The 72,089-nt window shown below is 32.2% G+C and overlaps 4 protein-coding genes and 1 non-coding gene across 26 annotated transcripts; 3 read left to right on the top strand and 2 right to left on the bottom strand.

Annotated features, from left to right (window-relative positions):
• Positions 1-4,659: 4,659 nt before the first annotated feature.
• LOC140872564 (UPF0481 protein At3g47200-like) lies at positions 4,660-9,975 on the bottom strand. 2 transcript variants are annotated; one of them, XM_073275434.1, is made up of 3 exons: positions 9,679-9,975; positions 8,003-8,063; positions 4,660-6,253 (listed from the first exon to the last, which is right to left on the bottom strand). In XM_073275434.1, the coding sequence occupies exon 3, from the start codon at positions 6,236-6,238 to the stop codon at positions 4,946-4,948; it is 1,293 nt and encodes a 430-aa protein (XP_073131535.1). In that variant the 5' UTR covers positions 6,239-6,253; positions 8,003-8,063; positions 9,679-9,975; the 3' UTR covers positions 4,660-4,945. The 2 variants fall into 2 exon arrangements, with proteins under 2 accessions (XP_073131535.1, XP_073131534.1); XM_073275433.1 differs by lacking the exon at positions 9,679-9,975 and having other exon boundaries at positions 4,660-6,265; positions 8,003-8,276.
• A 7,761-nt stretch (positions 9,976-17,736) lies between these two features.
• LOC140872643 (calcium-transporting ATPase 12, plasma membrane-type-like) lies at positions 17,737-20,703 on the top strand. Its single transcript, XM_073275532.1, has one exon. The coding sequence runs from the start codon at positions 17,737-17,739 to the stop codon at positions 20,701-20,703; it is 2,967 nt and encodes a 988-aa protein (XP_073131633.1).
• Positions 20,704-38,009: 17,306 nt separating this feature from the next.
• Positions 38,010-44,813, top strand: LOC140872424 (pentatricopeptide repeat-containing protein At1g71460, chloroplastic). 21 transcript variants are annotated; one of them, XM_073275238.1, is made up of 5 exons: positions 38,010-38,323; positions 38,888-40,995; positions 41,828-41,903; positions 43,818-43,923; positions 44,600-44,813. In XM_073275238.1, exon 2 carries the CDS (start codon positions 38,912-38,914, stop codon positions 40,967-40,969), a length of 2,058 nt encoding a protein of 685 aa, XP_073131339.1. In that variant the 5' UTR covers positions 38,010-38,323; positions 38,888-38,911; the 3' UTR covers positions 40,970-40,995; positions 41,828-41,903; positions 43,818-43,923; positions 44,600-44,813. The 21 variants fall into 21 exon arrangements, with proteins under 21 accessions (XP_073131339.1, XP_073131336.1, XP_073131332.1 ...); XM_073275235.1 differs by having other exon boundaries at positions 43,367-43,923; XM_073275231.1 differs by having other exon boundaries at positions 43,182-43,923.
• A 2,918-nt stretch (positions 44,814-47,731) lies between these two features.
• On the top strand, positions 47,732-62,471 carry LOC140872642 (uncharacterized). The gene is made up of 6 exons (XM_073275531.1): positions 47,732-47,814; positions 47,920-47,977; positions 48,153-48,264; positions 59,948-60,167; positions 61,901-62,039; positions 62,073-62,471. Exons 1-6 carry the CDS (start codon positions 47,732-47,734, stop codon positions 62,469-62,471), a joined length of 1,011 nt encoding a protein of 336 aa, XP_073131632.1.
• On the bottom strand, positions 58,332-58,442 carry LOC140872694 (small nucleolar RNA R71). The gene has a single exon (XR_012147892.1). It is a non-coding gene; the product is annotated as a small nucleolar RNA R71 (small nucleolar RNA).
• Positions 62,472-72,089: the final 9,618 nt, after the last annotated feature.

The following is a 72,089-nucleotide window of genomic DNA, read 5'->3' as shown; positions in this document are numbered from 1 at the left end:
AATAACTCATCTCAAAAGAACGTCGCGAACCACCCACCAAAAAGGCAGCATGAAAACCCGAGTGAAAATGAAAATCACTCAAAAAGATCTGAGAGTGTTTGTTATAGATGTGGCACTCCAGGACATTGGTCACATATTTGTCGAACCCCTGAGCATCTATGTAAGCTTTATAAAGAATCGAAAAAAGGGAAAGGAAAAGAGACCAATTTTGTTGAAAATAGTGACCATTTAATTGGCTCAACTAGTTTCAATGCTGCAGATTTTTTGAATGATTTCGAAGACATTGATTAAAAGATTGGTGGGACTATATTGTAACAAATTTGTATTTTTAATGCATTCTTGTATTATAAAGCATGTTATATTTTGCATTTGTATTGTACTTAATTTTTCTTTATTGCATTTTTTGTGAAGTTTGATATGGAAAATGCTATGAGCAAACATGGAAATAATATCATGGAAATTTGCATACCAGATAGTGGTACAACACACACTATTCTGCGAGATGAAAGATATTTCTTGGAAATAAAACCAACAAAAATAATGGTGAATACCATATCAGGTCCTGTAGACTTGATTGAAGGTTGTGGAAAAACACATTTTTTGTTACCTAATGGTACAAAATTTCTGATAAATGATGCTTTATATTCACCACAATCGAAAAGAAATTTGTTGAGTTTTAATGACATATACTCTCATGGGTATGATACTGAGACGATAACTGATGGAAATCAGAAATATATGTGTCTTACCACATATAAATCAGGAAAAAAATATGTGGTTGAAAAATTATCAATGCTCCCTACTGGATTGCATTATACACATATAAGGCCAATCGAATCAAATATGGTGGTTAATAGTTCTTCAATATTAACAAATTGGCATGATCGATTGGGACATCCTGGTTCAATAATGATGCGAAGAATTATTGAAAATACGCATGGTCATCCATTGAAAGACCAGAAGATCTTTCAGAATAATAAGTTTCAATGTAAAGCATGTTCTCTTGGAAAACTTATTATAAGACCATCACCAGCTAAAATCCAAACAGAATCACCCATATTTCTTGAACGCATTCAGGGTGATATTTGTGGGCCAATTCATCCACCATGTGGACCATTTCGATATTTTATGGTATTGATCGATGCTTCTAGCAGATGGTCACATGTATGCTTATTGTCAACTCGGAATGTGGCATTTGCAAGATTAATGGCTCAAATAATAAAATTGCGGAATCAATTTCCAGATTATACAATCAAGAAAATAAGACTTGATAATGCTGGAGAATTTACATCCCAGACTTTCAATGATTATTGTATGTCAATGGGAATCACTGTTGAACATCCTGTAGCTCATGTTCATACGCAAAATGGATTAGCTGAATCATTGATTAAACGTCTACAACTGATTGCTAGACCAATGATTATGAAAACAAAACTCCCTATTTCTATATGGGGACATGCAATTTTACATGCTGCGGCATTAATTCGCATCAGACCAAGTGCATATCATAAATTCTCCCCATTGCAACTTGCATTTGGTAAAGAACCAAATATCTCTCATCTGAGAATTTTTGGATGTATGGTGTATGTGCCTATTGCACCACCTCAAAGATCAAAAATGGGTCCTCAAAGAAAAATCGGTATTTATATCGGTTATGACAGTCCATCAATCATTAGATATCTTGAGCCTCAGACAGGCGATGTGTTTACAGCACGCTTTGCTGATTGTCATTTTAATGAAGAAATCTTCCCAGTGTTAGGGGGAGAAAAGAAACACATCGAAAAAGAAATCACATGGTATGTACCATCATTGTTACATTTGGATCCAAGGACCAAACAATGTGAGAAAGATGTACAGCAAATTGTGCACATGCAAAGAATTGCAAATCAAATGCCAGATGCATTTGCAGACACAAAAGGGGTAACAAAATCATATATACATGCTGTAAATGCCCCTGCTCAAATTGAAATTCCAAAGAAACAAATTAAAGACACTCATGATGTCATAAAACGCTTGAAGCGTGGAAGACCAGTCGGTTCCAAGGATAAAAATCCTCGGAAAAGAAAAGGCATAGAGAAACACGACGATCATAAAATAGAAAATGGTGTTCCAGAAGAATCACCTGATGATGAAAATATTCTGTCAGAACCACAAACTGACGAGAATCGTGAAATCTCTATCAATTATATTAATACTGGAAAAATATGGAACCGAAAAGACATAGAAGATATTGATGAGATATTTTCTTATAATGTGGCTTGTGACATCGTAAATGAAAATGAGGATCATGAACCAAAATATTTTGGTGAATGTAAAACTCGTCATGATTGGGTCAAATGGAAAGATGTCATCCAGGTTGAATTGGATTCGCTGAATAAACGTAATGTTTTTGGACCTATAGTCCTCACACCTGAAGGTGTAAAACCTGTTGGATACAAATGGGTTTTTATTCGAAAGAGAAATGAGAAAAATGAAATAGTCAGATATAAAGCTAGACTTGTTGCACAAGGTTTTTCTCAAAGGCCTGGAATTGATTATGAAGAAACGTATTCTCCTGTTATGGATGCAATTACGTTTCGATATTTGATTAGTTTGGCAGTGTCTGAAAATTTGGAAATGTGTCTTATGGATGTTGTTACAGCTTACTTATACGGATCACTTGATAGTGATATATACATGAAAATCCCTGAAGGATTTAAGATGCCTGAAGCACAAAGTTCAAAACCCAGATAATTTTATTCTGTAAAATTGCAAAGATCATTATATGGGTTAAAGCAATCCGGCCGAATGTGGTATAATCGGCTAAGTGAGCACTTGATGAAAAAGGGATATGTAAATGATCCAATATGCCCTTGTGTTTTCATCAAGAAACAACATCCGGATGTATAATTATTGCTGTATATGTTGATGATTTAAACATCATTGGAACGAATAAAGAAATTCAAGAAGTTATGATGTACTTGAAGGAAGAATTCGAAATGAAGGATCTTGGAAAAACCAAGTATTGTCTGGGTTTGCAAATCGAACAAAAAGAATGTGGAATTTTTGTTCACCAGGCAAATTATACAGAAAATATCCTTAAACGTTTTAATATGGATAAATCAAATCCATTAAGTACTCCAATGGTTGTAAGATCATTAAACATAGAAAAGGATCCATTCCGTCCATGTGGAGATGATGAAGTTATTCTTGGTCCAGAAGTACCATATCTAAGTGCCATTGGTGCCCTTATGTATCTTGCAAATTGCACTAGACCTGATATATCTTTTGCTGTAAATTTATTGGCAAGATTCAGTTCATATCCAACAAAGAGGCACTGGAACGGAATTAAACATATATTCCGTTATCTACGAGGAACGACAGATTTGGGACTTTTGTACTCAAAAGACACCAATCAAAGTATCATTGGTTATGCTGATGCTGGATACTTATCTGATCCACATAAGGCACGTTCCCAAACCGGATATGTATTTACTCGTGGAGGCACCGCAATTTCTTGGCGTTCACAGAAACAAACACTCGTAACAACTTCATCAAATCACGCCGAGATTATTGCATTACATGAAGCAAGTCGTGAATGTGTATGGTTAAAGTCAATGACCAAACATATTCAAATATCGTGTGGATTGACAGTAGAAAAGAAGCCTGTGACACTATATGAAGATAATGCTGCATGTATTGCTCAAATGAAAGAAGGATACATCAAAAGTGACAGAACCAAACATATCCCCCCAAAATTCTTTGCCTACACTCAAGAGCTTGAGAAGAATAAAGATATTGATATCTATTACATTCAATCAAGTGAGAACTCATCAGATCTCTTCACAAAGGCTCTTCCCACGACGATATTCAGAAAGCATATATACAACATTGGGATGCGCAATCTACGGAATATGTGAAGAATCACTCATGTTAACATGAGGGGGAGTTTACGTGGCTGCACTCTTTTTCCCTTACTATGGTTTTTATCCCACTGGGTTTTTCCTAGTAAGGTTTTTAACGAGGCAGTATAAAACACGTAATGAATACAGTCATCATATCACGGTCATCATCACAAGGGGGAGTGTTGAAAAATATATTATTATTATGTTGAATATTGAATATTGAATGTTGAATATTGAGTTGTAAAATGTGGAAAATTAGTGTGTGATGATGTAGATGATGATGTTTTAATTTTTGGACTAATCTCAAATGTGGATCTATAAATAGGTCTTCATTTGTGATGAAAAATACAATTGAAGTTGAGAGAAAAATATTATAAAGTGTAGAGTTTGATATATTTTGAGTTTTGGAATATTTACTTTTTACCGTAAATTTTTACTTTTTCACAACAGAAACAACCTTTTACCACTAAGCTATAAGATCTTTTGTTAATAATTAGAGGGGCCGTCAGTATATATTTACTTTTATAAAAATATTAGTTATATAGTACTAAAATTTTTTTAATTTTTGGGGGCCACAAGTCCTACGATGGATCCGCTCCTGGGTGCATGTACGCATGATTACAATGTATGTTATTTTCTATATATTTTAATTTTTAAAATCTTTAAGAACCAAAATTTATACTTATCAATGATAATAATTAAACGAAAAAAGATGAATACAACAATAATAAGAAATGAACATAATTATTTCAATATCACAAATATAAAAGAGTGGTTGATACTAGTTAATTTATACATACGAATATAGTGCTTGTTATTATTACAAGTAGGAATGTCCATCACATGATTCATTCATATGCTACAAAAACAAGACAGGTTTACTGATCTTTCTTGGCCGTTTAACCTTATTCAAACACACAAATATATGAACCCCCCACTTAACATAGAGACTTCACATATTCGGGCTACCCAAACAATTTGGCTCCATAGTTTCATACAACACATATATGTTACAAGGTTAAAGCAATCTTTGTGAAACAGCTGAAGGGAACGATTCACCTTTACCGGTGGCGGTAATAAGTACCTATCGTGTATCCAGTCTGAAAACCAGTGAGAACCAACAATATAACCGCAGCAAGAACAGAGAGAATGGACCATGGGCTATTGAAGTAGTTCCTCCGCAGATTGGCCTTCCATTTCTCAACACGACGGCTACAGTGCTTGTTCACGGCATGAAAAACTTGGATGTAGCTGAATTCGGAAGATATGAGGATGTTTCTTCCAAGCCGGTCGAACATCTGGCAAACCTCTTCATCACCCCCCAACCAGTTTCCAATTATTCCATGGCAGCGAAGCTCTTGGACGTCGTTGGAGTCGGTAATGAGACAGTGCATCAGGAATGCATAATCCGAGGCGTATCTTGGCTTCCCATCGGGGAGGAACTGTTCATATGCAATCAGATTCTTCAACTGTGACTCTGTCTCGTCAAATATATTTAACTGAGGTATTTTCAACACTCCGTTGGCAAATGTTATGTCCATGAAGCTAACTCTCGTACTCTTCCTCTTGAACTTGACACCGAATTGTTTCAGCCTGGACACCGAATGTATGTTTTCCCATTCCTCGAAATCACCCTTACCACCACCTGTGGCCGGGAGCATGTCAGCGAAAGGGAGACACCATACTTCATGTATTAGTCCTAAAATATGGTCGATGTTCTTGGCATGCAACCTCTTCAGCACTACACCTGAGACTGAGGAATTTAACAAGAAGCCATCAACGAATCCCAGAGCAAGGCTACTCAGTTCGTCATCATCATTAATTTTGGTCATTTCAAATAGCTGATTCAGGACAAAGAAAGGGAGCTGATTCTCCATCAGAAGAATGTCATGGCGCAACTGGCTCAGAATCATTTCGTGTTTGAAAACCGGATCATTCGCATGCCTCAGATATTTTGAACGAGAGTAGCGGAGCAACTCTATGAGGAAGATCCCATCAACCAACATTAGCATCACAAACTGGTTTTCGTCGAGATCAAGAGGCTCGGAGTAGCACCTTCTTGCTCGTTTCTCCATCCCTTTTACAGCGGATACGTATGATTTCACACTTGGCTCTTTTTTGCGTTCAAGAAGTTGCTTCAGGTACGTGTACTTGAGCTGCTCCATCTTCTGCAACTTTGAATTGTGGTGGTGATACGGGCCGATGGAAACTATTTCAGGATGCAATGTGCTGTCTCTTTGGCCTAATCGAATGTTCCCATATTCTACTTTGAAGATAGAAGGCGTCGATTGTGGAAAAGGCCATTTTTCGAGCTTGGATTCAATCAGGATTGTGACATCATGCGACATTTGCATTCTCCACCAAAGGTGCTGCAAACAAATCTAACTTGCCAAGTAAAATTTCTATATAGAGCAGAGCATTATTGATCAAAGGGTCAGTTGCATAAGTTATCCCGAGATTGCTAAAAATTTTCGTGAATGAATTATGTATTTCTTATGTGTGTTCAAATCTTGAGCACATGACATTTATATTTTCAAATTTTGAACACTCATCCCTTGGATTATACATATTTTCAAGTATACGTGTTCTTACTATTTGAGAACACAGTCAGCTAATTGTTGTGCGAGTTTTCAATAAGGGTAATGCTACATGTACACTAAGGGTTACATGTTGGGTTACATTGCACTTGAAATTACATGATTAACTAATTGATTAACCTAGGATTCCTTCCCCGAAACATAAAATTGTTCTGTTCTCTGTCTCAAAATATATTTTCATTATCTCATCTAAATCATTATTTTTTACACAAAAATTCTAATAAGATCGTTTTGTATATTAATTTTGTAACACCGATTCAATATAATTTTACGCTAAATAGCATAAACAGTAAAAATAAAAACATTTTCCCTGACTGTAGCAGACCTCATAATAAAATGTCATATGATGGTAACCACTTGGTGCTTGTCCCATCGTTTAGTATAAAAAATTCTTGTTGAAAAACAAAAAATCATAAATTGGTTTAAGAGAAAATTCCAATTTTATCATTTATATTTATTTCTTTGTGATTTTAGTATATATCAATATCAAAGGTCAGTTTTAATCTTTCATTTATTTTTTACAATTTTGAATATTTTTCTAACTTGACGTTGATCCTACACTGACATAACACTTACATGTAGTGCCATATAAAACTCGTGAGATAGAACATAAATTAATAAAAACTGAAAGCTATAAGACTAGAGCTGTCAAAGTGGGTTGAGTCCGCCCCGCTCCATTATATAGGTGGGTTGGATTGACAAATTTCCAACTCGCCAAAATGATGGGTCGACCCGCACCGCCTCGCCAAGTGGTGAGTTGTGATAGGTTGCGGACCAACCCGCCAAATATAATTAAAAATTAGCGGCTTGGCCCGCTCCGTACCGCCAAATAAATGGGTTTGATTGATAATTTTTCAACCCGCCTAAATATCTCCCGCCAACGGATAGGTTTTGATGAGTTGCAGGTTGGCCTGCCCCACCAGCCCGACAACTCTATATAAGATAATCTCAGTTGTAACAACGTGGAAAACAAAATGCGGAGGGAAACATATAGTTTAGTTTTATTTATCTTCTTTATTGTTAAGTTTTGTTTGGTTTAGAACTCCAATTCCTCAAACCAATATATCGGACCTACAATATCTTATCCTCTCCTTTCGCAATGGCACTCTATTGTAAGAAAGCTATCCTCTGGCAACACTTTTACCAAAATCTTGCTCAAGGCAATATTACAGGAAGATGGCATGCCTAGAACAATTCAAAACACGGCTCATTTCCCAGAATATCATTATGCAAGCATATATATACATATATATATATCAGCATAACTGAGACATATTAATTAATCCCATGTTTGGTTGTTCGGTATGCGACACAAGGAGTGGCCGAAACAAACGCGATATATCGAACTGAACATGCAATAACATTGATGTTGCAAACAGAACACCAACACATGTTAGCTAGCTAAAATCATTCAACAAGAAACTGCTAGGAAACAAGACCAGCAGAAATAACATATATAATGAGGTTACAATATATAGCGGCCGACAGAAAAAATAAAAAGGAAAAGGAAAAGAAAATCACCCGTTTATCCGTTGGGAATTAAAGTTGAGGACGATCGAGGAGACTGAAGTTTCTCATGGACCTGTCGATTTAATTTTCCAACAATATCATCAGCCAGCCCAAATCTTGATCAAGTCCAAACGAATTAATAACTAAAGTATATAATATATTCGACTGGTGAATTGCTTTGCCTCGCGTCACATGCATTTTCTTAGCTTATTTTACGGCCATGTTTCTTTCACTTGCTGTCTGTTTGACAATTTGGGGTGGCGTGGAGGGCCATGTTTTCAAATTTTTATTTCAAAGGTTGCTTGTAAATTTATCAATTCAAATGTTCTTATCACTTGCTCTGACCTAGAAAGTAACCGGCTAGCTGCCCTAGAATTTCTTAATCAATTGATTTTACATGAAATATATTTAATAAGAGTAATGCTTGATGTACACCTCGGTGTACACCTTGATTTACATCATTCCTTATTAATTATAAAACTTTCCTTGATCAACTAGATAAATATTTCTTATCATGGGTATTTTGCAATTAATGAGGGAAATTAGGAAAATTTTAAGTAAGGGTATAAACCAAGGTGTACATCTAGCATTTTTCATTTAATAAAGTAAACAATCTATATATGTTTAGTCTACTGTTTAAATTTTATCAAGTATCAACTTGAAAAAAAAAATCAAGTTATTTGTCTTAACTTTCTTTCTAGAATCCGCGTTTGCATTTCACTCTAATCAGCATATATTACACAATATTTTTTCACATCATAAGTGACAAAAAAAATAGTACTTTTGGAGTGAATTAATATTTGGACATAAAAATGAGGAAAAATAAGTTTTTTTGTCCAGTAACTTATCCATGTTTTGGTTTTGGTCCATTAACTTTTTCAATGTGGGTTTTGGTACACTAACTTTGCATTTTTCATGTTTTTTGGTCCAATTGCATACGTGTCAATTTTTTATTGGTCCAAAATGATGACGTGGACCAATCAGAAGTTGACACGTATGTAGTTGGATCAAAAAACACTGACAATGCAAAGTTACTGTACAAAAACTCACATCGAAAAAGTTAATGGACCAAAACTCAAAAGGGATAAAGTTACTGGATCAAAAAACTTATTTTCCCTAAAAATGATATATAATATTAAAAAATATTTTGTGTAAAAATTTAATAAAGCTAAAATATTAGAAATAATTACTTGATTAAATAAATGTAATTTTTATTCTCAAATTTGAACATGCTTAATTTATAATAATATCTCAATATTTAGTAAGAGGTACAAAATTTTTGGTCGTTTTTTTAGTGACTTGTCTTGAATCACTTACTAACCATAGTTATAGCATGCAATTAAATAAACATAATAACATTAAAAACGGAAAAAAGCTTAAAAATATTTATACAATCCCATCGAAGAAACCTGTAATATCAAATGTTAACCAGATTGAATCAAGTACTAACAACCGAAACAGAACATGCATGGATCACGATCGTCACCCCTAACAGTGCTGTTATTCCATCTCAGCGATTGTCTCGTAGGGTCCATCCAACCTAAGGCTTTCCCGTGGAATGGGATGTCAAGGACAAAAACCGAGAACGTGTGCGATAAAAATGAAACTCGTGTTTAATTTGCAATTTATGTGTCTTTTATATTAGCGTTATTTCACGTAAGGATTTATTCAATAACAAAAAGACTCACTCATTTTATGACGCCTCTAAGACCAACACTTTCAGCAGATTTACTTGGCGAGCACCAATCGTCTTTGATTCCGCTCTCTTCGATGCGGTGGATTGTCCTCCCCAAGGAACGTCACCTTCATTTCTCGAGCAATGTATCACATACAACCTTCACTTTTAAGTTTGTACCATGATCAAGTCTGTACTTTGAACTCAGAATGAATTTTCATGATACTTTTCTCAGCTCATCTCACTGGATTTTTTTGGGATACTTATAAGTAAAACACAATGTGTTTCTTTTTCTCCAGAATTCGTCCCCCTCATCAGTGATGTATTACGCTCATAATATATTTGAAAATTCTGCAGATATCCCATCACTACGTTTCAAGACTAGATAGATTCACCAAATTTTATCTTTATGCTTATCAATATCAAATTTATATCACCTTTATACTTTCGATAATTTGCTCCATGTACCTGGACACTTTCCCAGCAATTATACATAATAATGCAGAAAATATATTTTTAATTATAAAGTTTAGTATAAACATAAGATTATCATAATCATATATCACATGATAATATCAAGATAACAATATTTATCATCAACAACTAATCAATACTAATCCAAAAAAAAACAAAAAACATAACTAAACTAGATAATATCCACACACCAAAATATCAAAAACAAGCCAATTAAAAGTTATATCTAACAAAAAAACTCTCTGTAAGAGAGTATGAGTAACAAATGTTATGAGTGCACGAATGCAAGTGTACGGGATATCAAAGATTTGAATCAAGAAACTCTGTTCAATGAGATGATGACATGGCATAAAGCACTCTGTGACATCGCATTAGGAGGTGACTCCCACACCATAAAAATATGTAGATAATGGTGACCTGACCACGTACTAACACGTCCATCCTTCCACTCAATGAAGAAGGGGTTGAGAGACCCCACTAACAGGCTATCACAATGATGTAAGTTCAAGATGATATGCATGCAACATAATAGTCGTAACATAAGATATGCATATAAAAACATATCAAATAAAATGCAACACATAGAACATATATACTCAACCAAGATATCTCAAATAGTACTTTCGTACCTCTAATGAGCAAGCCTAGAAGCATCGGGTCTAAGGTCCAATCCTATAATCAATTGAATGTCATATTATTATTACTTGAATAAATTCTTAACTAGACTAATAACTACTCTCAAAAGCTAATAGGGGCATGAAATTAAAATTAACAGAAAACACAATCAGAGTAAACTGTGGAAACTTAAACCAAATACTAACCTAACAAAACAACCATTATATAAATAAAAACCTAAAAAAATAATTATACAACTCAATAGAATCAATCAAATAACTGAAACAATTTAAACTAAAGCTACCGACAACCTATACTACCAAGCCTTAGTCACAAAGCCAAACATTGATACAACTCCTAGTCAACCTACAAAGCTGCTCTGTTGAATGGGGTGTCCGAGATAAAATAGGGACGTGAGCGCTAATTACCCAATACGTAAATCAGTGTTTTTTTGGACGTTGGTTAATTATTATATTGGTGAATATTCTTTTTAACTGTGTTTGTGTTTGCTTAAATTTATGAAGGAAGACAAGAAATCGAAGGAAGCGGAGAAGCCCGCGGATCATGACCATGAGGAAAAGAAATCGGTAGAATCTGCAAAGGCAGAGCCGCCGCAAGAAATTATACTCAAGGTTTACATGCATTGCGAGGGTTGTGCCACGAAAGTCCGCCGGTGTCTCAAAGGCTTTGAAGGTATTAATTATTTATAATATTCCTTTTCTTTTATTGGCTTTTAATTTTCTTTAAAATTAAAAAAAATTCTGAAAAAGACGAATTCATGAATATTATACAGGAGTGGAGGAAGTGAAAACAGATTACAGGACGAGTAAAGTTGTGGTGAAAGGTGAAAAAGCAGATCCACTCAAGGTATTGGAGAGGATCAAGAACAAGTACTGCAGCCATCGTCGTCAAGTATTAATGGACATCATTTCACCCACTCAAGGTTTTGATCCTTCAAAGCATTTGCAAGTTGTCCAATCCGTATTTCCATGGATTTCATCATAGCTCCCAAACTACACATATGTGTCTCCATGCTATCCATTCGAGTTTCAGTCCTCGCCATCCTCTTGTTAGATTCAGTGACATATGTAGCAATAACATCCTCCAATGACGCCTTTCCTTCGCCCTGGTTTGTATTGAATCCCCAACACGTTTTTATTGTTGGCATAGGAAAAATTCTCATGGTTACGTAAACTATGATGATAAGTATTGGGAGTAGTATTACCTCGATAATTTCCATAGCCTCTGGGATTTATATACTGCGCTTCCTCAGGTGGATGAGACTTTTCTATGGCAACCGAGACACCTGCAGGTTCTGCTACATTCACCTTGTTCAAAGCAGCAACTTGCGTACTCAACGCAGATATCTGTGCAGTGATAGAAGTGAGAGGATCGACACTGTACACTCTCTTCTTGACTCCCATGCGTTCAGATGGCCATTGATAACTATTGATGATCATTTGTTCCAGTATCTCATAAGCCTAAATGGGGTCCTTGGCAAATATGGTACCCCAGCAGCAGAGTCCACGGACATTCTTGTAGGCGTGATCAACCCATTGTAGAAAAGCTCTATTTCTTCCCAATCTGCAAAATTATTATTAAGGCAACTCCTTAACAAATCTTTGTACCTTTCCCATTCCTCATATAGCTGTTCTGAATCATGATGTTGAAAAGTGTTTATTTCAATCTTCAGTTGGGTGGACTTGGCCAGTGGAAAATACTTTGCTAAAAATTTCACAGTCATGTTCTCCCAAGTTATTATGCTTCCTAATGGCAATGACTGCAACCAGCTGCGTGTCTTGTCCCTGAGAGAAAAAGGAAAAAAGCGTAAACGTATTATATCCTCAGAAACACCATTTATTTTTACCGTATCAGTAATCTCTAGGAAGGTGCGCAAGTGTAAGTGAGGATCAGTTGTGGCGCTTCCATTGAATTGGTTCTGCTGAACCAATGTTGATTAATGTCGGTTTCAACTCGAAGTTGTTGGCATTTATTGTCCCTCGAGCGATTCCAGAATAGTGTGCCTGGATCGTCGGCCTGAAATGATCTCTGATTGGCACCAAGGGTAATTCATTGACATTTTCTTTAGCCATTCTAGCAATTTCTTCTAGTCTAACTCTTCTCAAAGTACGTGTGGTTCGTTCGATCTCTGGATCAAATATTAAAGAATTCGCACTTTGAGATCTTCGCATAAACTGCAGTCAAGACAACAGAAGTAAATTAGTAACTTAATATAAAATAAATAAACGCTCTAAATTAAAACTTAGACTAATTGGTAACAAGACTAAATAAAATTAAAAATTACTCCCCGGCAGCGGCGCCAAAAACTTGTTGTAAAAAATACTCGCAAGCGTACGAGGGTCAAGTTTTAATATAGTGATAAAGAGAGTGTCGATCTCATAAGGAGTAAATTGAAAATATTCAATACTTGTAATTAAAATAGTCTTAATTTTATTTAGAAAATTAAACTTTAGAGATTTGTGACAAATAAAATAAATAATTAAGTTTGTAAAACGCGCACACACACAATCCTTAAGAGATTATCAATCAGAGAGAAATAGTCTAGAGGTTTTGATTACACTTGGTCTCGACAATATTCATTCCTAATTAATTGATTTTCATGAGTTTCTTTTAATTAATAACCAAGAACACATAGATAATTCTATTTCTCTCTCCCCGAGTGTCAAATAGAGTTAGAATTAAAAATAAAATATATTTTTTTATTTGTAAATATTCTTTGACACTAATATTTTTTTTAAACATATCACAACTTTTTTATGCAAATATTTTTCAAAAATAATAAGAAACAATTAAAAGAAAATTTTGATAAAGAAAATTTTAGTTTAAGTAAAATAATATCATTGTTATAATAGTATACAATAATTTTTTCTATAATATGTAGATGTTAATTAATAAAAATAATTAGTTTAAGTAAAATAATATCATTTTTATAATAAACAAAATATTACTTTATACAAAAATCTTGCAATTGGAAGCCAAGTGAAAACATTAAAAATGATCTTTGGTATCATTAGTAATAAGTATATTATTAATGACTCTTCTAAACTAACATAGAGAATGACATAAATAACCTTATGTACAATGAACAATTTAGAGGTCAAAATAGTAAGCTCACATTTCAAACTCACATATTTATATTTAAGTAAATAACATCATTTTTATAATAAACAAAATATTACTTTATACAAAAATATTGTAATTGAAAGCCAAGGAAAAAATATGAAAAATGATCTTTGGTATACTTAGTATTAAGTATATTATTAATGACTCTTCTAAACTAATATAGAGAATGATTTTATGTACAATGAACAACTAAGAGGTCAAAATAGCATACAATATTTTTTTCTATAATATATAGATGATAATTGATAAAAAAAAATTAGTTTAAGTAAAATAATATCATTTTTATAATAAACAAAATATTATTTTATACAAAAATCTTGCAATTGAAAGCCAAGAAAAAAACATGAAAAATGATCTTTGGTATACTGAGTAGTAAGTATATTATTAATGACTCTTCTAAACTAACATAGAGAATGACGTAAATAACCTTATGTACAATGAAAAATTAAGAGGTCAAAATAATAAGCTCACATTTCAAACTCACATATTTATAATATAGAAGATAGATAGATAGAGTAGTATTAAGTATAATATTAATGACTCTTCTAAACTAACATAAAGAATGACATAAATAACCTTATGTACAATGAACAATTAAGATGTCAAAATAGTAAGCTCACATTTCAAACTCACATATTTATAATATAGAAGATAGATAGATAGATAGATAGATAGATTAGATAGAAAACAAAATATTACTTTATACAAAAATCTTGCAATTGGAAGCCAAGGAAAAAACATGAAAAATGATCTTTGGTATACTTAGTATTAATAAGTATATTATTAATGACTCTTCTAAACTAACATAGAGAATGACATAAATAACCTTATGTACAATGAACAATTAAGAGGTCAAAATAGTAAGCTCACATTTCAAACTCACATATTTATAATATATATATATATATATATATATATATATATATATATATATATATATATATATATATATTTGTGATCTTTGGTTCAGTCTGCGGTCTGCCCTGATCCCTGATAAAATTTCTGGATTTGCCCCTGGCTACCATTGAGGTGACACTCAACTATTAAATTTTTACAATTAATCGCATCCAATAGTTTAGTGTCACCTTAATGGTGGGCACAGAGATTGACATGGTTGGTGGACAACATAACAAAATAATATATATATATATATATAGACACACACTTAAGCTTATTCAAAATAAGCTGTAAGCATTCTGTAAAAAAAAATGGCTATAAGCATGCACGGTCTTGCAAATAAAGCCATATCCATCTAACTTCGTTAAAATTCTGGTACTCTTCGTGTTTTCTTTCTTTCTTTGTTTCTTTCTTTTTTTTTTTTTGTTTTTAAATCTCTTTTGTTGTTATTCATGAGCAAAATTATAATTCAAATACAAATTATAAACGATAATAACACACGATCACACTTGGTCAGAATCGATTCATATCCAACACTGATTCCAAGCAATTACAAGTAAATAAAAAAATAGCCTAGCTATATGCAAAATTAACATCGAATGGGACTAGTATATAGAAAATTTGGCAAGTACATGCATTCATGTTTACTTTTTCAAAGATAAACAAATATAATGTTTTCTATATATTAGAAAGAAAAAACTTAGAAGCAACAGTTTCATACGTTTGCATATTTTATTTTACTTGTATCTTAACAATTAAGCCAAAGGGTTAAACAAAGTTTTAGTTAATAATGTCCTTTTCTATTTTAACTTAATATATATATATTATTACGGAAAATAGCCAAATGCATCATATTTTAAATTTAATTGATCTAAATTTATCGTACTTGTTTTTATGCTTTTAAATTCAGTAAAATTCATGATTCTCTCACATTTGACTTGTGTATGTATCAATACATTTGCTTTCAAATTGTCTCACATTGAAGTAATTTGAAATTCATGATCGAATCGTTCTCTCAAATATAAATAAGTCCGTCAGAACGCCACCTGAAGGTAGGGAAAATTCCAATTTTCATTTTTCCACTTAACCAATATTTCTCCTTTACCTTTTATTAACATGTGGGTTGTGTTGCACGTACGCACGTAGAATAAGAGACATCTAAACTTAGTTACAAAATGCATTTGAATTTTAAAATTATCTTAAATACATTTTTGAAAGATTTTTTTCAAATAAAAAATAAAGATAAATTTGTAACTTTAAATATACTTTCGAATCCAATTTGTATAACCTTAATTTAGGGATGACAACGGGTTCGGGTAGGATTTCATGTCCCCGTCCCTATCTCCATTTATTGTATCCACACCATACTCATCCCCATTTCCGCCGGATATTTAACTTTCATCTCCATTTTCATACCCGTAGGAGGATCAGATATTCACAACCTACCAAAATATCAAATTACCATTTATAATTAGGGATGAGATCGTCGGGAACCATCCCGTAACCCTCTTATTCGATTTCCGTCCCGATAAGAATTGAGATTTTTTTTTCTATCCCGATCCCGTACCCGAAGAGTGTCGGGACCCGAATGTTCGGGACGGGTGGGGAGAGGGAATTCTCGAAAAATATTTTTTTTAAAAAAAAATTCTATGAAATTTTTTAAAAAAAAATTATGAAGAAACTCAAACAATTTTTTTATTAAAACAAATAAATATAAATATAAAAAATAATTATTTGAGAGATAATTATAAAATATTAATATTAAAACAGAATTATAAAAAATATTTTTATTTTTTTAATTAAAAATATTATTAATATATTCGGGTCGATTCTGAAATTGATCTCGATCCATAAATTGATCTTCGGATAGGGTTGTTGATCTCGATCCCGAAATTGATCAGGTCGGAAAAAATCCGGACCACTCGGGTCAGGAAAATTTCAGGACGAAAAAGGGTTGGGAATTGGGAAGGGTAAGGAATTTTGTCAATTTTGCCAGCCCTACCTATAATTGTATTTTTTTTTTCAAATTTGAATTATTTCGATAAAATTATGTTTATTTATCAAATTCGTTAGAAACAATAAGGAAAAAATTAAAAATAAAAAATAAAAAATTAATCATCATATATGAAATAATAAAATATTATAAATAATTTATTTCAATATCATTATTCTATAAAATAACATTAGATTTATACTAATAATTTTCTTTGTTTACAAAATTAAATTAGAATTATCATTTCTTTAACATAAATAAAAACATAAATGTGTTTATATATATATATATATATATATATATATATATATATATATATAATCGAATATTCGGGTCGGATATGTGTAAGATGTTACTACCTCCGTCCAAAATGCTCATACCCAATTGCTCATTTATTTAATTGGTCCAAAAAAATCCCTCCATACCTTCTTCTACTTAGGTCCAGTTTCGGATTTTTCATCGAATTCAAAGGAAATTGTGATCCCTCACTGATTGTATGTATATTATGTACTATATATATAATATAATATTGATAATTAAAGTAACTAGACATTTGATTTTCCTTTAATTTCTTCGAAATTTCTTCCCTGTAATTTATTTACCTAATATACAAACACCCCATAGACAGTAACTTCCGCCATCGATCACTAACCAGTGATACACTGATGACTCGAGAAGGGTAACATTTTACATCAACTTCGTTCTTTCCGATATCATCCTACAAAAAATGGAAAACATGAAGTTCAACCTTAAACGAGACGACGTTGGCTAGGTATGAACTTCTCCTTGATTCTGCAAGATCAAATATATTTAAGTATGTGATTTGGAATCTCAGATATATAAAAGTGTCCAGTCATGATCATGAAATTCATACCTACTAATTTGTTCTTCATTAGGAAAAACTAATATATCCATCCATCTCCAATTAAGAACCTCACAAATTAAATCATGAAGAAGAAGCGTCTTCCTGCAAAAACAATCTGTTACTATAAACAATCGCTTTCGAAGATTGCAACAAGGTACCATCAGAACCCGGCCGAACAACGTTTGTCTGTGATTGATATTGAGTCAGTTGACTCGCGATCGAGTCATTTCACTATAGAAAGCTCAACTCTCAGCGACGCTGTCGAAAATAAAAACCTTGAAGAGATAATTGGCGTACTTGGAGGTGTCGAGGGGATTGCAGCTTCTCTTAAATCGAACCTGCACCAAGGATTAAAGGGTGATGGAGATGATATTTCATGCAGAACCAAAGCTTTTGGAGAAAATTTCTACTGCGGGCGGCCGGAAAAGGGTCGTCCAATCCGCGTGGTTTATGAAGTTCTGATCAAGAATATTAATCCAACAGATCTTATCATTCTGATCTGTGCTGCGATAAAAATTGGAGTTGACATGAAACTGTATGGGTCTGAAAAAGGCTGGTACGATGGTGGTAGCATATTCGTGGCTTTTCTTCTTGTCCAACTTTCTAAAGGTATTACTTCTCTTTGGGAAGAAAGAAAATTGGACAAGTTATCACTCCACAACAACAACAATAATATCCAGGCAAGAGTTTTGAGAAACGGGAAGATGCAACATATTTCAATCACTCAAGTTGTGGTTGGTGATGTTCTTTTCCTGAGTAGTGGTGATCGAGTACCTGCGGATGGATTATTCGTCAGTGGCTACTCTTTGCATGTGGATGAAACGAGGGTGACCCGAGTAAGCCGTATTGTTGAAGTCGATCAATGTCAAAACCCATTCTTATTGTCGGGCACCGACGTGGTTCGCGGACAGGCCAAAATACTTGTAACTTGTGTGGGAATGAACACACAATGGGGAAAATTAACAAGTGAAATGTTCAGTTGTCACTCCAACCAGGAAACCACCCCACTTCAAAAGCGCTTAAACAAGCTAGTTTTCTCGATAGTTAAGGTTGGTGTAGTCGTAGCTTGCTTGGTACTTGTCGCGCACTTGGTACGCTACTTTACAAGGACTACAAAGAATGAATATGGGAAACAAGTGTTCGATGATAGCCGCAAGAAGCTGACTGAAGATATCGATTTCGTGGTGAGGATTGTTTCTGTTGCCGTAACTACAGCTGTAGCCGCAGTCCCGCAAGGATTGCCTTTGGCCGTTTTGCTTGCTCTTGCTTATTCGACCAAAAAAATGACGGTGGATCAAGTAAGAGTGAAAAATACAACTGCTTGTGAGACTATGGCTTCTGTTACAGTCATTTGTACAGATATAACAGGTACTCTATCATCAGAGCAGATCGAGGTAACTGAATCTTACATTGGGAAAGAATCCATGCAAGGAAAATGCTACACTTGTATCGAACCCACTCTACTTCAAGAATTGTTCATAGGAATCAATCTCATGGGAGAGGCTGCCAATAAATTGTCGTCAGTTCCTTACACCGATGATGCCATTCATTCGTGGGCTGTCCGGAAATTGAACATGGACATGGAAAATACACAAGATTTTTCAGTTCTAGACGTAGAGGTGGAATCGTCCTACCATGAGGACAAGAGAATAGGCATTGTGCTAGAAAAAAAGTCGGACAAAACCATCCATGTGCATTGTAGAGGTCGAGCTGAAACTATTATCTCCTTGTGCTCACATTACTATGATACAGCTGCTGGAAATCTCATAGCTTTTGATGAACAAGAAAGAAAAACATTTCATGAAATAGTAAAAAAAATGGCCTCTTCTGAGGATATTCATTGCTTGGCTTTGGCACATAAGCGGATTTCAGTGGAAGAATACATCAACGGAAAGGAAAACCAAAAGATTACAGACGAGGGGTTAGTCCTTCTGGGAATTGTGGGTATCAAAGAACCTTGCCGTGCTGGTGTAGAGGTTGCTGTTGAAAGGTGTCGGCTTGCAGGTATTGATGTGAAAATGATCACCGGTGAAGATTTTTCCATAGCAGAAGCCATTGCGAAAAAATGTGGAATAGTGAAATCTGGGGACGACTTGGTAATTGATGGGGACACATTTAGGGGTTACAACCCAAAGGAACAGTTGGAAAAGGCCGGAAGAGTTCGTGCTATGGCTAGATCGTCTCCAGCAGACAAACTTCTAATGGTGCAACAGTTAAAGGCGGAAGGCCATGTTGTGGCTCTGTGTGGTTCTGGCACAAGAGACGCCCCGGCACTACACGCAGCTGATGTAGGACTGTGTATAGGTAATTCAAGAACTCAAGTTGTGAAAGAAAACTCCGATGTTATAATCTTGGAAGACGATTTTGCCTCGGTCTCTCAAGTTGTAAAATGGGGACGTTGTTTTCACAGAAACGTTCAAAAATTACTTCAGTTTCAGCTCACGATAACTGTTTCAAGCCTAGTGATAAACTTTGTGGCAGCAACTTCAAAAGGCTGGGCGCCACTGACCCCAGCTCAGCTGCTATGGGTGAATCTCATAATGGACACCCTTGGAGTTCTTGCACTTGCCACCGAAAAACCATCCAAACAACTCATGGAAATGCCGCCCAAGGCCTTCGGGAACGACCATTTCATCACGATTAGCATGTGGAGGAACATAATAAGCCAAGCTTTGTATCAGATAGCAGTGATATTGGCCTTCATTTTCAAGAGTAAGCCAATCTTTGCTGCTAACAACGACACGACTACAGACACACTTGTTTTCAGCAGTTTTGTACTTCTGCAAGTGTTTAATCTATTCAACGCAAGAAGGATTGAGGAGAAGAATGTTTTTGAGGGAATTTTCGAAAATAAAATATTTCTGGGAATCATTGGTGCAGCCATTCTGCTTCAAGTGGTGATGGTTGAATTTTTGGGAGAGTTTGCGCATACCATGAGGCTGGATTTTGAGCAATGGGGACTCTGTATTGGGTTGGCAGCACTTTCTTGGCTGATTGGCTTTCTTGTCAAGTTCATTCCAACTCCAAATCGGCATACGATGACCGATTAATTGTTGCTCTTAATTGGATAGCTAGCTGCTCATTTTCGGATTTATAAACTTTAGCATGTAATGTAATAATTAATTACTGATACGTTTAATCTGTAGCTATATATGCTTATGCCAAAGGATGCATGGATGCTAAAACTCATACTTGCGATATTAAATTTCGGAGTTATGGTTTTGAAATTGCTTTTAAAAAGTGTTTTTAGACTTATCTTTTACACAATTTCCAGTTATGCTTTAATTTTTCCTTCGTCTTTATTACAATTCGGAGCCGTGAATGAATTTATCCTAAAACCTCTCCTACGTTGGAGATGGCCGCATATTATATTCCAAGTTTTTTTTAAAATGAAACAAATGTCTTAAAAAGACAATTTTATGATTTCATCTCTCACATAAACATTTATCAACAAGGAACATATATATATATATATATATATATATATATATATATATATATATACTAGCAATAATGCACGTGCGTTGCACACTTGCACGTGAAAAACATGTGTTGAAGTAATATAATTCAAAACAAAATTAGATAACTCTACAAAATTGTTATGACATCAATATTGAAACTTTTGACAATTCATGCTAAATAATTACTCTCAAATCGATCTTGAAATAAGGGCAATTTGCTCAAAAATCCCCAAATGCTAACATGTTTTGCTTTGGGGTCCCTAGTCATAAAATGTGGTACAAAACAATACAAGATGTGTTACAAAATCATACAAGATATGGTACAAATTAACAAAAAATGTGGTACAAAAAAGTGGCTAGGGAGTGCAGAGAAAAACATGTTTGCATTGGGGATTTTTGAGCAATTTTCACTTGAAATAAACATATTTGTTTAATTATTTTTAAAAAAATGTACTAAATTTTGTAATGTTTTTTTATCGTATCATTTTCTTTTGTTTGTCTTATTATGGATTTCATTAAATTTTTTTTGGTCTTTTGTTATATGTATTATTCTCTCAATATATTTTTTTGGGCAATCAATGATACAATCTATAACATTCAAGATCCGAAGACTATCCCCACTATATCAACACGGATCTTTTCAGCATGCTTATGTATGTTCCCACTCGCACACATCCTCTGAAACTTCTCAGGGGGTCGCCCATCCTATAATTGTCTCAAGTCAAGCATGCTTAACTTTAGAGTTCTCATACGATGAGATCTCGAAAAGAAGATATTCACCTTGATGATATGAGTAGTTCCTATCAAAATTTTCAAGCCCAAACCGTTCAGTCACATACCTACATAGTCTCAGACCTCTCTCATTTTGGTATAAAATTGGTTCATTCAAGTTTTTCTTCTCCTAGAAGCCTATCAAGAGCCGCTTAATTCTTTTAACTTCTTGACACCGACGATTACTCTTCACTCTCTTGCCAGTCTCGTACATCACAATTCAGTCTATGAACTTTGACTTTTTGTAATGATGCAACATAACTACTTAAGGTGAGTGAACTCTTAATTTACACTAAAAGAGATACTTGTATATTTGAGTTTTATACAGCTTAACCCATTTAATATTTTCAATAGTTCACGTTGTGTTGCATCTTTTACTCCACTAACTTTGTAGTGAATCATTGTAGCTCAATCAAATGTTAATTTTTATTTTTATTTTTATTTTTAACTAAATATAGCCTCTCACTTCCCCAATTTTGAGAATTCAATATTAGTAAGCTATAGGTAATAGACAATTATTTAGTTTTTACTTGTGTTACTTTTTGTTTAATTGTGTAGTTTTTTTATATATATCTTGTGTAGTTCATGTTTTATGGTTTTTTTTTTTGAACTTTTATATTAATGATTATATGTATTGCATGCATACAATATACATCTACAATTAATTATATTCCTAATATCAATATTTATGAGTCAAAATAAATTTATTGAATCATAATTTAAGAACTATTTACAAACTAAAATATACATCATAATTAAGATTCAAGATTAACATGATGACATAAAATTATGATAAAAATCTAAGGAATAAATGGTGCTAGTTCAAAGACAAAATATGATAATTATAAATGACGTTAGCTTAATTAATTAGAATTTTTTTAATATATGTGTTTAATTAATTAGAAAGTTTTCAATACAATATGTTGATAATTGTTTTTTATGTATGAGTTAGTGATTGAGTCAAGTATGATCATGTTTTGAATTTTTTTTCCACTTTAAGTTCTAATAATAGTTAATTTCTTGTGAGTTAAATTTCCAAATGAAACAAATTATCAAAACAAAAACTAATTATACAATTCAAGAATTCGGGTTATTCGATCAGTGACATCAATAGTTTTCAAATTTAATATATTTTGAACTCATATTCGATGAGTTTGACAAGAAAAATAACGTAGAATAACAAAATTTAAGTAAAAATATTATTTGATTGTATTTGTAGCGCAATATTTATATTTTATATATGTTTGAATTATTTTATTTATTTATTTTTAATATCCATATATTATTTTGTAATATTAGTAGATAAACAATGTGTAAAAAACATAGACATTTAAGTATGTAGTACATTATACAATTTTTTATTTAAATATTCATATAATATATTGTAAAATTTATAGAAAAATAGTGTATGAAAAATAAGAATATTTAATTAAACTCATAATTAGAACTCAAACAGTGATTAAAAAAAGATATATAAATTGATTATATTTTGTAATAGTAATTAATATATAATTGATAACAACTAATATATCAACAAAAAAATAATGTGTAAAAAATTAATTACATTGTGTACATTTTTATATTTTAATTATATATACATATATTATTATTATTATTATTATTATTATTATTATTATTATTATTATTATTATTATTATTATTATTATTATTATTATTATTATTATTATTATTATTATCTTGTAAAATTAATAGAAAATTAATTTGCATTAAATAAGTTAAATATATTTGTACGACTATGTAACTTTTTTTTATTTTAAATACTCATATACTATCTTGTAAGATAGAAAAATAGTTTATATTAAATAAATTAAATATATTTTGAAAGAAAAACTCAAATAAGAAAATGAGCAAATAATAAATAGTATATACACAAAATAGAAAGTGGAAAAAATAAAATAGTTTGTAAAAAAATATTTAAGTTAATTCATAATTTTTATTTATATATTTATAATCGTAATAGAATAAACCATCGACATATTAATAGAAAAAATAAATTACACGATTTAAATTTTATATTTTAAGTATTCATAAAATATCTTGTAAGATCTAGAAAATTCGTGTGAATTAAATAAGTTAAATACATTTTGTAGGAAAAACTCAAATTAGAAAATGAGCAAATAATAAATAGCATATGTATAAAATATAGAAGTGAACTTCAGAAAATTAACGTGTAAAAAAATATTTAAGTTAATCATAATTCTTACTCTCCTATACTTATAATAGTAATAAAATAGATAAAAGATAGATTAATATGAAAAATATAGTACGATATGGATTTTTTTATTTAAGTATACATATAATATCTTGTAAGATACCAAAATTTATTATTATTATTATTATTATTATTAGTATTCCATGTGTTGGTTCATGTGTGAAGTAAATAATCGAATACGATAAAATAGAAATCAAAGTAAATTATTTTTAAAAAAAATTTATTTGAAAGAGTACATAGTATAATTTTTAAACAAATAATTTAATTGAAGAGTCACATGAATAAATAATTGAGAAAAAAAACATTCATTAGGTAATAAAAAAAACGGTAGTCACGTAAATTCACAATGAAAATCACATATTAATAGTGAAAAAATATTTTAAAAATATTAATTTCATTTTAATTTTTTATTTGAAAGAGTTTATAACATAATTCTTAAATAAATAATTTAATTGAAGAGTCAAGTGTTAAACTTGCATATTTATATATATTTTTAAAAATACTAACAGTATTTTAATTTTTTATTTGAAATACTTCATAGTATAATTTTTAAGTAAATAAGTTAATTGAAAAGTCACGCGAATAAATAAATGAAGAAAAAACACATTAATCCTATATAATAATGAAAGGGTAACCATGTAAATTCACAATTAAACTCACATATTTATAATAGTAACTCAAATAAGAAAATGAGCAAATAATAAATAGTATATACACAAAATATGAAAGTGGAAAAAATAAAATAGTGTGTAAAAAAATATTTAAGTTAATTCATAATTGTTATTTATATATTTATAATCGTAGTAGAATAGACCATCGACATATTAATAGAAAAAATAAATTACACGATGTAAATTTGTTATTTTAAGTATTCATAAAATATCTTGTAAGATTTAGAAAAAATAGTGTGAATTAAATAAGTTAAATACATTTTGTAGGAAAAACTCAAATAAGAAAATGAGCAAATAATAAATAGTAGATGTATAAAATATAAAAGTGAACTTCAGAAAATTAGTGTGTAAAAAAATATTTAAGTTAATCATAATTCTTACTCTCCTATACTCATAATAGTAATAGAATAGATAAAAGATAGATTAATATGAAAAATAAAGTACGATATTGATTTTTTTATTTAAGTATACATATAATATTTTGTAAGATACCAAAATTTATTATTATTATTAGTATTCCATGTGTAGGTTCATCTGTGAAGTAAATAATCAAATACGATAAATTAGAAATCAAAGTAAAATATTTTTAAAAAAAATTTATTTGAAAGAGTACATAGTATAATTTTTAGAAAAATAATTTAATTGAAGAGTCACATGAATAAATAATTGAGAAAAAACATTCATTAGATAATAAGAAAAACGGTAGTCACGTAAATTCACAATGAAAATCACATATTCATAGTGAAAAAAATATTTTAAAAATATTAATTGCATTTTAATTTTTTATTTGAAAGAGTTTATAGCATAATTCTTAAATAAATAATTTAATTGAAGAGTCAAGTGTTAAACTCGCATATTTATATATATATATATTTAAAAATACTAACAGGATTTTAATTTTTTATTTGAAAGAGTTCATTGTATAATTTTTAAGTAAATAAGTTAACTGAAGAGTCACACGAATAAATAAATGAAAAAAAAAACACATTAATCTTATATAATAATGAAAGGGTAACCATTAAATTCACAATGAAACACACATATTTATAATAGTAATAGATTTTTTATTTGAAAGAGTTTATAGCATAATGCTTAAATAAATAATTTAATTGAAGAGTCAAGTGTTAAACTCACATATTTATATATATTTTTAAAAATACAAACAGTATTTTAATTTTTTATTTGAAAGAGTTCATAATATAATTTTTAAGTAAATAAGTTAATTAAAGAGTCACACGAATAAATAAATGAAGAAAACATACATTAATCTTATATAATAATGAAAGGGTAACCATGTAAATTCACAATGAAACTCACATATTTATAATAGTAATAGATAATAGATATATATAAACAAAATTTTTGGATTGTGTGACGACTGAATTTTTTTAATCGACGTCTTTTGGGCTTTCAACATAGTTTCACATTATATAATGATGCATTACATTTAGGGGTGGATTTTCGGTATACCGTATAAAAAATATTGGTATGAAAACAATTCATATCGGTATCGATATCGAAATTTCAAAATTTTTTTATAGAAAAAATTCATATTCATACTGTATAGATAACGAAAAAAAATTCGATATACCAAAAAAATGTATATGTATCGAAAAAGTTTCGATAAGGTATCCCAAAAAATTGGTATTTTGGTTCGGTATCCCAACCTTAAATTTACATTTAGAGCTTGCGCGCTTAACTTCTGTAGTTAACCATGAATATTTGTACAACTTGAAATGTGCAGTGCCAAAAAGTTCCAGGTTAAAATATGGGCAAGTTACAAATCACTCCCCAAAGCCAAACTTAACTTTGTGTCTACTCTCTAGTTGTTTAAACTTTGTTTCAACTTTCTATTGCTTAAATTATTCCAAAAATGCCCTTGTTCTTAATTTAATCATTATTATTTTCTGAATTATCAAATGTGGAATCGGATTCGAAATCTGATTTACTGGATTCATCAAGATAATAAATATTTTCATCTTCTGATGAACATTCAATTGTTTCTACTGGATAAAATCCAAGAGTGTATAATTCTTCTAAAAGTTTAACTTTGTTTTTCTTTTCATTTCGTTTTGGACATTCATTTGCATAATGACCTTCTTCATTGCACAACCAACATGTGCAGTTTTTTCCTTTACCTTTTGGGCAAGGTGGTTTTTTTATTATCAAACTTTTTATAAAATTTTCTTTTATAAGGTTTTCTGAAGAAATTCCTTCTAAATTTATTTTTCTTATAGGGAATAAATTTCCTATTAAAATATTTATAAGGTTTATTAATTTTTTTTTTGTTTCTGTCGTTTTAAATGTTTGTGTGACATGTTTGTTTTGCAACCGTATTTTTTTACTGTGAATTCTATTTTGTCACAACAAAGTTTATTGTTTTGTTTGTAAGATCTAGATATTGTTTTATTTAATGTTACTTCAGGACATTTCTTTGTTATAACATCTTTAATAAATTTAATAGCTCCTCCTAGTGTTTTGGCATAAGCGCTAGTTAAGAATTCATCTTTACTATTTATTGGTATATTAGGTATTTTATTAAAAATACTTAATTTATAATGTTTTTTTTTATCAGCATCTATTAACTGATAATAGTTTGTTTCATAATCACATATAAATTCTTCTAGATAACATAAATTACATAATTTTATATTATCCAGAATAAAGATTGCTCTATTTTGTTCTATATTTTTGGCTACTAAATTAGCGTCATTATTAGAAACTCCTAAAAATTCTTGGTACAAGGCATCAACAAATAGTTCGAAATATCGATGTCCTGTCATTTCTTGTGGTAGATTAGTAATTACTAGGTTTTCAGTCCAAGTTCTTACTGCTCCTACCAGTGTCATTTTTATCATCCCATGAGTTAAAACTTGAATATTCTCACTTTTGTCTAATAATGATGTTAATTGAATTTGTACTGATAGTTCAATTGCCCAATGATCTATCTTTGATTTTCTTTCTTTAGCTTTTGAACAACCTAAATCTAAGATATTCTGTTTCCCAAATCCTGATGTTTTTGATTCTCTAAGAATATCTCTAACATCTTTATAAGATCCAGAGTATTGGTCTCTGTTATATTTAAATTCTTCATCATCTCTTCCACCACTACCTTCTACATTCGTTCTTAGATTTAATCGTGGTCTAGAATCATCTTCAGATTCTGATTCTGAAATATCCATATCTCTGTATTGTTCTGATTCCTGACGTGAATGATATAATTCTTCTGTATTTACTCCTATTTGTTCAAAATCAGATTGGTCTGTTTCACTAAACATCTCCATACTTATGTTAGCCATAACTAAGGGGATTTCTATACCAAGATTCAATTTTGAATGGTGGTTCTTCTTCCATTTTCCTTTTTCCTTTATCTATTGGAAAAACTTCTTTAAGATAGTTTAATATTTCATTACTATGTCTTTCTTGTTCAATTATTAATCTAGTCGTTGCTAAATCAATATATTCTTTGAAATTTTTCTCTAATTCTTGTATTGATAGATTGATCTTATTAATATTATTTTCTAAATCTTCTAGATCTTTTTCTAATTTTATTAAGGACGTCATTGCGATGATGTTGACTCATTAACAATAGCTTGTTTAATTTTAAGAATATTTTGATTCATGGTTCCAATCTTTTCAAGAATATCTTCATCATTTCTAGCAAATGATAATGATCTTCTTGGTACAGACTGTTTTGTGATTTGGAGGTCATCTGAACTCCATCTTTTATAGGAATTTATTTCTTCAATAAATACTTTTTGAGGGTGTTCAATTCTTGTAATATTTTCAAACATTTTTTCAACAGAAATAGTAGGTTTTGTTGAAATTATTCCTGTTTGAGAATTATTACTTATTGCTAAACCGACAACATAGTTTATATTAATCGGATGGTTTCCTGTTAACATAAGATTATTTCTATAAAAGTAATAATCTAATGTTAAAACGTCATTTATGTTTTTATCAAAAAGAGATATATTGTCATGTGGATAAATACAAAATTTCATCTTTTTATAACATAAGTTTCCTTCAATTTTTCCAAGGATAGAATCCTCAAAATTACGTATCCTTTTGTCACGAACTGTGATTTCAATTGGTGTATCTATTCCTTCTTGGTAGTGAGCTGATACTATTATTTCAATTCCTCCGATATGAACATATTTCAGTTCATATCGTTCTTTTTCACTGGCTTTTGCCATGATGGTATCAATATCTTGAGTTGTTAACAATTTCAGAGTATTAGACCTTAATTCGTTATTTATTTTACATGATCGTTCTTTTGTACGAATCGAATAATAAATTAAATTTTTTCTGGGATTAATAAAATTTGAAATCTTGCTTAATATTCCTGGTTGATCTATTAGATTAGTTTTTGAATTAGAAAATCCTATTTTCTGTATTTCAGCAAACTTACTTTGATTAAATATAATATTCAAATTATACTCTTGGTTTTCTTCAGATTCATCAATCTGGCTGTTTTGATTTGGAATTGTTAATTCTGTCATTTTAACAGATGATAGAACTTCTTAATTTCCTTAAAGCTATTAGAAGTCTTTTTGTTGAATCTATTTGTTCTAATAGATTCTGAAAATCTTCGAAATTATCAATTGATGATTGACAATTCTTGAGATGTTTCAAATTTTTTTCATAATTTTCTATATCAAAATTTATATTTTGAGAATATAAATTAAAGATATTTTCTTTTGTATTTTCATATATTTTCCATTTAGTAAAAATTGTTACTTTTATTATTTTGTTCTTGTTGATCGGGTTTCGATAACAAAGTTTATTCTTATTCATAACAGATTGTTATTTCTTCAATTTCTTCATTTTCAGAAATTTGTATTATTATTTTCCAGGTGCTTGAAAAATGTTCCTTTTTATGATTTTTGAAATATAGGGTTCTACATCTTTTATTCTAAGCCAATATTGATTTATTTGATGTGAATTTTTTAGTAAGATTATTTTATCAAATAAATTTTTAATCTCAATGTCTAAGGTTATTCCAGGCATTAATAATCTGTTTTAATAACTGCTCTGATAACAGGTTGCGGAATTCTTATGAATTTCATACCAGGATTGCGGAATTCTTATGAATTTCTCATTCATGTTTTACAGATCTGATTAATTTATAACAGATAAATGTTTTCAGATTAATTTGGTTCCATTCATAGGTTATTATTACAAATTTTAGTTGATAAATTGATTCAAATATGGTTAAATCAGAATTATTTAAACGATATTCATGAAATGTATCATATTCATGATCATCTTCTATTTCAAACCAGTTTTTTATTATTAATCTTCCATTTCTTATAAAGGATGATGACATGATTAATGTATTTTGACTATTTCTTTAAATTAAGGGCTGCAGGAGATTTGGGAAGGTTACCTTGATTGAATGAGTCTTGGTTTTGAGCAGAGGCCAAATCCTTGCTTTCCCTTAACGATCACTTGATCAACTGGTACTTGCTCTATGGATTTTCAGGTTTAATCTAACCATGAGTCTTCAATGGTTGGCTTCCAACCTTATCCTCCTTACACTCTGCTTGTTTAGTTATTAGTCATAAGGCTTAATTTTGTTTCTGATTTTATGTTTCTTAGTTTCTGATAGTTTTCATACGTCTTGTATGAACCAGATTGTAAGAAACTTAAGAAGAGAGAGACACTCAAACTTCACTTATCCATTTACAGCACAAACATCTTCTTTTTATAGGCGTGGAGAAACGCGTACAATATTAAAAATAAAGGAAGAGGGGGACCATCCGACACTACATAATGGAAAACAGCTCATTTTACATCTGAGTGGATGTCTTTCACACGTGGTGTGGTCCACGATTTCATTTGTTTTTACATTGTGTCACTTTCTGAATCACTGGTACATTCGGACCATTTCTTTATTGGTTTGTCTTCTTTGATAGCTGGTTTGTCCTCTTTGACAGCTGCTTCTTCTGTCTGAATGGGTTGGCAATGTCCACATTTGTGAGTGGAAATCATTGTTCTTAGTATTTGACATAGCATTTGTTGTGTTTCTTGGGTCATGTCAACTCTTGCTTCATAGATTGGAGCTTCGAATTGAGCTAACATGGCTTGTTCTTTTGGATTGTCTCCTTGTGTTCAGTGGTTAATAAAATTTTACTGGTTGCAAAATTTATTTTAACCTTTGAGTTTCCATCAATCTTTCCTGTCTTTGAGATCATGTCAATCAATGTCTTTATTCTTATCTCAGGAAGTGTTGAGATATCCATTACTGGTTTCTCTTCATTTGATCCTTCAAATAAGAACTTGTCTTTATTTCTTCGACATTGAATGCATATCATCGATTGATAGAATTTGTCATTTTCCCAATCTGGAAGGGTTGAATGAATACTTAATGTTAACACTGGATCATCCTTAAAGACTGCTTTTTTGAACTGGATAATACTATTTCTCAGTTAATATGGAAATAGTTCAATCTCTTGATTGTTGGGACTGACTTCTAATCCACTTAATAATCCATTTGAAAAGAATTTTGCGACTTCATGCGCTGGAGCACCCTGCAGTGTTCTTGCTCTTGATATGCTCTGTGTGTCACAAGTTTGTAGCCAAGATCCTGCAGATGGTTTGGCTATTCTCAAATAGTTTAGTATTTCAAAGAATTCAGTTTTGAGTTTTTTTGGAAAATTTGTTTTTTCAAAAATTGGTTTTTGTGGTCGCAGATTGACCATCTTTCTTTCTCTTGTTTCAAGGGCGCTTTTAAACGTCCTTTCTTCTTTTTCATTTTTCTAGGTATTGGCTGTGACCACCGGTTCTTTCTTTTTTTCTTTTTCTTTTTCTTTTTCTTTGTTATCAGTGTTGGCTGTGACCACTGACTGTTTTTCATTCATCTCCATTATTTTGTCAAATGGAGTTGCTAACTTGATTGGTGTTCTTTGTGAGGATGATGATGACGAGGTTGTCATCTTTTTTTTTATCCTTTGAATTTTCCCTTTTACATTTTTTTTCCTTTTGTTGAAGAATTTGAATTTCTTCCTGTATGTCGATCAATAATTCCTCTAATTAATTTAATGTGTCCATCCTACACAGGAAAACATATATATACATATATAGATAAATGGTTAGAAATTTAACTCTTTATCGTGAGTAACTCGGATAGTTTATTATGTGTATCATTGCATTCATGAATTCTTTTGCAAGAATTGAACCAATTTTAGATTGATTACTTTACTCATAGAGTAATTTATGTTTCTGAATATAAATCTCATTTCATCAATTTATATTCCCCATGCTTTCTGAGGCATGTTCGGATGACTGAAAGTCATAAAATAATTCATGTCTCTGAATATAAATCTCATTTCATCAATTTATATTCCACATGCTTTCTAAGGCATGTTCGGATGACTCGTGGTCATTTTCTGGATCACTTAGGATCTCTTTTGTCATTCCGTTACTACGAATAGTATAATTTGGATGAAGTTCTCTGGTTAATGCGTCGGGTAATGAATTATTCGTTCCTTTGACATGTTGGATCTCGAACTGATAATGGTTCAATTCCAATTGCCATCTAATTAACCTTGCTGCATTTCTCCCTGCATTTCTTGATATTTTTCTTGTCTTGAAATATGTTAAATCCATATTATCTGTTCTTACTAAAAATGGTTTAGAAATAAGATAAATTTCATAAGTCCTAATTGTAAATATTAAAGCTAATAATTCTTTTTCATTAGAGTGATAATTTAGTTGTGCACCCTGAAAAGTTCCTGATGTATAGTTACATAATTCTTCATTATTCCTGGTAGCTATTTTAGTTAGCTCTTCTAAATTTCTTTCTCCTGTATAAGCTTTTAAACATGCTCCCCAGTATTCATCTGAAGCGTCTGTTTCAATTATTATTATATCTTTATTTGAAGGAAAATATAATTCAGAAAGATTACTATTATTTTCTTTTTAATAGTGTCAATATAATTAGTATCTTCTTTAGACCATTTCCACTTATAGTCTTGTTTAAGTTTTGCCTGAAGAGGTTTTCTAATTTCTGCAAGTTTCTTAATGTAATTTCCAGAATAAGTTAATAATCCTAAAAATCTTCTTAATTGATCTTTATCCTTGATTTCACTAGGAAAATCGTGAATTTTCTTAAGTATATGCTTTTGTAAACAATGTTTTTCGTCTTCTATTTGTAGTCCTAAATAATTTATTTTTGTTTTAAACAATTGTGCTTTCTTTTCAGAAAGTATAATTTCATCTTTATGACAAATATCTAATACAGTCATGAGGTCTTTATAATGCTGATCTAGTGTTTTTGAGTAAATTAGTATGTCATCTATGTAAACACAACAAAAATCTACATATGATTTAAAAGATTCATCCATATATCTTTGAAAGATACCTGGTGCTTGTTTGAGTCCGAAAGGTAATACAGTCCATTGATACTGCCCTTTTGGACAACTGAATGTTGTAAGTAATTGTGTTTGTGGTTCTAGCTGAATTTGCCAGAATCCTGATTTACAATCTAGACTGGAAAAATATTTCATTTCTCCTATATAATATAATAAATCATTCTTATTTGGGATATAATATCCGTCCATAATTGTTGCTTTATTCATTTTTCGATAACCAATTACCATTATTTTCTTATCAGTATCTTTCTTACTGACATAAAAGGCTGGTGAAGAGTGCGGACTCTTACTAGGGATGATTATCTTAAGTTTTAATAATTCTTGAACCTCTTTTTCAAATATTTTTTACATCATCCATGTTACATCTTCTTGGTGCTTCACGAATTGTGATATTAGGGTCTATGAGTTTTATTGAAGCATTGAATTGTTTTCTTTTCTTAATTTTGTCCTGAGGATTTTCAGAACAAATATCATGAAATTTCTTCATGATTTCTTTTTCAGGATTAATCGTTAAAATATTTTCTATTTTTAGTTCTATTGGATTTTATTTCGTTTATGAAAATTCTTTGCAAATCCTTCATTTCCTACACAAAATATTGTTCGTATTTTAGGAATGTAAATCATTGATGATCATTTGTTTAAAGTTATGTGATTTTTAAATTGTGTAAAAAGAAGATATTCTCTTAAAAAGTTATTTTCTATTATAATGTTCATTCTTGATTCTATTAGGTATATAATGGGTATTACAAATTTTGTTTCCTCAATTTATATTTTTAATTTTTCTGCTACTGTATCAAGCATGATTATTGATTTATCTCCTATTCGAACTTTTAATCATTTATCATATTTCTTCCAATAATGATTTGGAAGTATATGTTTGCTTTCTAAACACATACTTGCTCATGTATCAACATAAGCATGTATATGATATGATTTATGTTCTTTGATTTTAATTTGAATTTTTATATATAGAGATTTCAAACTAAAAATACATGAAATCACATAAAATATCTATACCCAAAGGTAAACGGTGAATCCTCGACTACAATGCATCGACTCCTACATGTTTCGACAGAGCACCCAACCTTGCCATCTGATGGCCCCAGTGAAGTCGGTAAACAAGTCAAAGTGAAACACTAGCACATAGAGTCTCCATGTTTTTCCGGGTCACAAGGACTAGTGGTGTACAACCATAAAATAGGACATTTCCACTCGATAAGTGAAAACCACTTGGACAGTCCTTTAGGAATGGTTATTTGGTGCACTCTATAAGGAGTACCTATTACATGCTTGGACATCATTATGTCTCTTACCAATGAAACGTGGTACTTACATCGCAAATACTAGCCTCAAGCTCGAGCGAACTTTATCCTTTGTGGCGGCTGAATCGACAAAGAACGGTTTAAAATATACAATATTCAAAATATAAGTTTTATTATAGTCATCACATGACCGTCTCATATTATATCTACTATTTGTATATTCAAGGGTTTTATCTAGCAACTAGCCTGAGTATACAGATAAAGATGTGCCAAATTAATTAATTCAAATATTATTAAAATAAAAATTATCATACAAGAGTTATTACAAGGTCCCTCAGTCAACACTTGCCTCGACGGGTACCTACTCTAATAGATCTGTCTAAACTAGATTAGCCAAAACTTTGTCCAAAAATATTACTAATCTGATAAGATATTATTTATCATTTTAGTCTTTGATTTAGATCGATTAGACTCAGATCGGATGAGTTTTTGGTTTTGTTTAACATATCAACTTGGTCTGTTTGATCTGCTCAAGTAATTTACGCATCATCACCAAAACTATTATTTGTCTTTATCAATAACATTCAAACAAATTTTAATTTTGAATCGAAAATTGGTACATTACCATATATAGCATTTATCATGGAAATTTTCACATACATATGGACACAAAAATTTGATTGAAATTAAAAATTAGTGGTAACATCTTATCAAATTTTAAATTTGAATTAAAAATTGATACAATATCGTCTCGATAAATATTTTCTTTTATAGTTATTATTTTTGGCAAGAATTTTTCAAGCATGACAATAACTCTGTTTATAGGATCAGCTCATGCTACCCTGAGAGTAGCTACCCCAATAAGATCTGGACGGACCAGATTGCACAACAGATCAAATGATTTGATCTGCTGATGTGATTTGGTCCGTCCAGATCACTTTGGAGATACTACTCTCAGGATAGCATTGATACATCCCTGTTTATATATACTAGTGTATTGATGTAAGTCTTGCGTGCTTGTATAATATTTTTGTAATTAATTTGATTTATATTCAAATAAGAGTAATATCATAGTTATAAAAATCATCGATAGACTAAACTATAATTTGAAATAACGAAATATAAAAAACAAAATAAAAAAAGTGTAATATCTATATCAAATAAGTATAATTTTGGTTAAAAAAATGTGTAAGGGGTAAATTCTTTATATATATGGATATATAGGGTAAATTCTTTATATATATGGATATATATATATATATATATATATAAAATTAATAAACCAATATTTTCACGTGTATGAAAATATGATAAATTATTACAATATTATCATTTACAAGTAACACATAATTAATAATTAAATATATAAAATTAGTTAAATCAAAATTAATAAAATAATACGATCAATGCATACATTAAATTGTAGTTTATATTTTAAAATTTTGATTTAAAATATTTAATATGCTATGTGTATCCATTAATATTTATAATAATTTTCATTTGTAACACATCATTTTGGCCATAAATTATTATATTTAAAACTCAACTTTTATATAGATTTGAAAGAATCAATATATATAGCTTCTTTAGTAATCTTAAATTCTTGCAAATATTTTATATAGAGTAGTTTCAAATATGTAATTTTTGTATAAAAGGAATTGTAATTTTTAATATCATCAAAAACTAAATTCTTATACGTAAATATATTAATTAATAGCTAAAAAGCACAAAAATTAAATTTTATAGGATAGAAAGTGTAAATAATATAAATAAAAAATTAGCAAAAGAAGTGGAAAATAAGAAAGAGACTAATCAATAAGTGAAAATAGAAAAATAATAAGGGCACCCACAGTAGTAGGACCATTACTCCCAAGTAGATCCATTTGTCCACGTTATCTTTTAAATATCTCACTTCTCAAATATCTCACATCTCACAATCAAATATACTACAAAGCAAACATCTGTGGACCCCACTTATATTTTATTACTATCAATTTATTTTTTATTCTAACAATAAAATTATCAATATTATTTTATAAAAAATGCATCGTAATGAAAATTACAATTAATTTAAAAGGTTAATTTTTTGTTATAAAATATTTATACATATAAATAATAATATTTAAATATTTAAAAAAATAAAATAAAAAAAATAAAGAACAATGCAACGTTGCCTTGCAACGCGCGCGTGCTACTGCACGCGTGCAATTGTAGTGCAGCTTGCTGCCAAATTTTTTTTTAAAAAAATAATTAATTTCTATTTAGGGGGCATTTGGAGAATATTGTACATGCCCTAAAAAGAAAGAAAGAAAAAGAACGGTAATTTATAATTCAATCTCCAAATCTAAATCTAAATTAGTGATCAGTCTCTGTAAAAAAAAACTTTGTTTAAACTCTCTGGGTTCACATGTTTTGTTTTGGATGAAATTTGTTACAAAACAGGAAAAATATGGTACAAGTACATGATATTTGAGTATCAAATGTTTCAAATCTGATACTAATTTATGATTTTTGAGTACTCAAATATGTAAGCAACTATTGATATAATGACACATTGTTTTTTTAGATGACAATCGATACAAAATATTAGAAATATGGTACTAATATATGAGATTTTGAGTATCAAATGTGTTAGATTTGGTACAAATATATGATTTTCGAGTACTAAGAAAATATTGATATTAATAACACATTTATCTTATTTGGATGGAAATCGGTACAAAACATTGAAAATATAGTACTCATATATGATATTTGAGTACCCAATGTGTTAGATCTGGTACAAATATATGATTTTTGAGTAATCAAATATATGTTGCATGTTCACATTAATAAAGATGTTTAGATTTTATACTCAAAATTTTATTTTTTGTACTCGATCTTGAACAATTAGTGCTCAAATATCATGTACTTGTACCATATTTTCAATGTTTTGTACTTAATTTTATCCAAGAAAAATAATGTTGGCTCAGGGAGTGCAAACAACTTTTTTTCTGACAAAAAAATGATTCTTAATTTGACTTTTGGTTTAGGGACTTAACATCAATTCACCAAAGAAAGAATACAAAAGAAAAGAAGAAACAAATATCGAAAACTTGTTAAATAACGAACAAGGTGTAGTAAAGAGCATAGCTTCCATAGGGTGAAATAATTTGATTTTCTCCGTAATTATTTTGTCCGAAAGAGCGTCCAAGTTGGTGGAATAGGAGGTCAGAAGTTTAATTTTCCCTATCAATATTTTTTTGGACTGGCCTGTCATACAAGACTTACTTAGTACTGCGTGGTTTATCTGACAAACATAGTTTGCAGGCTATTACGTTAGTTCGAAAGTTTACCGATGTGCACCGAAAAATAGCGACTGCAAGTTACCACGTCATAAAAAAATAATATAGTATGATAAGTTGTAAGAGATTTGGTACAATTATTTCAAAAAAAGAAAAAGAAAAAAAGAGATTTGGTACAATTTTAAATATGGACTAAATTTGCATATTTTATGGTTTTGAACAAAATACCTTTAAATCAAATTATGCTATGCGTCCACATTATTTACCAAAAATTATAAAACAATCCATTGTTTGTTTGTTTATCTAACCTCATCTTTGCTCTCGCTTCCCTCCCCACTTGTTTGTGCTGTTGAGCGTGACTTGTTTTTGCGATTGAGTGTATGGGTTCTTCTCCAAAATCCAGAGTTCAATTTCTTGCTATGTTTCTCATGTTTCTCACTGGTTATTAATTTCACAAAATAAATGCCATTACCCTTAGTTTCTGTTTTGGATTTCATCTTGTGGGTTGTGTGCAATTTCACATATTTACTTTAAGTGACACTGAGAGTTATTGGTTTGCTGGGAATTTAGCATTTCTTTCTTCCTCAGCCAATTTCCTTCATTTCGTTCTCAGGTATGCACGAGAAATCTTTTGCTTTAATTTTAATTTTTTATCTTTTACAATTTAAAGAAAAGTTTGAGATTTTTTCATGGTTAAGAATATTCGTTCTTGAATAATGATAATTATACTCTGTTATTACAAAAAAATATGCTATCAGATTAGAATAATCCGAAGGAGCTGAAACTATGAAATTTCAGTCCTAATTATTTTGTAATACTCAAAATTTCGTTTAACTTTTTAGTTAGATTTGTGTTCTTCTTTTGCTTTGTGTTATGGTATATTTGTTGGTAAAGAACATATTTTTCAATCTTCTCTCATATAAATCTTTACAAATCTTGTCCGAAATTCAAATACCCATTTAAAAGATCATTTTCTCCAAACTTCAGTGTTTTGTAGGAAATAGTTTGAACTCTTTTGAGTCGGAATTCAATAGGTCTAGTTTTGAAAAAACTCTCATTAGAGTAAAAAAAAATTGAATATGATTGTTTGAGGAAATTAGAGAAAGAAATTGAATGTTATTGTTTGAGGGGTCCAAATTTTAACGATTGCTTTGTGCCTAAAATTTTTTTATCTCAGGTAGGGCATTAATTGAAGTTTACAATGGAGGTGCGCTGCCACCACAAGCTCACCCTTAAACCTCCTATTTTTGTTCACTCTTTCCCTCCAAACCCATTCTATACTCAACCCAACCACGACAATGGTACCTTCAAGATCAAAGCATCAACATTAGTCTCTCCGCTCACTCATTCGAAGAAAAAACCCAAGAAATTCATCAAAAATAGTGAGTTCCCAAACTCTATACCAATTGCCAACAAAAACCCACATGCTATTTACAAAGATATACAGAAATTTGCTGAACAGAACAAACTTAAAGAAGCTCTCGCCATAATGGATTATCTGGACCACCGTGGCATTCCCACTAATGTCACAACATTTTCATCTCTTATTTCTGCTTGCATGAGAGTCAAGGCCATTGATGCAGCGAAGCAGGTGCACGTGCATGTAAGGATAAACTGTCTTGAAAAAAACGAGTTCTTGCAAACAAAGCTTGTGAATATGTATGCGGCTTGTGGGGCCATTGAGGATGCAAAGAAGGTGTTTGATGAAATAGGTGTGACAAGTGTGTATCCTTGGAATGCGTTGCTTAGGGGTAGTGTAGTTTCTGGGAGGCACAATAATCGGGAAGTGTTGGGATCATTCTTTGAGATGCGGGATTCAGGTGTGAATTTGAATGTTTATAGCTTTTCTTGTTTGATAAAGAGCTTGGCGGGGGCTAGTTCTTTCAGGCATGGACTGAAAACTCATGGAATTTTGATTAAAAATGGTTTGATTGAGAGTCATATAATTAGGACTGGTTTGATCGATATGTATTTCAAATGTGGCAAGATTAAGTTGGCACGTTGTATCTTTGAGGAGTTTCTGGAGAGGGATGTGGTGGTGTGGGGAGCGATGATAGCTGGGTTTGCTCATAATAGGTTGCAAAGGGAAGCATTGGAATACACCAGGTGCATGATAAGAGAGGGTATAGAAGTCAACTCAGTTATACTGACTAGTATCCTTCCAGTGATTGGAGAAGTATTTGCTCGAAAGGTAGGGCAGGAGGTGCACGCTTATGTGATCAAAACGAAGGAGTACTCAAAGCAGTTGTCTATTCAGTCTGGTTTAGTTGATATGTATTGCAAATGTGGAGATATGATATCTGGAAGAAAGGTGTTCTACGGATCAAAGGAGAGAAACGTTATTTCTTGGACCGCTCTTTTATCGGGTTATGTTGTGAATGGGAGGTTAGAGCAAGCGTTAAGATCAATTATTTGGATGCAACAAGAAGGGTTTAAGCCTGATGTTGTTACAATTGCTACGGTTCTTCCTGTTTGTGGAAAACTGAGGGCTTTGAAACAAGGGATGGAGGCTCACGCATATGCAGTAAAGAATGGATTTCTGCCTGGTGTTTCCGTTTCTACTTCTCTGATGATGATGTACTCTAAATGTGGTGTTTTGGACTACTGCTCAAAAGTGTTTCATAATATGGAGAAAAGGAATGTTATAGCATGGACTGCCATGATTGAGTGTTTCATTGAGAGTCAATGCCTACGTGAAGCACTTGGTGTTTTTCGTGCAATGCAATTGTCTAAACATCGGCCCGACTCGGTGACTATAGCAAGGATACTGAGTGTTTGTGGTGATCTTAAAGTTCAAAAACTTGGGAAGGAGGTCCACGGACAAGCTTTGAAAAAAGATTTAGAATCAATCCCTTTTGTTTCGGCAGAAATCATAAAAATGTATGGTAACTGCGGAGCAATCAATGAAGCAAAGTTGTCATTTGATGCCCGTTGTGTTAAGGGATCAATGACTTGGACAGCCATTATTGAGGCGTGTGGATGCAACGGTCGATATGAAGAAGCCTTGCATCTTTTTGATGAAATGGTGTCGGGTGGTTCCTCGCCAAACCAATTCACGTTTAAAGTGATTCTATGTATTTGTCAGAAAGCTGGACTTGCAGATGATGCACTGAAGATTTTCACTTTAATGACCCGAAAATATAAAATCAAAGCATCTGAAGAACATTACTCTTGCCTTATCGACCTTTTCACTTGTATAGGTCGACCTGAGGTGGCCGAGAAATTTATACAAATGAGATCATCCTTGGCTTGCCAATAAATCAAGTCTCATCCACTTTGTAATTGGTTAGAGCTGCTCTCCTTGAAGCATTTTTGTATCCATGCTTATTGCAAAAAACTGCTATTCAAAGCAAGAAATATCCACACTGAATATGCAGGAAGCATCGATCTACAGACACGAACTTCTATCGTCACTGGTATTGATATGAATCACTATGCACTAGAAGAAAAATGTAAATAGACAACACGCAGTACAAAACCATTGTCTTTTAGCTTTTAACAATGGTTTTAATGAAAATAGCCATCTATGAACTGTTTTTTATATCAAAGACATCGGTTTTAAAAAAACCACCGTATCTTAGCTTGTTTTTGGGTCAAAGACAACGGTTTTTGTAAACCATTGTCTGTGCGTTTTTTATTTATGATATTGGGTAAAGACAATGGTTTTAAAAACTGTTGTTTATTGGCGTGTTTTTAGGGGATTCAAAGACAACGGTTTACAAAAACCATCGTCTATAAGCATTTTTTAAAGTGAATTTGAACTAAAGACAACAGTTTTTTTTTCTTAAATGGCTGTCCATGAACATTTTTTTTAAAATTAATATATAAGTTTTTATTTTATTTTAGTTAAATATCTTATTTCTCATTCTTCTCGCTCGTACACTCGTTCCCATTCCCCAAACCATCTCCCTCGCCTCTCTCTAGATTTCAGCCTTCTCCTCCTGATTTCCCACCTTCGTGGGTCATTCACCGCCCAAGAGTGGTCAATTACCACAGTGGGTTATGCTTTAATTTTCTACCAATCTTTTCAGATACTTTAATTTTAGTTTGATATAATAATTATTATTATTCTTGCTGATGAATCTTGAATATACTGTCGCTGTTTCTTGAGGTTCAGCCGACAGCCTTTCGATCTGTATTTGATTGTCAAGGGTTTTCACGAGTTTTAGCTAAAGAATCGCCCGTTCTTTGAGGTAAAAACAGTGATTTCTGAACATTTTTCTTCATAATTCGTTAAAGATTCTGTTTATTTCCCTTTCTACTTGACATTGTGATTCGTTCATTGATTTCTTTTTCGGTTTGAAGTTAACAGCGTGGTAGAAACTAAATTTGGTAGGAAATGGTAGCCAGCTAGCTCAACCTATGAGTTGCTGCGAGCAGTAAGATTTCAGAACTGGAAAATTTCACGTTTTCCTTTTTTTTTTGTTGAGATTTTAATCCTTTTCTTTGCAAAATCATAAATGCTTCGAAATTTTACTATACTGATAAAAACAGAGAGAGAATGATTGTGCTTTTGAATGGAGAAGGGTATGATTTTTCAATTTTTTATAATTTATGTCAGATTCATGCTTGTACACCAGATTTTCCGTTTGAATGGTTGTGTTTTAACGTGAAAGGGTCATGTTTTCTGATTTTGCAGCTTTAGAGGTTCGATATAAACAAAATATCTAAAGTTGGTGTTGTTCTTGTGATATATATGGGTGCATAATCTATAGACTTGTCTTAACATCCACGGTGTTTCAAGTTTTTATAATTTATGTCAGATTCATGCTTGTACATCAGATTTTCCGTTCGAATGATTGTGTTTTAACGTGAAAGGGTCATGTTTTCTGAATTTGCAGCTTTAGAGGTTCGATGTAAACAATATATCTAAAGTTGGTGTTGTTCTTGTGATATGTGGGTGCATAATCTATAGACTTGTCTTAACATCCACGGTGTTTCTTCTTGTGTGTATACAATAACTAAGGCAACTTATGTTCAGTTTTCTATTTGACATATGCTGTTATGTGTTAAAAGTATTTTGTTTCCTTCTTCTGGGAAATGAAAATAGCCTTAAGAAAGTTTCCTTGAGGGTGGTTTCTTACTTCATCCTTTCTTAGCGGGAGCATATGATGGATATTGTTTTTACTCTTTCCTGGTTAAGTCATTTACTGCCTTAGTTATGGAGATGAATGTTGCTAGATGGGGCCTATGTTATTTACTGCCTATGTTAGCGTGAGCATATGATGGATGTTGCTGTTGTGGCCATCTTAAACACTTTTTGCAATCTGGAAAATAGAAGGTAGACCCCCTGGCATGTTAGTACCATTTTATTACTTTCTATGAAGGCACATCTAGTAAAAGGAAACTACAGCTATAAAAACAACAAACTCTAGAAGAAATGAGAATCTTGACGATTGACTCCCCCTTCATTTAATTTACAAATTCAAGTGTTTTGGACTTTTTGAAGATAAATGTGGAACTGTTTGCAGCTTGATCCAGTTACCTCTCAGTTTTTACGATACTAGAATGCACTAGTTCCAACAAATTTCCATGTTGCAACTCGAAGTTGTGCAGGTTTTATTGTTGCCATTTATTCTGATTTTTAAGTGTTTCTAGTTGTTTGAATCTTTGTTTTCGAACCAAGATAATACATTGAACATCCCCTGTTTTCCAGCTTGTTTTCCGTCACTTCTCCGGTGAGATTTTGTGGCCGGAAACTATCGTTTCGAATCCAGCTGAGTTGCTTCAGATTTTGGGTGTAAAGTTCAATTTTTCCAGCTTGCAAGTTGAGTTTCCAGCTGTATTTTCTGGAGTTCATAGGCTGCCAGAAATGAGATTCTTATCTCTTCGGTTAAGCATTTCATAACTGAGTTTCTACCCCATACTTGTATGATACATCCTCCCTTGACACATCGAAATCTGATTATTTTCAGAAATTTCATTGAACATGGTGTGTGATTTTATTGAAAAAGCTTACAGATTTATTATTTAGCATATTTAAATACTTGCATACCTTTTTTAATATTTTAAATTTATACTTGTGTACCATTGAAGCCTTCCTTTACAAGTACATCTGATTCTTTAGCATATATAATATTATTTCCGGTTCTTTCTTTCCTGAACAGTGGTGCTTTTCTTTGAGCTAATTGTTTTGAAGAGAATACTTGGGCTTGGAGCTGGAACTTCGATGGTGGTATCTTTCAATTAAATTCAGGATGAAAATTTTATCTGGTGCGATCTTTTTCCTCATCATTCTTAGCTTTTCTGCAGGTTTGGCCTTCTTTTTAAACCATTGGTTCTTTATTTAGTCACTGTTATGTTACTACATACTTGCTCAGATTCTAAAGCATCGTTTGGGTGCCTTACGTTTCGTTCTCTTTTAATTTATTTTATCACAGTCATGTCATTTGACTTTTGATTCTGCATTTGTTGGGCTTTCTGAAGCTGGACTGTGTTACAATCTTAGTTCGAGTTTTTGCAAGCCTAGTGTGCTTTAAAAATCTGGTATTGATTGTGACATATTTCGAAGTTGAAGTTCAAATGAAACTAGTAATTGATTACTGTAGGTTTCTTCATGGGTTCGTTTTTATTGATTGATATTGTGTGATCGTGCGGTGTTCTTGCTCGAGTTTGCAACGTACGATCCGAAGTTGGTCTGTGTTTCTCTTTATAAACTACGTTGTATGATTCATGACTTAAAATATTTATCAGCTTGACTTAATAAATTTTTTTTTTTAAAAGTTGTGTAGATCAATCTGTACTTAAAAATCTTTTTATTTAAATTGATTAGCTTTTGTGGTTGGTGTTATCTTGTTACTGAAATTGTCCTTAAACATTTATCTGTTTTATTTAATTCATTACTTGTATGGTGTTCATGATTTTTGTTTTTTTGTTGAATAATTTACAGTTTGGATATACAAATTAAAGGAATAAAGATTGATGCAGCTTTTATGAAATATTTTGGGTCAAGAAAGTGTAGGTGGTGTGAAATCAATAGTAGCTTTTTCATCTTGTCTTTTAGCGTTTTTTTAACAAAGTCCATTGAATTTGTAGTAAATCTAAATCCACACAACGATGTAATTGAAACTATAAAGTTAAATAGTTTGATACATGAGCCCACATTTCTAGCTGTTTTACTGCGTGTTTTCTGGGAAAAATGTTTGTGCTCTTGCAGCCGCACTTCTTCGTTATTGAGATTGTTCCCCGATTGCATGCTTTGTCTGTGCGAGGTGGCGTTATTGTTATTATCATTATTATTATCATCATAATCATCATCATCATCATCTTCTTTCTGTATATGTAATAATTAAAGTTTATCTTATAATAATTAAAATTTATAAAGTCAACACAATAATGGATGCAACTACCGCGTACGTAGGTGCATGTTTTTCAACTAAAAGTCGTATTTAAAATTTTAAATCATTCCAGTAGTCTCCTAATGTTTGACTTTGGTAGCTGAATCCAACGTTACACGGCACACCAAACAACGCGTAACGACGTCTTCAAATCATTTCATTAGTTAAATGAGCATAACATTCTTCCCACTATCTGTGTCTCTACTGTGAATGGCATCGTTTGGTATTGAGTTATACAATTATTGAAGTTCAAAATAATTTCATTATCCTTGCATTTCAAATTATTATCCTCGTATTTTGATCATTCATCATCCATTTTACAAGTCAGATCAGATACTATCTAATCTAACTTCGATACTACTGGTCAGGTATATGCATATAGTGTGATATACTAGTCGTGGGACGTATGTGTCTATTTATTTAAAATCGGATTCACGAATAAAACAATTTAAACAGACAACAATAAGAATAGAAGACAAGAAGAAAAAGAGTTGATGTACTATTTGCTAGTAAATCAACTCTAACACACATCTGGATTGTTGATGGTGGAGATGAAAATGTTGAGATAATGTAAGAACTTCTCGAAGAAGATTTTGTAACACTTGAATGAAAGAACATGCCATGGATTTTGAACTCAAATCGAGAGGAAGTCTTGGAGAAATATTGGATGGATGAACAAGAAAAAGAAATGGAAATATAAGCAAAAAAAACCGTCTAGACATGCCACCTAATACTTTTTAAAATATGAGTAAAATACATTTGAATATTATGTTCTATTTTGTATCAAACGTACGTGTGTGTATATTTTTTATCTTGTTACCATGACTTTCACCAATCAGAGTAGGTAAGGCCCGTAAGGGTAAGAGAGCATGCTGATAGAAAAGTTTAGTTGACGGAAAATAAAATAAATACAATTGAAAAAAAAAAAAACATGAGTAGTGTTCTCGTGAGACGGTCTTATGGATTTATATGTAACACCCAATATTTTTCCTACGTAAATTCGCATGCATAATTAGGAAAATAATTAATTTAAAATTTATGAATTTGGGTTAAATGATTTTTATGTGTTATAATGTGAATTATATGAATAATTTAAAGTTTATTTTATAATTTAACCCGCAATTATGAAATTTATGGATTTTTGAGTAAATGTTTTATTTGATCGCGTAGACGGGACCGTTGACGAACGAGATGCTGGATTTTCATCCAAAATATTTTATGAAATTTTTAGGAGCCTTAAAATATTATTTTAAGGTATTATTTCATTAAAATTATAGTACTTATTATTATATACATGTGCCCATTTTTACCCAAAATAAGTCATTTTAATGACTTTTATTAACTTTTAAAAATTCCTTATTATGTAATATCGGGATTTGGGTTAAGTTTTATCAGAATTATATTTTTATTATTAGTGTTAAATGTATTATTAAGATATATCAACTAATTATCTTAATTTATGTAATTATCTTAAATTATCTACCCTAAATCCCTCCCAATCTCACGTTTCTCCTTCTAGCCGCCTCCTCCATCTTCTTCTACCTTCCCCCACGTTTTTCCAGCAGAAACACAAGACTCCATAGCCGACTTCAAGAATTTTTATTGAGTTTTCGTAGATCCGTCGTCTCGGAGTCCGTACACGCGTTAAAGCTTCAAATAAAAATCCAAGGCATGTTGAATTCTCTTCTTTTAACACCATATAAGCTACATAATTGTTTATGCATCAGAAACTTTTGATCTAGCAGGTTACATCACGAATTTATATTAATTTCTTGCATGTTTTCCTGGAAAGCTCACGGATTGCATGTTTTCTTGCATGAGGCTCACGTTTTCTGACATGGTGAGCAGGGGCGATCCTAAGAAAAATGAGGCCCTGGGCAAAGTTTAAACTATGAGTCATTTCGTATTAACTTGAAAATTCATATATATATATATATATAAATTCGAATAACATAATTAAAATAAACCAAAATACATAAATCAATAAAGTACACAAATGAAAGAAGGTTTACATAATTCTTCAAAATAATAATCAATAAAAAATATTATTTAAAATTGTCTCTTTTTATGTTTTTTGAAACAAAATCATCAATTGTGTCGTCATAAGATATATCTTCCAATATGTTTTTTGAATGCAGAGAATCGCCAAATCATTCAGTTTTTCTTGACTCATTGTGGTTCTCAAATAAGATTTCAATAATTTTAACTTGAAAAAACTTTTCTCAATTGATGCTACAGTCACATGAATAGTCAATAAAATTTGATACGCAATCACAATAATAAAAAAATATTCATTTTCAGACCTGTAATCCTCGAACTTTCAGAATCTATGTGAAATTACAACAAATATTAACATCTTACCTTAAACCAAAATAGTGTGAACAAAAACATTAAATCAAAATAAGATTAAACAATATATCAAAATTCGAAAATAAAATATAATTGAACAAGATTCTTGTAATTCATACATTGGATTATTTTGTTGAATGCGTTTGTGTATTTTCGTAAATTTTGTATTCTCTATTTTCCGAATTTTTAAACTATTGATAGTCAATGCACGTAATCGCACGCAACCACAAATAACAAAAGAGCAAAGTATTATCGCATAATATATAATATTTATATATAAATAAATATATATATAAATAATAATTTTTTTAAAAAAATTTTTTGGGGCCCCACACATGGGTGGGGCCCTGGGCGCGTGCACTGGCTGCCCGGGGCCAGGGCCACCCCTAATGGTGAGGACCTGGGCTGCTGGCTCAACGTTAAAGGAGTGTATCAGGGTCCCTAGGGTCAAGCTAGGTCGGGGTTTGAGGCTGAGATAGGCTGGAAACGAAGCTGCCTTCTTCTGAAGTTAATGGGCTCGCAGATTGGGTTCTAAGGAAGAAGACTTCGTTCTCCTTCCTCAGGCCATGATCTGGGGTGAGGTTTGAAGGGTTTGAACCCTCTAAATATTGGCTAGGATTGAGAAGTGGTTTCACGGTCATTGGTGGTTGGAGCAGGCCGTACGAACGGAAATACGGCAGCCGCTCAGGCCTGCACATGAGCAGAATTACTGCTAACTTGTGTTGGTTTGTTTGAGCTGTATAGGTCACGTTTTAGGATGGTTTTGGCTTTTTGGAAACTTCTAGAAGTGAGCTAAATGTAGACAGTGGTTTCATGACGAAAGGTTGCTGGAGCAAGAAGAACGAAAGGATTTGGTACAGCTGCTCAGGTTTGGCCATGTGTAGATTTCTGCACAAATTAGGTAATAAGTTTTTGGGCTGCCTAACGGGCCGGGTCGGGTCCATTGGGTCATGGGTTAAGTTAGTTGGGTTCGGGTCTGGGTTAGATTAGTTGGGCTCGGGTATTTTTATTTTTAAGTGATTATTAGATTAAGTGATGTATTTGGGCTATTTTAATTGTTTAATTAGTATTTGGGATTATAAATATTTTAATTAGACCTTAAAATATTTAATTAAGTAAGCCCAATAATTTTCATGGACTTGGGAGATCACGGAAATTATTGGGCCAGTCTGTGAATTTTGGGACTGTTAGTGATTATTATTGGGCTTAATTAAGTTATTGGACTTAAATATTTTATTTGAGCCCAATTATGTTTAAGTATTTTATTTGGGCTTATATATGAAATTAGTGCTGTAATTAAGTTATTGGGTTTAAATATTTTATTTGGGCTCAATTATGTTTAAGTATTTTATTTGGGTCAAATTATGATGTTTGGGCTTAAATTAAGTTAATGGGTCAGTCTTAAAATTTTCAAGCTTAAGTGTAGGGGACCAACAGTCTAGACAATCCCATGAAAAATCAATAAGTTCGAAATATATATTTAAATTATTTTATGCATGACATTTTTTTTTATGTACAAGTATTAATATTATGAGAATTTTTTAAATATATATTTCGGACCAAATTTTAGTGCATGCATATATGAAATAATTTTATGATGAATGATATGTTTAATGTTGAGCATGAAAAATATTTTATGGAAATTGAAGTGATGTTGCAGCATAGATGTGGTTTACCACCGAGCACAGATGTAGTTTACTACTATCATAGAGGTGGTTTTACCACCGAGCACAAGGTAGTTTTACTACCAGCATAGAGGTGGATTTATCCACCGCCACGTACGATGGTTCTTAGACTGATCAGTCGCTCATGATTACGAGCCACACTCATGGATATAACCTACATTGTTCTTTATGATTATGACATACTCAAATTATGTTATGTATTATATGATATATCACATGGATATTATTTTATGATGAAAGTTATGACATTGAAGAATTTATGATGCATTATTTTAAGAGCATGCATGCATATTCATGATGAGTATATGTATTAGTATGATTATGTGCTTATGTGTGATTTTTAAACCTTGTTATTATGAGATAAAACATGTTGGGCCTCTAGGCTCACTACGCTTATATGGTGCAGGTGAGTATGATGATTTTGGTGACACGATTGCTCCGACCAGCGACGATGGCTTATGAGCTTCCTTGCAGACGGCGCCCGTGACCAGTTCTTTTTAGTGATGTTATGGGATGTTATCAGTTTTTGAACAAGTTTTTCCGCATATTATTTATTTTATTGGTTGGTTGAAAATATTATTTTTATAATGCTCTCTTGGTAAAATATTTGTTGATTTTTAGTACAAATCGATGATTTTTGAGATTTATTTTAGTGTTTATTTATTTTAAGATATTATTGATACATAATTAAATTATTTAAAAAGTTTTTAAGTAAATGGTTATTTCAAGTATTTATACATATATGTATGGGCGTATATGTATTATTTTATTAGTTTACTAAAAAAAATTCTAGTATCTAGTAGTTTGGGTCGTTTCATTATATTCGTGAGACGAGTCAATCGGATCTATTATTATAGTGAAAAATAATACTTTTGATATAAAAATAATAATTTTTCGTGGGTCGGGTTGAACTTGATTTGGAGATCTGTATCATAAAATTCATCTGTGAAACGGTTCTGTTAGGATTTTTTTTGGAATATATAGGGAAAAAGAACACTCTCGATAAAATTATTAGTTTGTCTTTAGATGGAGGAGCTTTGTTATGGGTTAAGAAATGTGAGAAGTGGGTGTTATTAAAATTTAAAGATGGCATGACAACCGAAACAAATTCAATAAGTTGAGGCTTGTGTTGAACACAATTTTTTTAAGAAAATTTTGCCCCGCTCTTGGTGCTGACGAAATATGACATCTTATCCCAAGATACAACAACTTTAACTTGTGCTAATAGCATAATATGAAACGCCTACTACTAATAAATGCGGAATTTTTTTTTTAAATAATACTACTATACATACATGCCCATACATATATGTATATAAAAATAATATACTTTTTCTTAAATAACCTGAAAAATATTAAATAAATAAATCCTTAAAAATGTTTCATGCATCAATTTAAAATAATAAACAATGCTGCTGAAAAATCTTATATGCGGAAACAATAATAAAATAAAACATGTTTCAAAATTCAACATAATAAACTAAATAGCTGCGACGGTCACGGGGTCCACTGCTCCGTGAGCTCATAAGTCCTCACCACCGGTAGGAGCTACATAAACGTCATCATGCTCACCTGCACCATATAAGCGTAGTGAGCCTAGGGGCTCAACATATCTAATCCTTTTATAACAAGGTTAAAAATAATGCATCACAAAATTACTAATACATATACATGTACATGAGCATGCATGGAAATATTTCATCACATAATAAAACTGCTGAATCATAAACTGAATCATAACCATAATCATAAACATATTATTTCTTCATCATATATAACATAATTGAGCAATGCTTTTGAAACCTGAAGATGGTCCTATCCATAAGTGTGACGCTCATGTGTCGACTGATCAGTCTCCTGAACCAACGTACGATGGCGGTGATAAATCACCTCCTGTGGTAGTAAACTACCGAATCATATGGTGGATAACCACCCTTATGGTAGTAAAACTACCGAATCATATGGTGGAAAACCACCCATATGTCACACATACTTCAATTTCCATCAAAATATTTTATTGCTCATCATTTACATAATTATATACATAAGAAATTTCATGAATGCATGCACTGAAAATATGTCCGTAATATATATTTAATTTATTTTCATAATAAATATACTTATACTTAAAATATAAACTTTATGCATAAAATAATTAAATATATATTCCGGACTTATTTATTTTTCATGGGTTGGTCCAGACTGCTGGTCACTTAATCTAAGCCCATTATATTTAAATTAAAGCCCAATAATCATATCTTAGCCCAAATAACTTAATTAAACTTAATTGAGCCTAAATAAAATATTTAAGCCCATTAACATAATTAAACCCAATAAAATTATAGACTGACCCAAAATCCACTGACTGACCCAAAAATATTCATGGGCTCCCAAGCCCATAAAAATCATTGGGCTAACTTAAATAAATTATTTAATTTCCAAATAAAATTATTTGGAAGCCCAAATAATTTTATTTCTAATTAATTGGCCCAAAAACCAATTAAAACATAATATATTTAAAAATTAAAATACTCGAGCCCGGCCCACCTAACCCGGACCCGGACCGACCTGAACCGACCCCTGACTATCTGACCCGACCCGGACCCCAAGACCCGGCCCAAAAATAACCAAAACCCAAAACCCGATTCCCCCTTTCTTGCCCTCGGCTCGGCCGTGAGCAGCAGGCCTTCTTGGCCTGCTGCCGGCCAGCTCCGGCCTCCCCTGGCCGGAGCACCGCCGCCCAGATGTAGCCCACGTCTGGGCGGTGAAGGCCTGCTGCCGGCCAGCTCCGGCCGCCCCTGGCCGGAGCACCGCCGCCCAGACGTAGCCCAAATCTGGGCGGTCCTAACCTAGCCCCTGAACCCAAGCCATGCAACCCAGGAAGGAGAGACCGAGCCCCTTCTAAGCAAACCCTAACCTGCGCCGATCTGCATACCTAACCGCAAAACCCGATCGGCCTAGTCATTCTCAGACCCAAGCCCTGCCATGGTTCGACTCTAGTAATCCTATCAGACCCACGAACCATCAGCCACAGTCCTGGACCGATCCATGTAAAAAAACGTGAATATGCATCAAGAAATTTGAAGGAAACGAGGGACATGCATGGTGCATCATCAAATTTTGCATCCATTCACATGTAATCCGAATCAATCATAAAAAAAAAATAGTAACAAACTTGTAATATCTCATATGGTGTCCAAGGGAAGGAGTTAAACATGTCTTGAATTTATTTGACGAGAGTTGATGCGTTTACGGGTCCCCGGGACGACGAACGGACAAAAATCCTCAAGAGTTAAGCTTGATCGGCTATGGGGTTCTAGTTTTTTGTGTTCAACGATGGAAGGGATGAGGGAGAGGGGTTGTTGTCGATGAAAGGGGGATTGAGCGTGAGTTGTGGGAGGGATTGGGTAGAATTTAGGTATAAAATCTTTTAAATAAAATAAGTAGATAATATACTAACAATTAGATAATATATCTAAACTTTAAATACACAACTTAACTTAATAAAAACTTTAAATCTCGAAATATAATAATAAGGGATTTTTAAAAGTTAATAAAGGTCATTAAAATGACTTATTTTGGCTAAAAATCAACCCTTAAATAAATATATAATTAAATACTAAAATTTTCCTGACAAAATACCTTAAAATATTATTTTAAGGCTCATAAACTCATAAAATATTTTTGGCTAAATATTTTGGCATCTCGTCCGTCCACTGTCCCGTCTACGCGATCGACTCAAAAATATTCTCAAAAAAATCTAAAAATACAAAAACTTCGGGTTAAATGATCTCATAAATTTAAATCATGCATATAATCCACATAATAACACATAAATGTCATTTAAACCAAATATAAATTTTAAATAATTATTTTCCTTAATTATGCATGCAAATTTACGTATTAAAATTTTCGGGTGTTACAATTCTCCCTCCCTTAAATTGAATTTCGTCCTCGAAATTAAAGTGCTTATTCGAATAACTCCGGGTAGCGAGTCCTCATGTCTGCCTCGGTCTCCCAAGTGGCTTCCTCCTCGGAATGATTCTGCCACTGGACTTTGACCATCGGTATGACCCGCGTCCTCAATCTCCGCTCATCTCTGGCTAAGATATGAACAGGCCTCTCATCAAATGCTAGATCTGGTGCTAACTGCAAAGGCTCGTAATCCAACACATGCACCGGATTAGAGATGTATCTCCGAAGCATGGATACATGGAAAACGTTGTGCACTGCTGCAAGCCCTGGCGGTAGTGCTAAACGGTATGCCAAAGTGCCAACTCACTCCAAGATCTCAAATGGCCCAATATATCTCGGATTCAACTTGCCTCTGCGACCAAATCTCATCACCCCTTTCATAGGTGATACTTTCAAAAACACATGATCACCTACTATAAACCCAAGATCTCGTCGTCGAGTATCAACATAACTCTTCTGACGACTCTGAGCTGTCCTCATACGATCCCATATCTGTGTCACAATATCGGCAGTCTGCTGTACAATCTCGGGACCAAGTAAAATCCTCTCGCCAACCTCATCCCAATGCACTGGCGATCTACATCTCCTCCCGTAGAGAGCTGCATAAGGAGCCATACCTATAGACGACTGAAAACTGTTGTTATAGGTAAACTCCATTAATGGCAGTCTAGTCTCCCAAGAGCCCTGAAAACCAATGACACAAGCTCTCAGTAGATCCTCAAGAATCTGGATCACCCTCTCCAACTGACCATCTATCTGGGGATGGAACGCTGTACTGAATAATAGCCGAGTCCCCAAAGTTGTGTGCAAACTCTTCCAGAATGCAGACGTAAATCTCGGATCTCTGTCCGATACTATCGACACTGGTATGCCATGCAGTCTAACAATCTCCTTGATGTAAAGCTCTGCATACTGCGTCAATGAGTAAGTAGTCCTCACCGGCAAGAAATGAGCTGACTTGGTGAGTCTATCCATGATCACCCAAATAGATATACATCCTCTAGTACTCCTCGGAAGGCCAACTACAAAGTCCATCGTGATGTTCTCCCACTTCCACTCCGGAATGGGTAGAGGCTTAAGTAACCCTGCAGGACGCTGATGCTTTGCCTTGACCTGCTGACAAGTCAAGCACTCTGATACAAACCGGCCAATATCTCTCTTCATGCCGGGCCACCAATACAATGACTGCAAATCTCTATACATCTTCGTACTTCCGGGGTGAATGGAATACGGAGATGTATGAGCCTCTGTCAAGATCTTAATCCTCAAATGATCAACGTTTGGTACCCACATACGACCACGGTACTGAACGATACCATCAACAAATGTATAGAGAAGCCCGCCCTTGGCTTCATCTCTCTGCCTCAATCGCTGCAACTCCTCATCTGCAGGCTGTCCAACTCTGATACGATTCCGAAGATTTGGCAGTACCACTAACACTGCCAAACTCGGTGCCTGATTGCTCGAGTACAACTCCAGCTCGAATCTCTGAATCTCCTCCTGAAGTGGCAACTGAACCGTCACACAAGATACCACTGAAGTCTTCCGACTCAATGCATCAGCCACTACATTAGCCTTACCCGGATGGTAGCTAATGTCACAGTCATAATCCTTAACTAATTCCAACCATCGGCGTTGTCTCATGTTCAACTCCTTCTGTGTGAAGAAGCACTTGAGACTCTTGTAGTCTGTGAAAATCTTGCACTTCTCACCATACAGATAGTGCCTCCAGATTTTCAAAGCAAAAACCACTGCTGCTAGCTCCAAGTCATGCGTCGGATAGTTTTGCTCATGAATCTTCAACTGTCTCGATGCATAGACAATGACTCGGTCACTCTGCATCAATACGGCGCCCAACCCAAGCTTAGACGCGTCCATGTAAACCAGTAACTCCTCGTGTTGAACAGGCATTGCCAACACTGGCGCAGATGTGAGTGCTTCTTTAAGTCGATCGAAGCTCCTCTGACAGTCTGAACTCCATATAAACTTCGCATTTTTCTTGGTCAAGGAAGTCAAGGGTACTGCAATAGAAGAAAAACCCTTGATGAACTTTCGGTAGTAGCCTGTTAAACCCAAGAAACTACGAATCTCTGAAGCATTCTTCGGAATTCCCCAATCCTGCACTGCCTGCACTTTCGTCTGATCCACCGCTATCCCATCTTTCGAAACTATATGGCCAAGAAATGCCACCTGCTCTAGCCAAAACTCGCACTTACTGAATTTCGCATACAGTCGATGCTCCCTCAAAGTCTGCAATGCTGTCTGCAAGTGCTGTCTATGCTTCTCAATGCTCCTCGAGTAGATCAAGATATCATCAATAAAGACTATGATAAACTGATCTAAGTACGGCTGAAATACGCGGTTCATGAGATCCATGAAGACCGCTGGAGCATTGGTCAATCCAAACGGCATTACTAAGAACTCGTAATGCCCATAACGTGTCCGAAAAGAAGTCTTGGTCACATCTGCATCTCTGACCCTCAACTGATGATAGCCAGATCCCAGATCGATCTTAGAGAAAACCGAAGCTCCTTGCAACTGATCGAACAAATCCTCAATCCTCGGCAGTGGATACTTGTTCTTCACAGTGACCCTGTTGAGCTCTCGGTAATCGATACAAAGTCTCATGCTACCATCCTTTTTCTTCACAAACAACACTGGAGCTCCCCAAGGAGAAAAGCTAGGACGAATAAAGCCCTTCTCCAACAACTCTTGAATCTGCTCCTTCAACTCTTTCATCTCAGTAGGAGCAAGTCGATACGGTGCCTTAGAGATAGACACAATACCTGGTATCAGATCAATACTGAACTCCACCTCTCTAGCTGGTTGATGAAACTTAAAATTTGTAATTATTTATATGTTAAAAAGTGTGTTTTAAAATTTAAGTTTAATTAAAATTATGAAGTTGTATTATTTTAGTGTTATGTGTTTATATTTAAATGTTTTACTAAAATGTTGTATTTTACGGTTTGCGCAGGTTTGGTAAAAATAAAATTACTCAAGCTACAGAGGTCATAATGGAGTAATCTAAAAACCTATAGAATCACAAAAGAGGCATCTTCAACTTTGTAGAAGACAAGAAATTCCAAAAACTTCATTAAGATGATCAAAATAATCAAACATCAAAATGGAGACAGATTTACTTTTACTATGACCAGCTTGGAGTAAAAATATCATAAGTATTTCATATTTTATTCAAAAGGGGTGAATGAGTTATCAAAACACATCTACAGACAAAGGGCTACGTGTTATATGTTTTGTGCAGAAGCAAAATCGAAAGTCTAAGGAATCAAACATGCCAATTAATGTTGGGTCAATGTATTGATATTCAAGGAGACAAGCACCCACCAACTTTACTATTTCATATTTAATGAGTCTTGGATCCTTGCTCTCATTTGGCCTATAAATAGATGTGTTGTATAAGCTTTGTAGTGTGCAAGAGTGTAGAGAATTACTCATTTGTAAAATAAATATTGTGTGTGTGAGAATAAAAGTTTGAGTGTGCAAGTTTCTCAAGTTCAAGTATGAAATTTCTTTTATCTTTATTCTTGAGTTTCATGTTCATGGAAAGCTAAATCTTTTTATGTCAAGGTGAAAAGGTTTCATTGCTGGTCAAGTAAGATTGTTTATATTTTGTATATTTTTTTCTTTTCTATTTTTATTTTTACTAATTGATCTTTATTTGTAGGTATAATTTTGGATGATTTGTTGTTATCTATTTACATCAAATGCTTGGTACCTTGAATATGGTTACCTTGATTTGTTGTCAAATATGATACAATAAATACTACAATAATTATATACTATAAATATAAGTATCTATTTATAATAAAGTCATATATATTATTTAGACGATAGCGTGACACTGTCGGTTATTCTAAATAATATATTGTGATTTAAACTAACATTTACTTTCTCGCATCTAACTTTTACTTTATCGCAACTAACATTTACTTTTCCGCAACTAACATTTACTTTCTCGCATATAACATTTATTTTTCCGCAACTAACATTTACTTTATCGCATCTAACATAAAGTCATATATTTTATTTAGACGATAGCGTGGCTCTGCCGGTTGTTCTAAATGAAATATTGTGATTTGATCTAACATTTACTTTTATGTCAATTTATATTTATGCATTTATATATATATTATGGGTACCATGTATTAAATATCGGCTGATATTAATATAGTGGGAACTATATTATATGATATACTTGTTTAAATATTTAATTGTTCTTTTTATGTTTATATTTATTCATCTATATATATATTATGGGTACCATGTATTAAATATAGGTTAATCTGATATTAATATAGTGGAAACTATATTATATGATATACTTGTTTAAATATTTCATTGTTCTTTTATGTTTATTCTTATTTTAGTTTATTTTATTTATTTTTATTAAGAAATCTTAAATAAACCAACAATGAACCTTTGAAGCCTTGACAATTTTATAATTTGTGTATTTGAAGTTTTATAATAATATTTTCATCTATAATATATTATTGCTAAAATTAAACTTACAACATCCTCTCCGTGGATCGATCTCGTACTCACGAGTATATTACTTGCAGACAACCTACACTTGGGTGAATTATAATTTAAGTTGTAGCAAGTTTTTGGCGCCGTTGCCGGGGAGGTATAAATTAAGTTTAATTTTGTTATTATGTAAATAGTATGCTATTTTTAATTGTATGATTGTTTGGAGTCGTAAACAAAGTGGTAGACTTGTTCGAGTAACTGAAAATATTTTAAACATGGACGATAATTCTAATAATCAAGATGATAATAATAATAATAATAATAATAATAATAATAATAATAATAATAATAATAATAATAATAATAATAATAATAATAATAATAATAATAATAATAATCATCATCATCATCATCATCAAGAACATGAACAACCAAGAACACTTAGGCACCATATGAATCCAATAAGAACTAGTACAACATCTTGTTTAATTTTTCCTCCTGATGCATCTAATTTCAATTTTAAGCCACAAGTCATTCAACTTTTACCAAATTTTCATGGCTTAGATTCTGAAAATCCATATTTGCATTTAAGAGAATTTGAGGAGGTTTGCAACACTTATAATGATCAAAATTGTAGCATGGATACTGTTCGATTAAAGCTTTTCCCTTTTTCCTTAAAAGATAAAGTTAAAACATGGTTGCAAAATTTGAGATCAAGTTCAATAAGATCATGGGAAGAAATGCAACAACAATTTCTAAAAAAGTTTTTTCCTTCCCATAGAACAAACTCTTTTAAAAGACAAATTACAACTTTTTCTCAAAAACAAGGGGAAACATTTTATCAATGTTGGGATAGATATAAAGAGTTACTTAATACATGCCCACATCATGGTTTTGAAATATGGAGGATAGTTTCTCACTTTTATGAAGTTTTAATACCTAAAGATAGGCAAATGATAGAATTCATGTGTAATGGAACTTTTGAAGATAAAAACCCAAATAAAGCTATAGAATATTTGGAGTCATTAGCAGAAAATGCTCAAAATTGGGATAATATAGGCTCAATTGAACCACCAAGTAAAACCAATAATTCAACAAATGGGGGTGGTATTTATTATCTTAAAGATGATGTAGATGTTCAAGCTAAACTTGCATCTTTAGCAAGAAAAATCGAGTCATTAGAAATGAAAAGGAGTGATCAATTAAAAAGTGTTCAAGAAATTGTTTGTCATATATGTGACACACATGATCACCTTACAAAAAATTGTCCTACTTTGCCTTCATTTAAAGAATGTCTCCATGAACAAGCCAATTATGTTAACAATTTTAAAAAACCAACATTAGATCCTTTTTCACAAAAATATAATCCTGGTTGGAGAAATCATCCTAATTTTAGTTGGAGGAACGATAATAATGCACAACCTTCACAACAACCTTTTCACAATAACCAAAGTCATCAAGGTTATGCTCCTTATATCCCACCTCCAAGAAAACATTTTGAAGATGAAATTCATGCATACATTCAAAAGCAAGAGTCTATCAATATTCAAAACATTCAATCTATGAATGATTTGAAAGAAACTCTTGCAAAATTTGCATCTGCACTTAATATTCATGAAAAAGGAAAATTTCCATCTCAACCACAACCTAATCCTAAAAATCAAGAAAAATTTGATCAAGTAAAATCTGTTATTACTCTTAGAAGTGGTAAAATAGTTAATGATCCATATAGTGATGAAAACAAAGATCAGTCAAACTCAAAGAGTAAGGATGAAAATCTTGATACTTTCGAGAAAGATGATACTTTGAGTCCTAAGATTAAGAAAGTTGATGATAAATTATCTGAAATAATATGTGAGTCAAATAAACATGTTCCTTTCCCTCATGCATTAGTTAATAATAAAAAACAAAAAAATGATTCTGATATTTATGAAGTTTTTAAACAAGTAAAAATAAATATTCCATTATTAGATGCTATTAAACAAGTGCCTTCTTATGCAAAGTTTTTAAAAGATTTATGTACTGTGAAAAGACAATTGCATGTAAAGAAGAAAGCATTCTTAACGGAGCAAGTAAGTTCTATTATTCAAAATAATTCTACCTTGAAATATAAAGATCCCGGTTGTCCAACAATTTCATGTATTATTGGAAAAAATAAAATTAAAAAAGCTTTGTTAGATTTGGGAGCAAGTGTGAATTTAATTCCTTATTCAGTTTATGAAAAGCTTAAGTTGGGAGATTTAAAACCTACATCTGTTACTCTTTTACTAGCCGATAGGTCAATCAAAATACCTAGAGGTATTGTAGAAGATGTATTAGTTCAAGTTGATAAATTCATATATCCCGTGGATTTTATTGTCTTGGATACACAACCAATAGAAGTACATAACGAAATTCCAGTAATATTGGGACGTCCATTTCTAGCAACTTCAAATGCTTTAATTAATTGTCGAAATGGAATAATGAAATTGTATTTTGGAAATATGACTTTAGAACTTAATATGTTCAATTTATGTAAACAACCAAGTATTAATGAAGATGAAGATGATAATGCAATAGAAACAATCGTGGAAGAAAATATACACCAAGAAAACTTAAATCAACAATTTGAAGTTTGTTTAGTGGAAAGTTTTGATTCAAAAAATGTTTTTAAATCAAAGTTATTTGAAGAAATTAATGAACTTGAAGAAGTAAAAGAAAATGATCATCCAAAACTTGAATTAAAACCCTTACCAATAGAACTAAAATATGCTTTTTTTGGTGAAAATCAAACATATCCTATTGTAATATCTTCTACCCTCTTACCAAAACAAGAAGAAGATTTAATAACACTACTTAAAAAACACAAAAATGCAATTGGATGGACTTTGCAAGATATAAAGGTATAAATCCTTTAATCTGCACACATAGAATTCACTTGGAAGAAAATGCTAAAACATATCAACAACCACAAAGAAGATTAAATCCACACATGAAAGAAATTGTTAAAAATGAAGTTTTAAAACTATTAGCTGCCGGAATTATTTATCCAATCTCGGATAGTAAATGGATAAGTCCAACACAAGTAGTACCAAAAAAATCAGACATCACTGTTATAAAAAATGAAAAGGGAGAATTATTACAAGCTAGGATTCCATCTAGTTGGCGTATGTGCATTGATTATAGAAAATTAAATGATGCAACTAGAAAATATCACTTTTCGTTACCATTTTTAGATCAAATTTTAGAAAAAGTGGCAGGTAATCCTTATTATTGTTTTCTTGATGGGTATTCGGGGTATTATCAAATACCAATATCATTAGAAGATCAAGAAAAAACTACTTTCACTTGTCCGTTCGGAACTTTTGCTTTTAAAAGAATGACATTTGGTTTATGTAATGCCCCGGCTACTTTTCAAAGATGCATGCTAAGTATTTGTAGTGACATGATTGAAGAATTTGTGGAAGTTTTTATGGATGATATAACTGTTTTTGGAAACTCATTTGAAAACTGTCTTAAAAATTTGGAAGAAGTTTTAAAAAGATGTGAAGAAAAAAATCTTGTTTTAAATTGGGAAAAATGTCACTACATGGTTAAATCCGGAATTGTGTTAGGGCATGTCATATCTAAAAAAGGAATTGAAGTTGATAAAGCTAAGGTTGATGTTATTGCTAATTTACCATCACCAAACACGATCAAAGAAATTCGATCATTTTTGGGTCATGCGGGATTTTATAAAAGATTTATAAAAAATTTTAGCATAATATCGAAACCAATTTCAAATCTTTGAACAAAAGATGCACAATTTGAATGGACTCAAGAATGTGAAACTGCTTTTAAAAAGATAATTAATCTTTTAACTACATCACCTATTTTACAACCTCCTGATTGGTCTTTACCATTTGAATTAATGTGTGATGCAAGTGATTATGCTGTAGGAGCCGTGTTAGGACAAAGAAAAGAAGGTAAACCTTATGTGATCTATTATGCAAGTAGAACCTTAAATAGTGCTCAAATCAATTATTCAACAACTGAAAAAGAATTACTTTCAGTAGTGTTTGCATTAGATAAATTTCGATCATATTTAATTGGTTCTACTACTATTGTTTATACTGATCATTCTACCATAAAATATTTATCAAATAAACAAGATGCTAAGCCGAGATTAATAAGATGGATTTTGTTGTTACAAGAATTTGATCTTATAATAAAAGATAAAAAAGGAAAAGAAAATGTAGTAGCCGATCATTTATCAAGAATAATTTCTGAATCATCTCAAAATAAAATACCAATAAATGAAAATTTTCCGGATGATCAACTATTTTATGCTACTACTATGCCTTGGTTTGCTAATATTGTAAATTTTCTTGTGACAAATAAAATGCCTTCTCATTGGAGTTCACAAGATAAAAATAAATTCTTGAAAGAGGTCAAAAAATTTTATTGGGATGATCCTTATTTGTTTAAGTATTGTCCTGATCAAATTTTTCGACGATGCATACCCGACAATGAGGTAAGTAGTGTCATTAAATTTTGTCATTCTGAGGCATGTGGAGGTCATTTTTCGTCAAAGAAAACAGCTGCAAAAATCTTTAAATGTGGATTTTATTGGCCTTCTTTATTCAAAGATACACATTCATTTTGCAAATCTTGTGAAAATTGTCAAAAAATGGGTTCAATTTCAAAACGAAACATGATGCCTTTAAATCCAATCATGATTATTGAAATATTTGACAGTTGGGGAATAGATTTTATGGGTCCATTTTCATTATCTTTTGGATTCACTTATATTTTAGTGGCTGTCGATTATGTTTCAAAATGGATTGAAGCAATTGCATGTAGAACTAATGATCATAAAGTTGTGATAAAATTTTTGAAAAAAAATATTTTTAGTCGATTTGGAATACCTAGAGCTATAATCAGTGATGGGGAAGTCATTTTATAAATAAATCATTTTCTTCGTTGTTAAGAAAATATGGTATTACACATAAAGTTTCTACTCCATATCACCCTCAAACGAATGGTCAGGTTGAACTTGCAAATAAAGAAATAAAACAAATTTTGGAAAAAACAGTCAATCCAAATCGAAAAGATTGGTCTTTAAGATTAAGTGATGCATTATGGGCATATGAACTGCATTTAAAACATCATTGGGGATGTCACCATATAGATTAGTATTTGGAAAGTATTGTCATCTACCTGTTGAAATTGAATATAAAGCTTATTGGGCAATTAAAGCGTTTAATACTAATTTAGATGATGCATCTAAATTAAGAAAATTGTAATTAAATGAACTAGAAGAATTAAGAAATGATGCATATGAAAATGCAAAGATTTATAAAGATAAAACAAAAGCATTTCATGATAAAAATATTATGAGGAAATCTTTTGAAATCGGACAAAAAGTTTTACTTTATAATTCTCGCTTGCATTTGCTTCCAGAAAAACTTAGATCGCGATGGTCTGGACCATTTATTGTTAAATTTGTCTATCCTCATGGTGCTGTTGATGTTGAAAATCCTAAAAATAATAATGTATTTAAAGTTAATGGGCAAAGACTTAAATCGTTTATAGAAAATGAAGTTCTTAATGAAGAGTTTATGCCTTTATATGATCCAACTTAATTGTTACTTATATTTTTATTTTATTTTTGCAGAATTGAGTTCACTTCCTGATTAAGTGGCGGATAACGGTACTCCGTGACTACTTTCAGTCGGTTTTATTTCAATTTCCCAAAATAATTGAATATATATATATATATATATATATATATAAATATATATTATGGATGAAGCTATCAAAAAACTTGGTAAATATTTTCCATCAGTTTCTAAAAAAGTTCTGAGAATGATTTATGAAGGCAGATGTGAAAGATTGAGAATGCTTATGCAAAAAGGAATCCCGGAGGATATTCGTCTTATAATTGAAGCCAAGGTTCGATTAGGTGGTGAAGTTCCAAAATTCTTACTTGTTCGAAATATGTCTGGACTAGGAAAAAGTACCTATGCGAAGAAAAGAAGGGCTAAAAGGTTAGATGTTTGTCATAATTGTGCTAGATGGACTTGTAATAGACAATGCAGATCTTTGGGATATGTTTCCACAAATAGAGAAGATAAAATTGATTTCATTAAGAATGGGCTGAGTAAAGAGTCATTAGATGATATCTCATTGACTCTTGAGACGCATTCTAGTGGAGATGTTCAAGGTCAACTTCTCCATTTATGGAAACTATTCCAAGCGCAGCGTCATGGTAATGGTCTTGGGAATCTGACTAAAAAAGACCCTATTTGCTAATTTATAAGAAAATTGGATGGTAAGCCAACCCTCGACTCATAAATATTGAAGGAACACTGTGAGCCACAATCACATCACTGTTTATACGCATGCATGTTATTATTATATATTATTGTTTTTTACTATTTTCATCATTTTGTTCACATCTGTATTCCTATTTCTGTCTTATTCCTTGTTTTCCTTATAAAATCACTCAACTCTCTCTATATTTTTGAAAAGAAAAAAAAAACATGACAGGATCTTTTTCACAAAAATTGAAAAATATTTGTGTCTTTTGTGGTTCTAATATTGGAAAGAATGAAATATTTGTTGATGCAGCCATTAATCTTGGAAAAAAGTTAGCAGAGAGAAAAATTCACTTGGTTTACGGAGGAGGCAGTATTGGGTTAATGTGATCTATTTCAACAGCAGCTCATCTTGGAGGTAGTCAGGTTTTGGGTATTATTCCTACAGCTTTAGCTGAAGGAAATATTACAGGTGTTACGGTTGGGGAAGAGTTGAAAGTTTCATCAATGTACGAGAGAATAACTAAAATGATAGAAAATTCTGATGCTTTTATTGCCTTACCTGGTGGTTTTGGTACTTTAGAAGAAATTTTTCTTGTTTCTTGGGCACAACTTAATATCCATAATAAATCTGTTGGCTTGTTGAATATCAATAACTATTATGATGGTTTGTTGACTTTTCTTGATTTAGCCGTGGAACAAAATTTTATTTCAGAAAATTCACGAAGGATGCTCATCTCTGCTTCGAATGAAGACCAATTAATTGATGATTTCCAAGCTTTTGTTCATCAACCTGATTCGGCTATAACAAAGATCAATTAGTCTCAACCAACCAGTAAGAAAAGAAAACTGGATCATTGATTCAACATGACACGAAATGGTTTGTGTTTGTTCCTCATCTTCAATAAATTCCAGGTGATATCTCTTTCATCATGTACTCTTTATTTTTCTTTAAAAAAAAATGTCATATTCAGGTTTGGGGGAGGGTTTATTTAAAAAAAAAAAAATTTAAAATTTTAAAAAAAAATATATTTCTATAATAATATTTATTTTTCTTTTTCAATGGCAAAGTAAGGAGTCAAAAACTCCTGACACGCATTAGTTTTTATTTATCATCTTATCACAATAGATTAGATTTTAATATTTCGTATATATTTAAATTGCAAACTACTAAGAAAATGAAGTCTTTTTATATAGATGTTTATTTATTCTTCTTTTTATCAATTTAATAGAAAATATATAATTGATAGGATATAAGTTATAAATAATATATAATTGTGTATTTTCAAATATCATATTTTCTAAAACTTTTATGAGTATATAATTAAAGTGATATTGATTGAATGAATAATAACATGTATAATTGAGGGAATTAATTTGTAAAAGTGCAATATTTACTCACATAAATTTTGTGAGTGAGGGGTGAGAATTGAGAAAACAACTTATAAGCTTTTATTGATTATTAAGAAATGGTTGATTAATAGATTAAACCCATTTTGAAAAAAGAAAAAAAAATGAAAAATGAAAATTGGCTGCAAAGTTGTTTGAAGTTTGATTGTAAAGATGTAGAGTATTAATATCTCTACTATAATTATTAATAGATTTACCTCATAAAAAATAAAAAAAATAAATAAACTTTGAAAAAAAAAATGTTACATTTTCAAAGTTTATTGGAGGTATTTGATTATGTAAAAATAATTTTGCAGCCAAGCAAAAAAAAAAACAAAAACAAAAACAAAAAAAAACAATAAAAAAATGGGTTTATTCTTTGTAAATCATCCTATCTTATTTTCAATATTAAGTTATTTGATTGTCTACTTTACTAGCCATTTTCAAAGAGTGTATAATTTTCTTCCAACTCCTTGAGTGAAAAACAGCTATATATGAAATATTTAACCCGAGAGAATATGGAGTTGAGACTTTTACATTAATATTCCTGATGATATACATGTTATGAAAATGATTTCTATTATCCTTTTAATTATATTATTCTCAAAGTTTTTAGAAAATATTTATGTGAAAAAAAATTATATATATTTAATATTTTGATATTATGTGAACTATATATGTATAGCCCATCCAATTACATATTAATATATTGGTTGATAATGAGATTTATAAATAAACATATGATCTCCTCACAAGTGTGTTTTTAAAATTTCAAAGTTTGCATATTTGAATATATATATTAAGGAATAAAAATCTAACTTGTGATTTTATGATATTTTATTACTAAGGGACTAGTAATTAGCCGGTTTGGGGGTGTGATGAAACTTAAAATTTGTAATTATTTATATGTTAAAAAGCGTGTTTTAAAATTTAAGTTTAATTAAAATTATGAAGTTGTATTATTTTAGTGTTATGTGTTTATATTTAAATGTTTTACTAAAATGTTGTATTTTACGGTTTGCGCAGGTTTGGTAAAAATAAAATTACTCAAGCTACAGAGGTCATAATGGAGTAATCTCAAAACCTATAGAATCACAAAAGAGGCATCTTCAACTTTTTAGAAGACAAGAAATTCCAAAAACTTCATTAAGATGATCAAAATAATCAAACATCAAAATGGAGACAGATTTACTTTTACTATGACCAGCTTGGAGTAAAAATATCATAAGTATTTCATATTTTATCCAAAAGGGGTGAATGAGTTGTCAAAACACATCTACAGACAAAGGGCTACGTGTTATATGTTTTGTGCAGAAGCAAAATCGAAAGTCTAAGGCATCAAACATGCCAATTAAAGTTGGGTCAATGTATTGACATTCAAGGAGACAAGCACCCACCAACTTTACTATTTCATATTTAATGAGTCTTGGACCCTTGCTTTCATTTGGCCTATAAATAGATGTGTTGTATAAGCTTCGTAGTGTGCAAGAGTGTAGAGAATTCCTCATTTGTAAAATAAATATTGTGTGTGTGAGAATAAAAGTTTGAGTGTGCAAGTTTCTCAAGTTCAAGTATGAAATTTCTTTTATCTTTATTCTTGAGTTTCATGTTCATGGAAAGCTAAATCTTTTTATGTCAAGGTGAAAAGGTTTCATTGTTGGTCAAGTAAGATTGTTTATATTTTGTATATTCTTTTCTTTTCTATTTTTATTTTTACTAATTGATCTTTATTTGTAGGTATAATTTTGGATGATTTGTTGTTATCTATTTACATCAAATGCTTGGTACCTTGAATGTGGTTACCTTGATTTGTTGTCAAATATGATACAATAAATACTACAATAATTATATACTATAAATATAAGTATCTATTTATAATAAAGTCATATATATTATTTAGACGATAGCGTGACACTGTCGGTTGTTCTAAATAATATATTGTGATTTAAACTAACATTTACTTTCTCGCATCTAACTTTTACTTTATCGCAACTAACATTTACTTTTCCGCAACTAACATTTACTTTCTCGCATATAACATTATTTTTCCGCAACTAACATTTACTTTATCGCATCTAACATAAAGTCATATATTTTATTTAGACGATAGCGTGGCTCTGCCGGTTGTTCTAAATGAAATATTGTGATTTGATCTAACATTTACTTTTATGTCAATTTATATTTATGCATTTATATATATATTATGGGTACCATGTATTAAATATCGGCTGATATTAATATAGTGGGAACTATATTATATGATATACTTGTTTAAATATTTAATTGTTCTTTTTATGTTTATATTTATTCATCTATATATATATTATGGGTACCATGTATTAAATATCGGTTAATCTGATATTAATATAGTGGGAACTATATTATATGATATACTTGTTTAAATATTTCATTGTTCTTTTATGTTTATTCTTATTTTAGTTTCTTTTATTTATTTTTATTAAGAAATCTTAAATAAACCAACAATGAACCTTTGAAGCCTTGACAATTTTATAATTTGTGTATTTGAAGTTTTATAATAATATTTTCATCTATAATATATTATTGCTAAAATTAAACTTACAACATCCTCTCCGTGGATCGATCTCGTACTCACGAGTATATTACTTGCAGACAACCTACACTTGGGTGAATTATAATTTAAGTTGTAGCACTGGTGGGACTCCCGAAACGTCCTCCGAAAAGACATCTGAAAAGTCACAAACCACCTCTATATCTGACAATGATCTGCTAGGTGGTTCTGATGAAGTGACTACACTGGCAAGAAACCCCTGGCAACCATGTCTCAATAACTTTCTCGCACGTGTATAAGAGATAACAGGCGAGATCTCACTGCTCGGAGATGCATAGAAAACAAACTGGTTGCCTACCACTGGTTTCACTGCCACTGTCCTCTGCCGAAAATCAATCACTGCTCTGTTGACTGACAACCAATCCATACCCAAAATCAGATCGAATCCAGTCAACGATAAAACCACAAAATCTGCTCTGACAGTATGTCCCTGTAACTCCATCTACAAATCTCTGCAGACGCTAGTGGTAGTAAGTATCTGACCAGACGGCATAGTGACATCGTAACCTGTAACAGCAACCTCAGGCTTGATGCCTACCCGCCTGGTAAACTCTAGGGAGATGAATGAATGCGTGGCTCCTGAATCTAGCAACGCAAACGTGGAATTTCCTCCCACTAGAATTCTCCCTGCACGCAGAAAATCCCAACAATCGCATACTAAACTTACTTTTCTCCCAATACAAGTTACAAAATATTTCTCTCAATTAAACACGAATAAAATGAACATCCTACTCTAACCAAACAAACAGATAATTCATGCAATTTAAAATCATGAAGTAAATTCCCAAAAATTTCTTAAAAGAAGAAGTTTAGGAAATACCGATGATTAAGGAGGTATCTGGGTCTGCCTCCTCAGCCTGCATGACGAACACCCGCCCAGTGGTGTTCTTCCTATTCGGGCAGTTATATGAAACATGCCCTGGCTCCTTGCAAACATAGCATACATTGGACCCCACTAGACACTTCCCGGTGTGCGGCTTCTGACACTGCGGGCAGATCGGAACTCCTCCAGTATTAGAGGCCCTGCCCCTCTACTGCTGCTGTGGCTGACGCCCCTGAGGCCTCTGCTGCTGTCCCTGCTGATTCGGGCCCTTAGACGGCCCAGTATACGGCTTCTTCGCAGGAGGCTGCGAAGTCGCCCTCTGATACCCTGGCTGAAATTGCCTCTTACTCTGCTGCTCTCGCTGCATCTCTTGCCTCCCTTCCTCAGAACGTAATGCTCTGCTAACTGCCGCCTCATAAGTAGTGACATCCAGCATACAAACGTCATGCTTGATGTCAGCCCGCAAACCATCCACAAATTGCCTCAACTTATCCGGCGCACTGTCAGCAATAAGAGGCACGAAACGACACCCTCTCTCGAATTGGGTGATGTAATCCACCACAGACTTGTCTCCCTGGCGGAGACTCATAAACTCCCGGATCATGTGACTGCGCACATTCTCAGTGAAATACTTGGCATAGAACATGCGTCTGAACTCTATCCAAGTCAATGTAGGTAGATTCACACCTCGAACCGCACCTTCCCACCAAGAGGCTGCATCAACTCTCATCATATACACTACACACTTCACCCTGTCAGCATCAGTGATCCCCATGTAGTCAAATATGGACTCCAGTGATCGAATCCACCCCTCAGCAATGAGTGGATCAGTGGTGCCGATAAACTCCTTAGGTCCTTTCTTCTGGAACCGCTCGGCAACATCCTCATCATGTGTGAGCCTAAGACGTGCCGCCTGCTGCTCCAACAGAGCAGTAATCCCAGCCATCATATTCGCATTGGCCTGCTCCAATGCTGCAAGCATATTCTGCAGAGGTGGAGGTGGAGGTCCCCCGCGTCTGTTAACCTATCTCGGAGGCATTCTGCACCACCACATATTTCTTTACGTAAATCGCAATGCATAACTTAAGGGTTCTAAAACTTTTCTAACATGAAAATCTTAAATCATTACATGTGCTCCTTATAATTCATAAGAAAACAATTAAAACTTACAGACCGGTAGTAGGATTTCTGAGCTTCACGTGGCAGTAGGACACCCTTCAAGGACCGCGCTCTGATACCAAATGAAACGCCTACTACTAATAAATGCAGAATTTTTTTTTTAAAATAATACTACTATACATACATGCCCATACATATATGTATATAAAAATAACATACTTTTTCTTAAATAACCTGAAAAATATTAAATAAATAAATCCTTAAAAATGTTTCATGCATCAATTTAAAATAATAAACAATGCTGCTGAAAAATCTCATATGCGGAAACAATAATAAAATAAAACATGTTTCAAAATTCAACATAATAAACTAATTAGTTGCGACGGTCACGGGGTCCACTGCTCCGTGAGCTCATAAGTCCTCACCACCGGTAGGAGCTACATAAACGTCATCATGCTCACCTGAACCATATAAGCGTAGTGAGCCTAGGGGCTCAACATGTCTAATCCTTTTATAACAAGGTTAAAAATAATGCATCACATAATTACTAATATATATACATGTACATGAGCATGCATGGAAATATTTCATCACATAATAAAACTGCTGAATCATAAACTGAATCATAACCATAATCATAAACATATTATTTCTTCATCATATATAACATAATTGAGCAATGCTTTTGAAACCTGAAGATGGTCCTATCCATAAGTGTGACGCTCATGTGTCGACTGATCAGTCTCCTGAACCAACGTACGATGGCGGTGATAAATCACCTCCTATGATAGTAAACTACCGAATCATATGGTGGATAACCACCCCTATGGTAGTAAAACTACCGAATCATATGGTGGAAAACCACCCATATGTCACACATACTTCAATTTCCACCAAAATATTTTATTGCTCATCATTTACATAATTATATATATAAGAAATTTCATGAATGCATGCATTGAAAATATGTCCGTAATATATATTTAATTTATTTTCATAATAAATATACTTATACTTAAAATATAAACTTTATGCATAAAATAATTAAATATATATTCCGGATTTATTTATTTTTCATGGGTTGGTCCAGACTGCTGGTCACTTACTTTAAGCCCATTATATTTAAATTAAAGCCCAATAATCATATCTTAGCCCAAATAACTTAATTAAACTTAACTGGGCCTAAATAAAATATTTAAGCCCATTAACTTAATTAAACCCAATAAAATTCTAGACTGACCCAAAATCCACTGACTGACCCAAAAATATTCATGGGCTCCCAAGCCCATAAAAATTATTGGGCTAACTTAAATAAATTATTTAAGACCCAAATAAAATTATTTGGAAGCCCAAATAATTTTATTTCTAATTAATTGGCCCAAAAACCAATTAAAACATAATATATTTAAAAATTAAAATACTCAAGCCCGGCCCACCTAACCCAGACCCGGACCGACCTGACCCGACCCCTGACTACCTGACCAGACCCGAACCCCAAGACCCGGCCCAAAAATAACCAAAACCCAAAACCCGATTCCCCTTTTCTTGCCCTCGGCTCGGCCGTGAGCAGCAGGCCTTCCTCGCCTGCTGCCGGCCAGCTCCGGCCGCCCCTGGCCGGAGCACCGCTGCCCAGACGTAGCCCATGTCTGGGCGGTCCTAACCTAGCCCCTGAACCCAAGCCATGCAACCCAGGAAGGAGAGACCAAGCCCCTTCCAAGCAAACCCTAACCTGCGCCGATCTGCACACCTAACCGCAAAACCCGATCGGCCTAGTCATTCTCAGACCCAAGCCCTGCCATGGTTCGACTCTAGGAATCCTATCAGACCCACAAACCATCAGCCACAGTCCTGGACCGATCCATGTAAAAAAAACGTGAATATGCATCAAGAAATTTGAAGGAAACGAGGGACATGCATGGTGTATCATCAACTTTTGCATCCATTCACATGTAATCCGAATCAATCATAAAAAAAAACAGTAACAAACTTGTAATAGCTCATATGGTGTCCAAGGGAAGGAGTTAAACATGCCTTGAATTTATTTGATGAGAGTTGATGCGTTTACGGGTCTCCGGGACGACGAACAGACAAATATCCTCAAGAGTTAAGCTTGATCGGCTATGGGGTTCTAGATTTCTGTGTTCAACGATGGAAGGGATGAGGGAGAGGGGTTGTTGCCGATGAAAGGGGGATTGAGCGTGAGTTGTGGGAGGGATTGGGTATAATTTAGGTATAAAATCTTTTAAATAAAATAAGTAGATAATATACTAACAATTAGATAATATATCTAAACTTTAAATACACAACTTAACTTAATAAAAACTTTAAATCTCGAAATATAAT

Source organism: Henckelia pumila, unplaced genomic scaffold (genome assembly GCF_033568475.1).
Source record: "Henckelia pumila isolate YLH828 unplaced genomic scaffold, ASM3356847v2 CTG_466, whole genome shotgun sequence".
In the NCBI taxonomy this organism is placed as follows: domain Eukaryota; kingdom Viridiplantae; phylum Streptophyta; class Magnoliopsida; order Lamiales; family Gesneriaceae; genus Henckelia; species Henckelia pumila.
This window is presented reverse-complemented; position numbering and strand designations above follow the sequence as displayed.

Coding starts and splice junctions, on each gene's coding strand:
- LOC140872564 (XM_073275434.1), bottom strand. CDS start 6,238: ATGCAAATGTCGCATGATGTCACAATCCTGATTGAATCCAAGCTCGAA.
- LOC140872643 (XM_073275532.1), top strand. CDS start 17,737: ATGAAGAAGAAGCGTCTTCCTGCAAAAACAATCTGTTACTATAAACAA.
- LOC140872424 (XM_073275238.1), top strand. CDS start 38,912: ATGGAGGTGCGCTGCCACCACAAGCTCACCCTTAAACCTCCTATTTTT.
- LOC140872642 (XM_073275531.1), top strand. CDS start 47,732: ATGGGTGGGGCCCTGGGCGCGTGCACTGGCTGCCCGGGGCCAGGGCCA. Junction 47,815..47,919: donor ACCTGGGCTGCTGGCTCAAC/GTTAAAGGAGTG, acceptor ATGGGCTCGCAG/ATTGGGTTCTAAGGAAGAAG. Junction 48,265..59,947: donor GATTTGGTACAGCTGCTCAG/GTTTGGCCATGT, acceptor ACGAAATTCCAG/TAATATTGGGACGTCCATTT.